Genomic DNA, 72089 nt, shown 5'->3' with positions numbered 1-72089 from the left:
ACCTGTGTTTTTGTTTATAGGTTCTAATGCGTGCAAGAGACTGACACAGCAGATAATTAAAACTTGGGATCATTGTCCTCATTGTTACTAGGGTAATTCCCTGGCTCCACCAGAAGAATAGCTTCAGGGAGAAGTCACAGTTCCCAGGAGCCACCAAATACTTGCAAAGGCTGGAGTTTTACTTCCTTATCAAGAATGAGCCTCTCCAAAGAAACACGGGAAACTAAGTATGCAAATTCTTGAAAGTATACATTTGCCTAGTGTGAATCACTACTTGCTTAATTAGGTGCTTAGTTAAGAAAACAGCTTTGTATAAGGATGGGGGAGAAATAGGGACAGGAGGTGGTGGTGGTGATGGTGCTGGAAAGGAATGGGCAGGATGAATAACTGTTAGGGCAAATGTATTGATTCTATCTGCAGAGTTTTTGGTTTTTAATTTTTATTGGTTTGGGAGTTTTGGAGGGTTTTTCAGGTTTTGGTGTCATTTTGGTTTGTTTTTTGGCAGATCTTTCTCTTTAATTCGACAAGGTGAGAATGACCAAGCAGAAGACAGACCCTCTGATCTTAGTGATAGTTTCCAAAGGTATTTGTTACTCACCTGGGGGTTGTTGAACTCTGAAATCTCCTCTTCTGCTTTCTGAGAAAGGTGAGAATTCCATTTTTAAAAGTTTGCACACAGAAAACATCAGGATTCTGTAAACTTCATAAGAAGCTGGGTTTTGGCTTTGTGTCTGGGAGAGAGTTCCTTTATCCAGGAGAGTTGGTTTTGATCCTTCTAGGCAACAAGGCTTACCTTGGATGCTCCTCTGTCTTCAGCGGCCGCAGGTCTGCTTATGGCCTAGAGTGTGCACCCTCCCCTCATTTTAGCCAGCCTGTGTGGACACGGGAGATTAATTAAACCCTGTGCAGCTCCTTTTCTTTCAAATTCTGCTTGAGAGAACGTTCTGATTTTCAAGCGAGAAAATTTGTTTAAGTTCTAGTCATTCTGGAGCAGCACCCTGAGGTGTCTTGCCACAAGTTAGAATCCTTGAATTATGGCCTGGGAGGTGACAGCTTATATTAGAATCTTTTTCTTGCATGTGTGATCTCTCAAGGAAAATGTTCCAAGTCCATGACTTAAAGGTAAAACTGAGCATGTCATTAAATGATGAGGCTTAATAAAAAATGGAGGCTTCTCTTTGGGCTCAGTGGTAAAGAATTAGAGTCAGTTGGACTTCAAGGAGATCCAACCAGTCCATCCTAAAGGAGATCAGTCCTGGGTGTTCATTGGAAGGACTGATGCTGAAGCTGAAACCCCAATACTTTGGCCACCTCATGCGAAGAGTTGACTCATTGGAAAAGCCTGATGTTGGGAGGGATTGGGGACAGGAGGAGAAGGGGACGACAGAGGATGAGATGGCTGGATGGCATCACCGACTCGATGGACATGAGTTTGAGTAAACTCCGGGAGTTGGTGATGGACAGGGAGGCCTGGCATGCTGCGATCCATGGGGTCGCAAAGAGTCAGACACGACTGAGCGACTGAACTGAACTGAACTGAAAGAATTAGCCTGCCAATGCAGGAGATACAGGTTCGATCCCTGGGTCAGGAAGATTGCCTGGAGTAGGAATGGCAGCCCACTCCAGTGTTCTTGGGTGGGAAATGCCACAGAAAGAGGAGCCTGGTGGGCTGTAGTTCATGGGGTCATGAAAGAGTCAGGCATGACTTAGTGACTGTAACAACAGCAACAATGAAAGATGCTTGTCTGAGAATTTACATGGCAGCCTTAGAAATCCAGGAACTTGACTGTCATCCTTCAGAAAAGCCCAAGCCTCATTGCCTTTGTTCCAGATAAATTTCCTGCAGGCGTTTGTGTGTCTGGGAAGGGTACGTGCTTCAAGGAAGACAAGGTGCTAATGTGCGGGGTGTGGGTGAGGCCGGAATGGTGTTCCTGTCCCCTGTGTCATGCCTGTCTCGCCCTCATGCCATCATCCACCTCCAGCTTGCTTTTAAAATTTTTGTTCTTTTTCAAGCAAGGCGAGCCACGCAGAGGCACTGTAGTTCTTGGGGGATAAGTTGCCACAAAGCTCACAGTTGGGAAAGGGTGGTATTTAAGATCTGTTAGATCATATTTCAAGACAAAAGAGAGGTAATTACTCTATTTCTTTACGGACCTCCTGCAGAACTACTGGAGGCACTGACTTTTAAAAAGATTTTTCTTTACAATATTGTAGTGGGTTTTGTCCAACTAATAAAAATAAATGAAAAAAAAACAATAAAAAAAAAAGATTTTTCGATACTCCCCAAAGTTGATATTAAGCCCTGAGAATCTGCTACTTTAACAGGCACCCCATATTTTCTCAAATATTAACTGTAAATCTTAGAGCTCTGCAGAGTATTTCATAGACTGAAGGGATATATCCATGTGCACAGTCCTCTAATCTTTAAAAAAAATTACTTCCATATTGAGAGGAATGGCCAGCCTGCAAAGAGACTCCCTATCCTGCCTCACTTAGCCCTGGAAAGGATTCAGTTCAGTTCAGTTGCTCAGTCATGTCCGACTCTTTGCAAACCCATGGACTGCAGCACGCCAGGCCTCCCTGTCCAATACCAATTCCCGGAGTCTACTCAAACTCATGTCCATCGAGTCAGTGATGCATTCAACCATCTCATCCTCTTTCCTCCCCTTCTCCTCCTGTCTTCAATCTTTACCAACATCAGGGTATTTTCAAATAAATCTGTTCTTCCAATCAGGTGGCCAAAGTATTGGAGCTTCATCTTCAACATCAGTCCTTCCAGTGAACACCCAGGACCGATCTCCTTTAGAATGGATTGATTTGATCTCCTTGCAGTCCAAGGGACTCTCAAGAATCTTCTCCAATGCCACAGATCAAAAGCATCAATTCTTCAGCGCTCAGCTTTCTTTATAGACTAACTCTCACATCCATACATGATCACTGAAAAAACCAAAGCTTTAACTAGACAGATCTTTATTGGCAAAGTACTGTCTCTGCTTTTTAATATGCTGTCTAGGTTAGTCATAGCTTTTCTTCCAAGCAGTAAGCATTTTTTAATTTCATGGCTGCAATCACTATCTGCAGTGATTTTGGAGCCCCAAAAAATAAAGTCTGACACTGTTTCCACTGTTTCCCCATCTATTTCCCATGAAGTGATGGGACCAGATGCCATGATCTTAGTTTTCTGAATGTTGAGCTTTAAGGCAACTTTTTCACTCTCCTCTTTCACCTTCATCAAGAGGCTCTTTAGTTCTTCTTTACTTTCTGCCATAAGGGTGGTGTCATCTGCATATCTGAGGTTATTGACATTTCTCCTGGCAATCTTGATTCCAGCTTGTGCTTCCTCCAGCCCAGCATTTCTCATGATGTACTCTGCATATAAGTTAAATAAGCAGGGTGACAATATACAGCCTTGACGTACTCCTTTTCCTATTTGGAATCAATCTGTTGTTCCATGTCCAGTTCTAACTGTTGCTTCCTGACCTGGTAAGCAAGAATGTGAAGTCACTCAGTCATGTCCGACTCTTTTGCGACCCTGTGGACTGTAGCCCACCAGGCTCCTCTGTCCATGGGATTCCCCAGGCAAGAATACTGGAGTGGGTTGCCATTTCCTTCGCCAGGGGATCTTCCCAACCCAGGGATCGTACCCCAGTCTCCCTCATTGCAGGCAGACGCTTTAACCTCTGAGCCACCAGGGAAGCAAGAATAGTTGGATATAAATGGTGTTTCTGGCAGATGGAACAAGTTAAGTTTTCCCACTCAGATGGCTGAAGCCTTTTACCAATATTCGTGGGAAGACACTTTAAGGTTTTTACGTCCCTGTTTTTAACTCTTAACTCTTATTTTTAAATGGGGGAAAATTCCTTTACAATATTTTGTTGGTTTCTGATGTACAACAGCAGAGATCAGCCATAATTATACACATATCATCTCCCTCTTGAACTCAGAATTATTCTTCTCCACAGAAATTTTTAGTAAAAAGTGAAAGATTTATATTGTAGGAAGAGAAGCAGAATATTACTTGCCTTTAATAGATAACCTTATGGGGGCTGTGGATAAAATTTGTGGCAGTTACGGAAGTTATGGAAATATCAAGTAGCAGTTTGCTTTTTAAAATCTCTCTCTCTCTTTTTGTTTGTTTTTTGCCCCAGTCCCAAGGGTGCTTTAGCCAACCATGTGGATGCTCTAGTTCAAAGATATGATAAGATCAATATTTCCAAGGGACTAAGAATCTTAAGTTTTATCTAAGAAGGAAGTCAGGAACATATTTGCCTGTTATCAGAAATCTAGGATAAGTACTATCATCTTTTTTATTTTCTTTAATAGCCTGTAGATTAGTTCAATATTTCTTGTGTGTGAAGTGCCGTCCCCAAATACACAAAGGTCTGGACCTGGTGGGGTCTGCTTACAGAGTGAGGGACAGTAAATCAAGCCTTTCTGTACATTTCCTGGACTTCTGTCAAAGCAGTTTCCAGGCTATCAATATTTACATAAGTTTTATACTTTCTGTGCACCATCTGCAGTTATTGACATTTGTTCCCTGATCTTCCCCCTCTTAATCTTGTAGAAGCAATATAGGCCCCTTATAATGTCTTTATAAAGACAAACTTCCCTGAGACCCAGAGTAGTTAGTTAGACAAAGAAAATATTGCCTGTTACTTCATGTCTTAGGGTCCTAACTAGTTACTGAGGCAAGCCTGACAGATAACCTGCATCCCTCAAGTGGCAAAAATGAGAAGGAATGTTCTCATTGGTTACAAAAGTTCTCAGTACATGAAACAAGACAAATAGAGATTCTTGTTTGAACGTTTTTCATTCTTATGACAAATGAGAGAGACAAGGGAAAGCATGACTTTCTGGGAGGCTAAAAATCAATAACAGTAGGTGTTGATGACCAAAAACAAATGCGCAAGAGGCATGATTCAAGATCTGTTTTCACAAATGTTTTTCTCCTGCCAGCGTGAATTTGGAAAGGAACAGAGAAGGAGAAATTTTTATCCTCCTCTCTTGAGTGCACTACAGAGAGCTGGGAGACGGACATGGTAACAATCCTTACCTTCTACTGGTCTGTTGTTGATTATCCCATATCTCAACTGCAGTTTGAGGAGAGAGGAGTGTTCTAGCCTTTCCCTGTCCATCCTCATCACTAGAAACTGTACAGGAAGAAATGTGTTTCCTTTTGCCATTTTAGAGTTTTTGTTTGGGTCTCTGTAACAAAAGATTAGCAAGAGAAAAGTAAACAAGTTCATTAACATGTACATCTCATATATACTTATGAGAAATGCTAGTAGGCATAACTCAAAAACATGGCTAGAACTTAGACTTACAGATTATCTTAACCAAAGAACAACATACTTTTAGAGTAGCAACAAGACGGGAAAAGAATGCTAGGTTTCAAGGCTGGCAGATTGTAGGATGATAATAAATACATTTAAAACTAACGGAAGATGCTAGCTACTCAGTAAAGGTTGTTTTGTTGGGTCCTCTGGTGCTGTCTTGGGGCTGATAAGAGTCAAGGGTTGTTGGTGATTAATATCTGCACAAATTTATGTTCTGCTTTCAGGAAATTAGGAGAAGGGTGGAGAATTTTTCTTGGATTTGCTTCTTTTCAATTGCCTCAGTTCAAAATAATCCTTGTGCCAAAGGGGAAGATTTTTGAGTGACATATATGGTTATCCTTCTGTAAGTTTTACTGTTAAGTTCTTTTGCTTTGCAATGACCCTTTAAGTTCTAAAATGGAAATGTGAAGTAAGGTATTGTCAGAAAGGAGTTAGGAATGTTGTTCTCATGAGCTTACTTATCATAGTAAAACACTGATTTATAAGTTAAGGTTTTACAATAGACACCAAAAAAGTTAGTAGAGGAATCTGGTTGAACAACATGATGTGGTGCTACATGCCTATCAGAACACCGGGCAGGATGTCATGTTGTTCTGTGGAAAATATATATAAAATAATTTTACGTGAAAAAGAAGACAACAGAGTAAAAGCACATAAAGAAATTTAATGAAAAAAATTAATAAAATATTAGAGTTCATTTTCAGTTGGATAAAATATTCATTCAATAATCTTTTTCCTTATAGTTACTCAAATTTGTAATAAAATAGGAGGAAGTTCTTCTTTGGGCTATAGTGCTAGACCCAGTTCTTCCTGCAAGGTCATTAAGCAATCTCATTTTATTATTTTCATGCTGGTTAATAATTAGGATATCAGCATATTCCTTTAAACAGAAGGAAGAAAACTTTGGTCAGTAGACCAAAACACAGGCTCTGCTTTCCACATGTCACGAGTGTGGAGCCCCCAAACTTGTCAGAGAAGAGGGAAGTGAAATGATGTTAAATACCAAGTGCAGCCTGGATATCTGGCTTGTCAGTCAACATGAAGGCTCTCCTTTTTCTGGGCCTTCTCCCCTTTCTGTCACTGTTCAGGGCAAGAAATTTCAGAAGTGTGAGGTTGCCAGAACTCTGAAAAGACTTGGATTAGATGGCTATAAGGGCGTCAGCCTGGCAAACTGTAAGTAAACTCTTCTTCCTCCTTCCAAATAGCCAGGTGTGGAACAGATACTAATAGAGGATGAATAATAAGAAAGGGATGTTGTGTAATAGACTTCCCTTATTTCTTTGAGGTTTTGTACATTCACAGTGGTTAAAACATCAATGGTTCCTTTAGAATCGGATATACCAGGTGAAGGAATGAGGCCTGGGAGGGTCAAATTCTGTACCATTCCAAGCATGCCAGGTACCGCTATACTCCTCTAGAGCCACTGAATTTGCCAGCTGGCATATGGGGCTGACTATAAGATATATTTCAGCACCTGAGATATGTCTGTCAAGCCCTTGGTGTTTGACTCTAGCCATTTCCAGTTTGGAGCTTGAGTTCTACAAGCCTGAGTGAGGCAGTATTTTTCTCATTTTTAATCCCCCTACCATGATGTTGGGCAAAGTTTTTTAAAAATTTCATTGAACTCTTAAAACAGGGACAAAAGGAACCTATTTCCCCTCAATCAATATCTATATAAGGATCCCTGAAATGCAGCCTGAAAGACATTTTATTATCCTGACTCTAGTTGATGAATTACTTTTCATTTTCTTCCACAAAATTCAAGATGTGTCCAAAGGAAAAATGACTACGTATTTTAGTCCATATTTGTCAGTCATCACTGTATTTTTCAGATTGAATTCAGACATTTCTCCTCCATAACTATTTTTAAATGAATGAGTAACTGGCTAGAAAGATAGATGGATAACATAGTCTTTCCTATTCTATGACGCTTTTCAGGATTCTAATTTGATATCCAAATTCAACTTTAGGTATCATAAGAAATTTTTTTCTTCTCCTAGAAAAAATACTTAAAAATATTTTTCCCTAATAAAAGTATTTTTCCATTAGCATATGTATATGCCACTAGTTGGGATTTCCAGATGGCTCAGTAAAAAGAAACCATCTGCTGATGCAGGAGACTCAAGAGACGTGGGTTCAAGACCTAGGTTGAGAGGAGGACATGGCTACCCACTCCAGTATTCTTGTGTGGGAAAATCCCATGGACCGAAGAGCCTGGCGGGCTACAGTCCATGGCGTTGCATAGAGTCAGACATGACTGAAGCGACTTACCTCACACATATGCCGCTAATGACTGAATCCACTCAACTCTGTCGATTTTTCTATTCTAGGCTGAATCTTACGTGAGGGATGGGAGCAGGGGAAGGGTAATAGCAACGGAGGAAACAACTATTTTAATATTTTTAAAAATATGTCACTTGTTTCATTAGTATTAACAAATGTTTTGCTAACAAAAGCATTCTTTTAAGGGCCCTTTAACACGAAAGTGTTAAAATATTTTACAAGTAAAATACATCTTTATACTTATAAAACAAGTTGTTAGTAAAGTAGAATTAAATAGAACTAATTATGCTGTGATGTATAAGTTATGTCGTGTTGCTGTTTATTACTATTTTTTTTCAGGGATGTGTTTGGCCAGATGGGAAAACAATTACAACACACGCGCTACAAACTGTAGTCGTGGAAACAAAAGCACTGATTATGGGATATTTCAAATCAATAGCCACTGATGGTGTAATGATGGCAAAACCCCAGGAGCAGTTAACGCCTGTCGTTTTCCCTGCAGCAGTAAGACAAGATAATGTGGCGTGATGGCACAGGACTCAGCTGGTTATACCTGTTGGGTTATCCAAAAAGTTCATTCAGGTTTGTCCATAAATATCTTATGGGAAAATTGGAATGATCCTTTAGGTCAAGAGTCAATAGAAATAAAAAGGTCTTGAAGGGCTCATCAGGGACCTAAAACAACTCCATCTTAACTTCTAGAAGCTCTTTACTTTGCTCCTCATAATTCCTCAAGTAAGAAATTAAAGAGCTGGTATCATAAAAGTTTGCTGTTTGCTAACATACAAGAGTTTCTGGAGTGACCTATCACTTCATCATAACTGGACATGTTGGTGTTTTGTAAAGAAAAATCCCATTCCTCCTACTTTCCTTGTTTGTGGAGGTTTAGGGTAATTTGGTTGTGTGGGAGTTTGTTTTTTTTCCAATGTACCCTCCTTTATTGAAAAACAAAAGTACTAGTGGTTAACCAAAAAAGAGGAATATGTGTGGTCTTTTTAAAATATAACTTTTACTTTATATTGTGAAATGTTTTAAATATTTGGAAAATTAGAAATATTAGCATATAAACATCACTATGCTTATCGTATAGTTTTACAGTTATTCACATTTTGTCATATTTGCTTCTCTTATGTATATCATATATATGGGATTGTTTGCTGAGTGGTTTTAAACTGATTTAGAAACATTATGACATTTTATTTCTAAATATTTTGGTTTGCATCTTCAAAAAATTCAGTGCCTGTATAAGCATAATCATTCTAACAAGCTAATTTACAGATTTGTGTACTTGGGGTGAAAAAAATATTCTATTGAGTTCCTTTTAAAGTAAAGATAACATATGAATCTTCAGTGCATAAAATATTGAAGAAATAGTGCAAAACTGATAGTTATATTTTTAAATATTCAAAATCCAAATAAGAAGATCAGCCTTTAGAATATGATTTTGTATCCAGTTAATTTATTTTATACAAATATTTTACATTATAGAATAACCTGTGATCATTGAATAGAAATTCTTATTACCAAGAGATGCATGAACACTGGTAACTTTTGGTATCCGTGTCTTCTTTCAGACTCTACGTCACTCATGTAAATGAATTAAAGCTATATTATGCACATTTGTACCCACATATGAACAAGTAAGCAATGAGTTTCAACATAAAAGAAATTGTTACTAAATTTACAGCTTTACAATTTGCTCTTTATTACCCAATGTTATTTTTGTTAACAAATACCCATCTTTATTATTTTTTAAGATGAATAGACTTGTACTATGTAGATATTCTATAATTTATCAATCCACTTCTTCTTTAACATTTCTTTGCTTATTTTTGGCCATGTGAAGTCTTAGTTGCCACAGGCAGGATCTTCATTGTGCCACGCAGGCTTCTCTCTAGTTGGGATGTGCAGGCGTAGTTGCCCTGCAGCATTTGACATCTTCCTTCCCCCACCAGCGATTGAACCAGCATCCCCTGCTCTGGAAAGTGCACTCTTAACCACTGGGCCTCCAGGGAGTCCCTCAGTCTATCTCTTACTGTTAAGCACTTAGGATGTTTCCATTTCCTCCTTTTATATTAACTGCTATGAAACATCTTATACACACATCTTTGGGTATATACCATGATCTTTTTAGGGTAAATTTCCATTAGGAGAATTGATGAATAAAAAACTCTAGACCTGTTTCTGCTTGTTTTGTTTTTACACTGCCTAGTAAAAAGAGTCCCTTGTATCACATTAGTTAATAGTTCCTGAACATCCACTGACTTTGGTAAATGAGAAACAGAATGCTTTATTTCATACCAAATGGGATGGAAAGAAGAAAGAGTTTTCCTCCAACATTAGCACAGACACATGAACTCTTAAAAAATAATATTAGTTGTTTTTTCCTCGGCCTAAGAGAAAGTTGACTGAACCTAGACTTAAACTGAAATTTCCTTGAAGATTGTTTTCACTTCTCACCACTTCTTTTTCAGCTTTGCTGAAAGATGACCTCACTCAAGCTGTAGCAAGTGCAAAGAGGGATGTCAGTGATCCACAAGGTGTTAGACATTGTCAAATGTATCTCTAGTACATTCAGTTCTTAATCAAAGAAATAACCCAGACTTAATCTTGAATGATACAAGTACACTCCAGTATTCAACAAAAATATAACAGAAGAATATCTTTAAACAAATTGATCTTAGGCAAAGTCCCACCTGTGTAGGCATGTGAACCTTCATCTGTTCGGTCAAAAGGAACAGAATGTCAAATGGCTAAAAATGAAAACCGCTCAAATTAAGAATTTTGTCTTCAACAGTGTGGCCTTTGGTTTAAATGTTTTAGTAGAAATGCTGCATTTACACAGCTTTTTAAAAATAAACTCACAATGTATACATCAACCTATTTTAGCCTTTGTGAAGAACTTCCTTATGCATCTTGCTGATCCTGAAGGAATATAAAGAAGGATTAGATGAGCCGTTGATTTTCCTTAGTCTTATTAGCTTAAATCATGCATTATGACTAAATTCAGAGGCAGATGAGTTTGCAAGCATTGAATAAATTGCTATTAAACAGATGTGACTTTATGTATGCTTTAAAATAACTTTTTTTTCATTAAAAGCTTTGCAACTCATACCTTGTCTTTTCTTTGTTTAGAGCCATTTAATGTTTCTGAAGAAACATATATGCATATATTTGGGAAATAATGATCTGACACTTATTATTTCCTACATCCTTACCTGTATTGGAATGGCTGGATATTGCTAGAGAAATCCATAAGCGTGCTGACATATCTCACTTAATTAAAAAAAAATTTTTTTTGGCCACACTGTACAGCCTCTGGGATCTTAGTTCCTCAACCAGGGCTTGAAATTACCCCCTGAACAGTGAAAGCATGGAGTCCTAACCATGGGTATTTGTATTAGTCACTCAGTCATGTCCACTCTTTGCAACCCCGTGGACTATAGCCCGCCAAACTCCTACGTCCATGGAATTCTCCAGGCAAGAATACTGGAGTGGGTTGCCATTTCCCTCTCTAGGGCCTAACCATGGAACCACCAAGGCATACCCCTCACCTTAGATTCATGAACATAGATTTAAATGGGCCCTCAAGTCTGCCTAATCATCTTAGTCACTTCTCTGCAATCCTTCCGTGTTGGTGTCCCCACTCTCCAAAGTGACGGTCACTGTTTTCTTTTTCTTTTCTTTTTCTGACTGTCACTATTTACTTCTCTCTTTTCAAAGTCCCAGCACACACCACTGGCCTTCTACACCTGCACTCACTAGATGATCTAACCTCATTTTACACCGAAAGAACAGAAGCAACTCATACACATTTTTGCCCTCCTGGCCACCATAATAGAGTTCACATCTTCCCCTGGGCTCACCTTCCCTTCCTTCCCCTTTATTACTAGGATGAAGGGCCTCTGCCCCTGCCAGTGGCAGACTCCACATGCAGTCCATCACTGTACTGCCCCGGTAACCTAGCTTGTTACACAGAACTCTCCGTGGGCGCTACATAACCCTCCAACCACAGCATCATTCTCTGCTCCCTTTTCCAGTAACACTTCTGGGATGAGATATCTGTATTCACCCACTCCACGTCCTCACCTCCCTTTGTGTTTTCACCTCTTCTTTTTTTAAATTTTTTTAATTTTTATTATTTTTTTTCATTTATTTTTATTAGTTGGAGGCTAGTTACTTTACAATATTGTAGTGGTTTTTGTCATACATTGACATGAATTAGCCATGGATTTACAAGTATTCCCCACCCCGATCCCCCCTCCCACCTCCCTCTCTACCCGATCCCTCTGGGTCTTCCCAGTGCACCAGCCCCGAGCACTTGTCTCATGCATCCAACCTGGGCTGGTGATCTGTTTCACCCTTGATAATATACATGTTTCGATGCTGTTCTCTCGAAACATCCCACCCTCACCTTCTCCCAGAGTCCAAAAGTCTGTTCTGTACATCTGTGTCTCTTCTTCTGTTTTGCATATAGGGTTATCATTACCATCTTTCTAAATTCCATATTTATGTGTTAGTATGCTGTAATGCCTCTTACTCTGTTGGTGGGAATGCAAACTAGTACAACTACTATGGAGAACAGTGTGGAGATGTCTTAAAAAACTGGAAATAGAACTGCCATATGACCCAGCAATCCCACTCCGGGGCATACACACTGAGGAAACCAGATCTGAAAGAGACACGTGCACCCCAATGTTCATTGCAGCATTGTTTATAATAGCCAGGACATGGAAGCAACCTGGATGCCCATCAGCAGATGAATGGATAAGGAAGCTGTGGTACATATACACCATGGAATATTACTCAGCCGTTAAAAAGAATTCATTTGAATCAGTTCTAATGAGATGGTTGAAACTGGAGCCCATTATACAGAGTGAAGTAAGCCAGAAAGATAAAGACCAATACAGTATACTAACACATATATATCACCTCTTCTTAATCTGACTGCTGTCCTCACTCAGCTGAAAACGGCTCCAACATGACTCCTCCCAGGATACCCTGGGGCCAGTTCTAGTGATCAATTGTTTTCTGTTCATCCTACTTGATCTCTCAGTAGCATTTCACAGAGCGAACCACTTCCCATTTCTGAAAACTTTTTCTTCCTCACCTCTCCTCCTTTATATTCTGTCTCATTGATGGTTCCTACTCAGCCTTTCTTGGCTGGCTGTTTCTCTGCTGACTGATATTTAAGTGCTGGAGTGTCCCAGGGCTCAAACCTGCAACCATTTGATACACATTTTACTTATTCTTTTATTTATTCTTTTTGATGAAGTATAACTTTCAAAAGAATAGAGTTTTTCCCACTTTTTAAAGAGACTGAAATAATCTCAATCTTTCCCCAAATTTGCAAATACAATACAACCTTTTATGTTTTCTGAACAGTTTGAGAATATACTGCCCACATGGTGCCCGTGACTCCGAATCCTTCAGCGTTTAACTCCTAGAGAACCTCAAAACATCATCCAAATCATGAGGGGAACACTGGCAAAATTAAGACCACCTAGTCATCTGATCTATGCAATTTCATCCATTGTTCCATAAACCCTTAATTAAAAGGCCTAATGCAGAATCACATGTCATATGTGGTTGTTATGTTTTCTGTCGGGGTCCAGCCTCGGCAGGATCCAGGGGGTACCCTCGGGATGAACGGCTTCGGCAAGAGAGAGAGACGTGAGACCAGCCCTGATGGGGCCAAATCTCAGGATGAACGGCGAGAGAGAGAGACAGAGACAGAGAGAGACAGAGAGAGAGAGACAGAGAGAGAGAGAGAGAGAGAGAGAGAGAGAGAGAGAGAGAGAGAGAGAATGACCAGATGGGGGTGTTTGCAGGGTCTGGCAATGCTTTATTTTTTACCGTAGCTTTTATACCCTAAGTTAGTACATTTCTAAGGGGAAGATAGTTTAACATTACATCAGCTTGTCCTTCACGAAACCAGGGTGTTTTCTGCATACTTCTTTGTTTATGAGGGTCTTGTACATTATCTTCTGATCTTGGGGCCTATTAACATTTTATGGAGGTCAGGTGAATGTAAACCTATTTTCTGTTTCTATGATGACCTTAACTGAAAGGTAGCAGTCTCATAGGGCAACAGTATAGAGTAGAAGTATGACCTTGTTAACATAAAAATTAATCCTTCTGCAGAAGTTGTCAGTTGAGTTTATCTAAGAAGTTTACCCCACACTGACTCTGCGACTTTGGTGAGGCAGCTTCTGCCTAGCACTCCTGGCTGACAATTGACAACCATCTCATTGTTACCACACTAGGGCTAAGCTCTTATTTCTCTAGATCTTTAACTATATTAACAATGGTTTCTATAACACAACCTTAGCACATTAAAAGCAAAAACACAGCAAGCAAAACACAGCAAGTAAACATCAACCCAATAACCACCTTTAGAATAATTTTTCATATGTTTTCTAATAAGACTTCCTCACTCCCAGAAGGGCTCTGTGTCTACTAGGGCCTTTATATGATCAGGTTCTTTATGCTGTTTTATGATTAGGGTATTATAAGCAATCATGCATATTAGTGCTGAGGGCATAAATGCATTTGCTAAACAAACTAAAATACCAGCAAAGGAGTTTAAATTAAAACACTCCTTTCATCCTGGATAATCTCATAAGATACCACCACCTGAAAAACTTATTGATTAAAGTTCTAAATTGATTCTTATTTGGAAAGAGATCAGGGAAGGCCTTCTGCCTGTGTCACAGAAATTAGGGAGTAGTCTATTGAAGCAAGCATCAGAAAGACAGATATCATCTTTAAGGTGAGAGCCAGGGACAGCTTTTCGGAATCCCTGGAAACCTGATCCACCTTGCCTGTCAGGTTTTCTCCCTCATGACCTTGTCATGGGTGGGATCTCATGTGTTGGCTCCCGGCAATTTTCCAGTTTCCTTCAGCCTAGATCACTTCTTCATGCTTCCCATGACTTTTGTGACTTTACCCCTTTTGACGACCTCAAACACCGATGGTGTCAAATGGCCTACGGTTTTTCTGACATTCTCTGGAGTAGATTAGGTTATGCATCTTTGGCAGGGATGCCACAGATGTGATATTGTGCACTTCTCATTGTGTCCTTTCAGGTGACATGCAGTTTTGAATGTTCTGTTAAGGATGATGTTCACATGATCATTTGATTGAAGTGATGTCTGCAAATCACCTCCACTGTGAGGTACTCGGGAGAGGATGAGGTATTTTGACCTCTGAGAAATTTGAGAAATTTTCTTCCTCATCAAAATGTCAGTTTTTGCATGTACTTATTATATCAGTATGGACCCCTGGCTTCCTAATTTATTCCAATTATAATGAGTCAAATCCATTGGTATCATTTATTTTGATGTTCATATTGCTCCTTATATTTCTCCTTTCAGAGAGCCTCTGCAAGCTAGCTTCTGTGTCATCTTGACATGACCTCATCATTCTCTGGGCACTTTTTTGTTTTCTGGCACAAGTTGTTCTAATGCTCACCTTGTTCTCTTCCTGCTTCAGCCTAAAAACAATTATTTCTAAAAAAAAAACTCTTAGCCCTCACAGTGGATAACAGTATTTAAAAAACCACTTCTGGGCACTAGAGTGGCACTGTTCCCATACCCCAGCAAAGGAAAGAGCTAGAGGATGTATGGATTTGCCTAATTTTATCTACTCAAATTGAGTTCATAGAATACCTCCAATTCCAATGCCACACCACAAGGTTAATTGTAGATTTTCTTTTCTTTTCTTTTATGTTGATAACTGCCTTGTAATACTGTCAGAAAGCAGGTATCCATTTTTCTTAAAATTCTTAAAGCCTATCCTGATCAGTTTGCCTGTATGTAACCAATCTCCCAACAGTGCCACACAATGGAATAGATGGCCTCCATTCAGGCTTTGACACCCCTCAGGCGGTCACCCCTTCTTCCACATCAGGACATCTTTACTGCATTTCATCTCTGACATACCATACTGGGACACTGTTTTTACAGCAAGGAGGGCAGAAAGTTTTTCCTCTTGTTTGTGCCCATATTCCCAATACCTACAACAGTGCCTGTAACATGATATATGCTCAATAAAAACCAGCTGCTTGAATGAATCTCCCTGAGGATTTAGTATACTCCCCCACGCTGGGCATTCTGAGAGTTTTCTTACTCTCCAATCTCACTTCTAGTATGGCAGCTTCTGTGGCTCCAAAGGTCAGGTCTCAAATCTATGTGACCAGATCCCTGGAGGACAGCAGAGGGGTCCAACTCAGGTGCATCCTCAGATTTCAGGATTCTGGGGCCATTTTGATATGAATCAACAGGAAAGAATGTGGGTTTATTCATATCAGGATATCCAGAGGTGCACAAAAAATGAGTCAAGGTAGGGGAGAGAGGCTTGAAGAATAAGAGCTCAGCTATATCTGAGAAGCACCAGGACTGACCCATAACAATGACTGACTGAAGAAACAACCAGAGATTAGCAAAAGTTGGCTTAAGAGAGAAAGCAATTCTTGTTGGAGATTTTGCTTAGTGTTTTTGATAAATGTCGTGTCTTAACTTATACCTGTTATTTTAATACAATCAAGTTCCCAAACCAAATTTTCACCGTTATTTAGAGAACAAAGTAAAAACCAATATGAAAGTTTCATCATTTTTAAAAGAAACTCAATTCCGATGTTGCTTAGTTTCACATCAGGATATTACTTGAAATGCAGAGTGATATTCCAGATTAAAACTGGGCTTTCATGTGGCACTAATTATGGTTGAGCTCTGAGCACATTTCTACCACTTGTATTTCAGTTCAGTTCAGTCGCTCAGTCATGTCTGACTCTTTGCAACCCCATGGACTGCAGCACGCCAGGCTTTCCTGTCCATCACCAACCCCTGGAGCCTACTCAAACTCATGTTCATCGTGTCAGTGATGCCATCCAACCATCTCATCCTCTGTCATCCCCTTTTCCCGCCTTCAATCTTTCCCAGCATTAGAGTCTTTTCCAGTTACTTGTATTTAGGAGACTTTAAAAATATTTTTTTAGAAGTTGCTAAGGAGCTTCCCAGGTGAATCTGTCTCCCAGTACAGGAGGTGTAAGAGATGCAGGTTCAATCACTGGATTGGGAAGATCCCCTGGAGGAGAGCGTGGCAACCTACTCCAGTATCCTACCCAGAGAGTCTCATGGATAGAGGAGCCTGGTGGGCTAGAGTCCATAGCAACACAGAGTCAGATATGACTGAAGCGACTTAGCAGGCACAAAGGGAATTACTAAAAGTTATAATCATGAGTGACTAATATCATACATAGATACAGTGTTTTCAATTAAATATATGTATATTAAACAAATTATATTTTAAATCATTTAAAATTTTTATGAGATTATAAGTTAATGCTTACAGTCAGATACTTCTATAAGATTTTTATGTAACTCCCCATTTTTCCCTCTTCACATGCAACAGTGTTCTACTTTTTTAGCTAGTGTTAGGAATCCTAGGCAGCAGGCACCACAACTACAGAGCCCCTGGGCTGCAACCACTGAAGCCCACGTGCCCTAGAGCCCACGCTTTCCAACAAGAGAAGCCACTGAAATGAGAAGCCTGAGCTCAATTAGACTGTAGCCCCCGCTTGCTGCAACCAGAGAGAGCCCCTGCGCAGCACAAAGACCCAGCGCAGCCAATAAATAATTTGATTAATGTAAAACAGAATCCTAGGAAGTTCCCTGGTGGCCTACCTGTTAGGTCGGTACCTTCAGTGCCATTGCCTGGATTCAATCCCTGGTCTGGGAACTGAGATCTCAGAAGCTGTGAGACATGACCCCCAAAAACAAAAAAAAGAACTTGACATTTTCTCCCTTGGTTTTATGTCTCAGGCTTGTATTGTTCCTGATGTTGGTTCCTACAGCGGAAGTTCTATTTCCTCCTCATATATGTCATCACACATGGCACCTTTCCGTAAAACCCATCCTTCCAATGTAATTATGTATCTTTTTAAGATCAATACTCAGTATTTGCATAGCCATAAATACAATTCCTTTCTTCTCTTATGCAAGATTTTATTTTCCCTAGAGCCAATACCTGCATAATTGTTATATTGGTTTACCTTTATTTGTATCTATCATTAGTTCAACTCCCAAATTCTAGGTCTCTTTTTTCTTTATTGAGATATGATTCATGTACAATATTACTAAGTTTGAGGTGTGCGACATAGTGATTCACATTTCCATAGGTTATATTTTATTTAGTTATTATAAAATATTGGGTATATTCCCTGTATGGTACAATATATCCTTGTAACTTATTTGTTTTGGACTGTGCTGCATGGCTTGTAAGATTTTAGTTCCCTAAGCAGGGATCAAACACCTGCACCCTGCAGCAGAAGTGATGAGTCCTAACCACTGGCCAGGGAAGTCTCAGTTTATTTTATACATGCTAGTTTGTACCTCACAATCCCTACTGCTATCTATGTCTTCCATTTAAATCTCCTCTCAGGTCTTCAGAGGCAGCTAGAATGTCATTAGTCTAACCTTGCTCTGAGTTTTTTTTTCATTTCTGTTATCATAGCTTTAATTTTCAACAACTCCTTTTCATTTTTGAATATTCTTTTCTCCTTGCGTCATGTTTGCTATTTCTTATTTTGTATACAGTATTAATAAGGGCTATATTTACTATATTTTGGATATAGTATAATGAGGCCTTCCCTGGGAGCTCAGCTGGTAAAGAATCCACCTGCAATGCAGGAGTCCCTGGTTCAAGTCCTGAGTCAGGACGATCCCCTGGAGAAGGGATAGGCTACCCACTCCAGTATTTTTGGGCTTCCCTGGTGGCCTGGATGGTAAAGAGTCTGCCTGCAATGTGGAAGACCTGGGTTCGATCCCTGGGTTGGGAAGATCCCCTGGAGGAGGCATGGCAACCACTCCAGTATTCTTGCCTGGAGAATCCCATGGACAGGGGAGCCTGGTGGGCCACAGTCCATGGGGTCACAGAGTCGGACACAACTGAGCAACCAAGCACAGCACAGCATCGAGATAAATAATAACGCTTTGGTTGTTTTTGGTTTCAGTTGACTTCTTTATGTTTCCTTGTTTGTTTACTTTGGATTATATCTTTCATACCAAAGGTATTTCTGTTATTTGACAATCCTTGGTTAGCTACTTAAATTTAAGACTGGGAAACACTACTGTTCATAAGGAACAAAAAAGTAATTCTGTAAATGCTATTGGCAAAACTGATAACTTTTGGGAGGAAGACTTCATTTAGACTGTGTTTCATAGCACTTACCAAAACAAATTCCAGTTTTATTAATGATAGTTAATTGTTCTGGGTTTTCTTGGTTTTTCTGCCACACCACATGGCATACAGGATCTTATTCCCCAACCAGGGATCAAACTCATGCCCTGTGCATTGGGAATGCAGTTTTAACCAATGAACTGCTAGGGGAGTCCCTAAATGTTTCCTTAAAATCTATTAACCTGTTAAAAAAGTTAGAGAAATGATCGTCTGTCGTGACTGGGGCAGACTTTCTAAATTTGAGGTGTTAGAAGAAATTATATTGAAAGAAAGACCAGAAAAATTTTTGCAAGATGTGTATAACTTACACATTTCAAAGGGACAAAAAAAAAAAAAAGAAATTTGGAGAAAATATGAGAAAGGATTAATATCTTTAAAACAAACAGACAAAAAAATAGAATCAAGTTTTAACCTGCAGTTGATAAATAGACAAAAGACATGGACAGACAGATGAAAGAAGAGATGGCTAGTAAATAGAAAGGGATAGTATTTGACCTTGCTAGTAATTCTTAAAATGCAAAATGGATAATAATGGGTGGTTATATTTGTATCAGGTAAGCAAAGAAATGTTTCATAGTTGTGCCTGCTAAAGATGTGGTGAAATCTGTGTTCTCATGAATTGTTTGTGAGTAGACTTTTTTGGAAAGCAATTTGGGAATGTTAATTGACGGTCTAAAAAAGATAGGCGCACTTTTGCCTGTATGAGAGCATTATACTCAATATTTGATAATAGTATCAGATTTACTGAGTGCTTACTATTTGACATCATCTAACTCTGTGCATGTATAAACTCATTACATCTATAATAATTTTATTAGGTTATCCATTTAGCAAAGGAAACTGAGGCATAGGTTGATAAGAAGCCTGTAGAAGTTAACATGAGTTAGTGATAGAGCCAGGACTCCTGGGCAGTCCTCAGAACTTAGGTTCTCAAAACATTGTAATATTTTTAGATAGAGTAATAGTCAGGATGCAGATTGCTCATTATAAAGCAACTTCAAAAGTTTGTAAAGGTATTTTTATTGGTAAACCTGTGGAAATCTACTTAAGCACCAATTATCTAGGTTTTAACTGAAATTGCTTCACAAAGAATAACTAGAGTGACAGGGAAAGCTTAATGAGAGCTTACCTGTACTAAATAAGTGCTTTTACACTTCTTAACTTATTGAATACCCTTAACAACACTGGAGGAAGGTACTGTCAGCCCCATTTTGCATAGAGAGATTTGGTATCTTGCCTCAAGTTACTCAGCAGAGCCAGGATTTAAACCCATACAGAGTCGAGACTCTTAACCAACATACAGAGTTGTATCTCTTTTTAAAAAGCCTTACAGTCCAGTTACATTGTAAGTTACACTGACTTTGCAAAAATAACAATTCTTCTTTGATTTACTGTAGATTGAGGCTTCATTTGGAAATTTGAAACATATTATATATATTTATAAACATGCACACATATATACATACATATATTTGTATATAAGCATTTAATCTACAGAAGCAGAAAACTAAAATAGGCTAAAAGAAGTTTTTAAATGCTTTTCCCTAGGATCTCATTGCTATTTAACCCAGTTCTTCCAATATATGGTACCCTTTAGAATCTTCTGATTTGTTGAAAATAAAGTGTAGTGACTAAATCAAACAACAAAAATCCATATATGTAGTGAATGCAATCCTCTGACAAACGAGTTAAAATCAGGTCTTCCTGACTAGATTTAAAACTACCTGTTACACTCAGGCAGTCCTTGTTGTTTCCCAAATCTTTCTGTACTATTTCCAAGGCCTGCTATGTCCACTTCGTCCAATTTCTTTCTTATTCTTTAAAACTCAGTTCAGATTTTACTACTGCCAAGAAGCCTTCCTTAATGGACACACACACCATTTGCACTTTGGTATGAATCCTATCTGCTCTCTTAGCTCCCTGATTACCTCATGACACTATAATGCATTTTTCCTTCTTATCTGTCTGCTATCTCTGCTGTACCTGCTATATCCCACCCAGCATCTAACAATGTGTCTTTACTCTACATATGCTTTTAATTGATATGGGGGGGTTGAGGGGAAACAGGAAGATAAAAATTTGCACATACTAAAAAAGCATTGTCAGCAAAGTCTATAGACAGATATACCATGAAGAAATAGTGTATTCATATCCCACATGACTTTTTTCTTTGACACATAAACAGCTCCTGCATATTAGTAAAAAAAAAAAAGTCCACTAACCAATAACTAAAAAGCCTCTGCAGATCAAAGGAAACCATCAACAAAATGGAAAGGCAGCTTACTGAATGGGATAAAATATTTGCAAACTATGTATCTGATAAGTCCAAAATATATTTTTGTTTTTATCAAAAGTACATAAACGCATGCAACTCAGTGACCAAAAAGAAAAAAAAAAAAAAAAGCATTAAATTCAATTAAAACTGAGCAGAAGAGTTAAATAGATATTTTTCTAAAGAAGGCATGCAGATAGACAACAGATACACAAACATGCTCAATATCACTAATCATCAAGGAAATGTGAATCAAAAACACAATGCAATATCACTTCATAATGGTTAGAAAGTCTATTATCAAAAACACAAGAAATAACAAGGTTGGCAAGGATGCGGACAAAAGGAAACCTTTGTGCAGTGTTGACTGGTACAGCCACATCTAGACTGTATATTGTCAGCCTGCTTATTACCTTCTGTGCAGAGTACATCATGCAAAATGCCAGGCTGGATGAGTCACAAGCTAGAAGCAAGATTGTTGGGAGAGATATCAACAGCCTCAGATATGCAGATGATACCACTCACATGGCAGGAAGTGAAGAGTAACTAGAGCTCTTGATGAGGGTGAAAGAGGAGGGTGAAAAAGCTAGCTTAAAACTCAGCATTCAAAAAACAATTTCATGGCATCTGATCTCATCACTTCATGGTAAATAGAAGGAGAAAAAGTGGAAGCAGTGACAGATTTTATTTTCTTGGGCTCCAGAATCATAGTGGACAATGACTGTAGCCATGAAATTAAAAGACAATTGTTCCTTGGAAGAAAAACTATAACAAACCTAGACAGTGTATTAAAAAGCAGAGACATTACTTTGCAGGCAAAGGTGCATATAGACAGTGCTATGATTTTTCTAGTAGTCATGTACAGATGTGAGAGTTGGACCATAAAGGCTGAGCACCAAAGAATTGATGCTTTCAAATTGTGGTGTTCGAGAGGACTCTTGAGAGCCCCTTGGACAGCAAGGAGATCAAACCAGTCAATCCTAAAGGAAATCAACCCTGAATATTCATTGGAAGGACTGATGCTGAAGCTCCAATACTTTGGCCACCTGATGGGAAGAGTTGACTCATTGGAAAAGACCCTGATGCTGGCAAAGATTGAGGGCAGTAGGAGAAGGGGGCGGCAGACGATGACATGGTTGGATAGCATCACTGACTCAACGGACATGAGTTTGAGTGGGCTCTGGGAGATAGCGAAGGACAGGGAAGACTGGCGCCCTGCAGTCCATGGGGTTGCAAAGAGTCAGACGTTCCCTCCATTCTTTCTAATCTACCCCAGGCCGATCCTTACACCATGGGCCCTGGGGTAAGGGGTAGGGGAAAGTCGAATGATGCCTGGCACAACTAGAAATGCCATCTCGAACCCCACAGAGGTCCTCTGGCAGCAGTTTCAGACCACAGAGAAAGCTTTGTACACCCTCCATAATGCTTATAAAGATTGCAACACAAAACATAAAATGACAAAGCAAAAATTAACAGTCCATCAGGGAAAAAAATTAACAATCCATCAGGGCAGATAGATAAAAAGTAAGTAGAGTGGCTAGTTATCATTCTACAGTAGGTACAAGCATGTACCTGCATTAGGCACAAGCATGGTTTCCATTTTTATGAGCTTTCTAACATATTAATATTACATGATTTCCAAATTAGTTTCCTACTTACCGTTGTTCCTAGGTCACCAAGATGGGACAGCCAATGTGGCCTTAAAAATTAATCACTGGGAAGGGGATTCAGGATGCGGAACACATGTAAATCCATGGCTGATTCATGTCAAGGTGTGGCAAAAACCACTACAATATTGTAAAGTAATTAGCCTCCAACTAATAAAAATAAATGAAAAATAAAATTTAAAAAAAATTAATCACCATTGCTATTCAAATTAGATGACTCAAAAGTAGAGGGCTCACCATGTGGATTTGAGCAGGACAGGGGATAGATCAGAAAAAGAATGAGGGGAAAGTCCCATTCTACTTGAACCCTGACATGGGAGAGCATCCCTCCATGAGCCTAGTTGGATTACCCCCAGGAATGTGTTCACAAAATTAAAGTTCATGGAGGTAGTTTTGACTTTATGCATGGTGAAATACGAGTACAAAATACATTGTCATGAGTTAGTCTTGCTATTTGTCAACTCTTACTTCTGTGTTGGTTTTAATCCAAGTAGAGGATTAAAGTATGTATGCAGAGCACTCTTATAACTCAGAATAACAACAACAACCCAAGTTTTGAATAGGCAAAGGATTGAATAGACATTTATACAAAGAAATGCAAATGGCCAAGAAGTGCATGAAGGGATGATCAGCTTCATTGATCATTAGGTGAATTGCAAATCAGAACGACAAGGAGAGACCATTTTACACCCACCATGATGCTTGTGATTATTTACTTATTTATTTTTAATTTTGCCTGCAGTGTGTCTTCACTGCTGTGCAAGGACTTTAGTTGTGGTGAGTGGAGGCTACTCTGTGCTCAGGTACATTGGCTTCTCACTGTGGTGGCTTTTCTTATTGCAGAGCATAGGTTCTAGGCACATGGGCTTCGGTAGTTGTGGCTCATGGGCTCTAGAATGCTGGCTCAGGGGATGTGGCGCATGGACCTTGTTGCTCTGCAGCATGTGGGATCCTCCCAGACCAGAAATGGAACCCATGTTCCCTGCACTGGCAGGCCGACTCTTAATCTCAAGACCACCAGGTCAGTCCTAGATGCCTAAAATTTTGAATTAAGCAAAACTAAGTTGGTGAGGATGTGGGGAAATTGGAACCTTCATACACTGCTGATAGGATGTAAAATGGTGTGGCCACTGGTTTGGCAATTCCTCAAGGGGTTGGTTGCTCTAATGGCCCAGCAAGTACACTCCTAGATGTGTACCCAAGAGAAATGAAAATAATCACATAAAACTTGAATGTACCTGTATGTTTGAGGCAGAATTATGCGTGATAGTCTCTGGAAGGAAATGGCAGACCACTCCCGTATTCTTGCCTGGAGAATTCCATCGACAGAGAAGCCTAGCAAGCTACAGTCCACGGGGTCACAAAGATTTAGACATAACTGAGTGACTCTCACTCACTCACTCACTCACTCATGCATTTGAGTGAAAAAAGAAACCCCAAATAGTCATCAACTGGTGAACAAATGAATAAAAATAATATATCTAAATAGTAAAATAGTATATAGCCAGAAAAAAGTAAGTAAGTATTAATTGTGCTACACAATGAGGAATCTTGAAAATATAGGCAAGTCAGACACAAAAGCCACAAGCTGTATGTACACATGATAAGTTGCTTCAGTCACATCCGACTCTGTGTGACCCTATGGACTATAGCTTGCCAGGCTCCTCCTCCCTCTAGACAGGATGATTCTCCAGGCAAGAACACTGGAGTGGGTTGCCAGGCCCTGCTCCAGGGGATCTTTCCAACCCAGGGATCAAACGAACCCAAATCTCTTACATCTCCTGCATTGGCACGCAGGTTCTTTAACACTAGCATCACCTGGGAAACACACTATATTTCCATTCATATGAAATATCCAGAATAGGGAAATCTGTTAAAAACAACAACAAAAAATAATTGTTTAGGATGGGGACGGGGATTACCATTTGGGGTGATAAAGTGTTCTGGAATTAGTGGTGATGATTCAATCATCTTGTACATATATTAAAAACTCTCACTTGTTATTTTTTATTAGTTGTACATTTTGAAAATGTTCCAATGAACACTGTGTGAATTTTAACTCAAGAAAAAATTTTTTAAACAGTCACTGTCAAATTTTGTTTAAAATTACAAAAATTAAAAAATATTCTACAAGGTCTTGATTTCTATTTCCCCATTCTTCTACAAATAGAAGAAAATATTTTCCAAAGATTAATTACTTCATTAAGATAAAGACAAAGAATAATAAAAGGAAACTTGTCCAGCTAGGCAGCTCTGTTCTTTTTTTAAAAAACACTATAACAGACTTTAGTTCAGTTCAGTTCAGTCGCTCAGTAGTGTCTGACTCTTCGAGATCCCGTGAACCGCAGTATGCCAGGACTTCCTGTCCGTCACCAACTCCTGGAGTTTACTCAAACCCGTGATCATCGAGTCAGTGATGCCATCCAACCATCTCATCCTCTGTCCTCCCCCTCTCCTCCTGCCCTCAATCTTAATCTTTACCAGCATCAGGGTCTTTTCAAATGAGTCCGCTCTTCACATGAGGTAACCATAGTACTGGAGTTTCAGCTTCAGCATCAGTCCTTCCAATGAACAGCCAGGACTGATATCCTTTTGGATGGACTGGTTGGATCTCCTTGCAGTCCAAGGGGCTCTCAAGAGTCTTCTCCAACACCACAGTTCAAAAGCATCAATTTTTGCCATTCAACTTTCTTTATAGTCCAACTCTCACATCCATACATGACTACTGGAAAAACCATAGCCTTGACTAGACGAAACTTTGTTGACAAAGTAATATCTCTGCTTTTTAATATGCTGTCTAGTTTAGTCATAACTTTCCTTCTAAGGAGTAAGTGTCTTTTAATTTCATGGCTGCAATCACAGACCTTAGTTATGGACATGCAAAGATCATTGAACACCCAACAAATCCAGAAAATGCTTTTTGTGTAGTATACACAGAACATAAACAAAACTTGACCAGATCAAAAGTCAAGTCTCAAAATATGTGAAAGGATTAACATCTTTAAAAAGATTAAAATTTGATCACTATTCACGTAAGCTACATCACTGACAATAATCTTGAAAGCAACACTAAATTCTTGTGTTTTCATATTTAAAAATTAAGAATTATTCTTGTACATAAATAATGAAATGGGTCAAAGAAGAAATAACGATGGTAATTTGTTTTGTACTTTAGTTTTGTACTTTAATGATAATGAGATTTTGACATTTCAGAATTTCATGTATAAAATGAAACTAAAACTCTCTTTGAGGAAAATTTATAGCCTTAAAAATGTGTGTTTTAGAATGAAGACTGAAAGTTAACTAAATGTCCATCTCAAAAAGAAAGTAAACAGAAAGAAAGTAGTAGCAAGGAAGAAAATAAAGAGAAGAGCAGAAAATAATGACTATGTTCAAACAAATATATAGCAGAGACCATCATCAAAGCCAGTTTGTTCTTTGAAAAATCTGTTAAAAATGACAAGGTCAAACAAGGAAAAGAGAATAAAATAGGAATGAGATAAGAGGATATCATTATAATTCCTTGCAGATACTGAAAAATATTGTCAGCAACTTGAATAGGTATAAAGTTTCTGAAGAAAATATTAGCAAGTTAACTCAATATATGGTGGTGTTAGAGAAGACTCTTGAAAGTCGCTTGGTCTGCAAGGGGATCCAACCAGTCCATCCTAAAGGAGATCAGTCCTGGGTATTCATCGGAAGGACTGATGTTGACGCTGAAGCTCCAATACTTTGGCCACCTGATGTGAAGAGCTGACTCATTTGAGAAGACCCTGATGCTGGGAAAGATTGAAGGGCAGGAGGAGAAGAGGACGACAGAGGATGAGATGGTTGGATGGCATCACCGACTCAATGGACATGGGTTTGGGTGGACTCCGGGAGTTGGTGATGGACAGGAAGGCCTGCGTGCTGTGGTTCATGGGGTCGCAAAGAGTCAGACATGACTGAGTGAATGAACTGAACTGAGCTAACTCAATATATAAAAAAGTTACCACGTGAACAAATAGAGTTTCACATATAGCACAATATTGGTTTAATATAACTTTCCACACTAATTTTATAAAGGAGAAAAATTGTGTGATTATTTTGTTGTACAAGAAAGTATTGATTGGGATTAGCATTGGTCATGATAGTAACTCTTAGTATACTAGGAAGAAAAGAAAAGAAAGTTTTCTTAATCTGAAAAAGATATCCACCCAAAAGTCTACAGTACAGCTTACATATGTGGCCTTCAGTTCTGTATTTAAAGCCTGTGTCTGTCCTGGCAGAGGTCATCCTGACCTCATTCAGACCTGTGCTGTGCCATTTGGCACTTAGTTGCTCATCTTCTCTATGATTTCATCAAAATTGATGGAGTAAAAGAAAACTGAAGGGAATACTTTTTATCTTTAATACCATATAGTTTGTCTATAAAGACATTATGAGCAGGTTAAATATCATTATGATTTTAGGTTAGAATTGCCTGAGATCATACCTATATTGAGAGAAATGCAGAATTGGAAAGCAGGGTCAGTTCCAGAAGACAGGTCAAGGGCAAGATCTAGGACAAGCTGAGAGGATGGGTAGCTGTCATAGATCCAAGGATGCTATGTCCAGAGCCCAGGAAATGCAAGCCCACTGTGAGGCAGGGCTGTTGCCTCCTTGAGGACAGAGGCTAACTAAGGTACTACTCTAGGCAGCTCTCTAAAGAAGATCACAGTGTAAGTCTCATTTTTCTAAGCAGTGTGGTAGGTGTTGTTACCTTTATTTTACAGATAGGAGATTAAGGGATTATAGCTAGATGCTGAGTCAACGAGCAATGTGACTCAGACCATCTTTCTGCCTCAGTAATACTTCTCATACTTAAAGCCTCACCATTTTTAATTGTCTGATGCTCATGCCTAAATATTCCTCAAATCTCCTTTAACGAATTGGGGAAATTTAAAGAGTACTTATGAACATCAAGTGGCATGAATGTGAAACAATGAGGTAAGAATCTTGCCAACCATTAGTAACATGGAAAGAAGATTCTGGTGTTAAGTCCTGTTGGATGGAATATTAAAGAACAGATATTTGAAATTTCTTGCAGAAGTCATTTCAGGTACCTGTTCCTTGGCATTACTCTACATGTCTCCAATTTGATTTTTTATCTTTGCTCTTTAATATATATATCTTAAATTTTTATTTATTTATTTTGGGCTGTGCTGGGTCTTTGTTGCTGTTAGGGCTTGTCTCTAATTGTGGGAAGCAGAGGCTACTCTCCAGTTATTGTGCTCAGGCTCCTCACTGCGGCAGCTTCTCTTGTGGAGCCCTGGCTCTGGGGTGTATGGGCTTCAGTAGTTTCGGCTTCTGGGCTCTAGAGCACAGGCTCAATAGTTGCGGTATGTGGGCTTAGTTGCGGCAAATGGAATCTTTCCAGATCAGGGATCACACCCGATGTCTCCTCCCGCGTTGGCAGGTGGATTCTTGACCACTGAGCCGCCAGGGAAGCCTTGTCTTTGCTTTTTAAGAAAATAGTTAGAGCTCCTATTCTTAATATTGAAACCAAAGAAAATGAGATCAGACAGGTACTAGCTAGAAAACAATGAGTAAATGTTTTTTCTGGAGTTGGAAAGTTCTTTTATAGCAGGATGGGAAACTCAGAAATCATAAAGTTTTGGATCTCAAATGAGTTTAGGAATCTCCTGGGATTTGCTTTAAAATGATCTGGGGAATGGGAGATGACAGAGGGAATAGGGCTCATAGATAAAGCAAGATAGACCATATGTTCAATTTTTGAAGCTAGGCAATGGGACATAGGAATTATTTTGTCTACTTTTGTATATGCTACAGATTTTCCATAATATAAGGGGCTTTTTAAAATTTAAATCTGTTTTTTTTTAATTAAATTTTTTTTCTTGGAATGTAGTTGCTTTCCAATGTTGTGTTAGTTTCTGTCGTACTTTAAAGTGAACTAGCTATATGTATGCATATATCCCCTCATGGCCCTTCCTCACACCCCATCCCATCCATCTAGGCCACCACAGAGGACCGAGCTGAGTTCCCTGCATTGTACAATAGAACCCCACTAGGTATCTGCTTCCCATATGGCAGTGCACATACACCAGTTCATCTGGGAGTATGTGCAGACGATCTCCCAGTTCATCTCACTGCCATCCCACCATGTCCATGGGTCCTTTCCCTATATCTATGTCTCTATTCCTGTCCTGCAAGCAGATTTATCTGCCATTTTCCTAGATTCCACATCCATGTATATTTGTTTTTCTCTTTCTGAATTCACTCTGTATGTCACACTCTGGGCCCATCCACTTATTTACAAATGACTTATTTTGCTCCTTTTTATGGCTGAGTAACATTTCATTGTAGATACGTACCACATCTTCTTTATCCACTCATCAGTCAGTGGACATTTAGGTAGCTTCCGTGTCCTGGCTGTTGTACATAGTGCTGCAGTGAACAGTGGGGTGCACGTGTCTTTTAGAATTACAATTTTCTCAACACATGTGCCCAGTAATAGGATTGCTGGATCATATGGATGTTCTATTTTTAGTTTTTAAAGGAACTTCCATACTGTTCTCCATAGTGGCTGTATCAGTCTACAGTCTCACCAACAGTTCAAAAGGGTTCCCTTTTCTCCACACTCTCTCCAGCACTGATTGTTTGTAGATTTTCTTTTTTTGGTGTGGGCCATTCTGACCATGTGAGGTGACACCTTATTGTAGTTTTGATCTGCATTTTTCTAATAATTAGTGATGTTGAGCATCTTTTTATGTGTGTTTTTGTTGCAATGGTAAATGGCCTTGTTTCCTTAACTTCATTTTCTGATTTTTCATTGTTAGTGTACAGGAATGCAAGAAATTTCTGTGCATTCACTTTTATCCTACAGCTTTACCAAATTCAGTGATTAGCTATGGTAGTTTTCTGGTGACAGCTTGAGAATTTTCTTCATGTAATATCATGTCATCTGCAAACAGTGACCATTGTACTACCTCTTTTCCAATTTGAATTCCTTCTATTTCTTTTTCTTCTCTGATTGCTGTGGCTAGGACTACCAAAACTATGTTGAATAATGGCGAGAGTAGACATCCTTGTCTTGTTCCTTATCTTAGAGGATATGCTTTCAGTTTTTCACCATTGAGAATGATGCTTGCTGTGGGCTTGTTGTTTATGTCCTTTGTTATGTTAAGGTAGGGTCCTTCTGGGGCTTCCCTGGTGGCTCAGAGGTTAAAGCGTCTGCCTGGAATGCAGGAGACCCAGGTTCGATCCCTGAGTTTGGAAGATCCCCTGGAGAAGGAAATAGCAACCCACTCCAGTACTCTTGCCTGGAGAATCCTATGGAGGGAGGAGCCTGGTAGGCTATAGTCCATGGGGTTGCAAAAAGTCAGACACGACTGAGCGACTTCACTTTCACTTTTTCTTTTCAGGTTCCCTCTCTGCCTACTTTCTAGAGAGTTTTTATCACAAAGTTGTGTTGAATTTTGTCAACTGCTTTTCCTGTACCTATTGAGAAGATCTTATGGTTTTTATCCTCTAATTTGTTAGTATGGTATATCACATTGATTGATTTGTGTACATTGAAGAGTCCTTGTATCCCTGGGATCCCACAATCTTGGTATGATTCTTTTAATGTGTTGTTGGATTCTGTTTGCTAGTTATTTTGTTGAAGATTTTTGTGTCCATATTCCTCAGTGATATTGGTCTTTTAATTTCGATTTAATTTAAAATTTATTGGTCTTTCATTTTTTGGTGGTATCTTTGACTGGTTTTGGTATCAGAGTAATGGTGGCCTCATAGAGTGAGCTTGGAAGTGTTCCTTCCTCTGCAATTTTTTGCAAAAGTTTGAGAAGGATGAGTGCTAGCTCTTCTCTGAATGCTTGTTAGAACTTGCCCATGAAGCCATCTGGTCCTGGACTTTTGTTACACAGCAAAAACACAGCATTGTAAAGGAATTAAAAGTCAATTAAAAAAAAAAAACGCTAAGCAAAATCTTTAACAGACATTGCTTTCCCTCGTGGGCCAGCTTTTACTGATCTGTCCTCCCCTGGCTGGTCACATAGACTTGAGACCTAACCCCTGGAGCCTCAGAAGCTACTGTACTGGAATCACGTGGGATGAGAAAGTAAGAAAGCTCTCAAACTGCCCAGCTTGGGGGAATATGCTAAATAATTGGAGAGATTGATTCAATCAACTATTTATTGGTCATGTATCACATTATAGGCAGTTACAGGTCTTTGGAATATGGATGTAAACAGGAGTGAAAAATGTCTGCCCACCTTCCTGTAAGGATAGTGGCCAAACATGGTGTGTTAGAGATGTGACACAGTAGAGAAGTGTCCAGATACGGAAGAAGAGGTGACCCAGTGAGGGGTGTCAGTGACTGAGTGGAAAGCATCTACTCTATAGTATGGCAGTGTTGAAAGATTGATTACATATAGGCAAATTGGTCAAATATTTGCATATGCTCAGATATGTTTAAAGGTATTAAAGACAGTGGGAGTTCAGTTTCTCACTGTCATACTATGGAGTTACCAATATAGAAAAGAAAAATAACTAAAATTAACCTTGTGGTGTGAGATTGGAATAGGAGGTATTATATGAATTCAGTTTAAATAGATAAAATTATGTAAATACATACATTCTCCAGCTCTATCCATAGATGGAACCTGGGAACAGTGATGACTCCAGTGCCCAGTGCTTTGTTTTTTAAATACCATTGTCCTCTGTGAGGAATAAGGGTTTTTTGGTGAAATACCTGATTCCAAGCTGAAGGAAGAAAAGAACAAGGTGACTCTTAGAACATCCTGTGACAGAAAACCAACAGGTGCCCAAAGAATGATGGGGGCAAGTCAAAATGACAAAGTTAGCTGGCAGAGACTCTCATGGCCAAATCAGGGACAATAGGAACATCAAAATAAATGATAGCAATGAATTGTGATTCATTGTACTTGGAGTGAAGTAGGAAACCAGGGGTCCATGCTGATATGATGTGTGCATGCCTGCATGTCCACTATCATGTCCGACTCTTTGCAACCCCACGGACTGTAGCCCACCAGGCTCCTCTGTCCTTGGAATTATCCAGGCAAGAATACTGGAGCGTATAGCCAGTCCCTTCTCCGGGGGATCTTCCTGATCCAGGGATCAAACCCATGTCTCTTGCATCTCCTACACTGGCAGGCAAATTCTTTATCACTGAGTCACTGGGGAAGTCCCTGCTGATATCATATAATAAGTAAATATAAAAATTGAAATCTTGTTGTGGAACAAAATTTCTCAAAGTACCTCCCCCTCTCCCAAATACTTCACAGTGGAGGTGATTTGCAGACATCACCTTAATCAAATGATCAATGTGAATGTCATCAGTAGTAGAACATTTCAGAACTGCACGTCACTTGAAAGGATGCACCAGGAAGAACACAGTATCAATCTGTGGTATCCCTGCCCAAGGTGCATAACCTAATCTACTCCAGAGAATATCAGAAAAACCTTAGGCCATTTTCCACAATGACAGGTTGAGGTCTTCAAAAGGGTTAAAGTCATAAAGTCAAGGAAGAGGTGAAGTGAACTAGATTGAAGGAAACTGAAAAACATGACGGCCAAATTATAACACTTGATTCTGAATTAGACCTTTTCATTAAGAAGGTTTATGGGACACTTGATGAAATTGCACAGGATCAGATGATTAGGTGGTCCTAATTTGCCAATGTTCACCTCCGGGTTTGGATGATGTTCTGAGGAGTTATACACGGAAGAATTCAGAGCCATGGCAATGTTGGCAATGTATTCTCAAACTGTTCTGAAAACATAAAAGGCTGTACTATACTTACAAATTTGATGGGAAACTGAGATTATTTAAGTCTTCAAAAAGGAAAGTGAAAGTTGCTCAGTCATTTCTAACTCTTTGTGACCCCATGGACTATACAGTTCATGGAATTCTCCAGGCCAGAATACTGGTGTGGGTAGCCTTTCCCTTCTCCAGGGGACCTTCCCAACCCAGGAATCCAACTGGGGTCTCCTGCCTTGCAGGCAGATTCTTTACCAACTGAGCTATCAGGGAAGCACTTCAAAAAGTAGGAAACACTCTATTTTGAAAGAGACAAATATATGAATAGATAAAACATGTCTATCAAATGGTTATAGGCTTCAGCCCTGGGACGCTCCAACATTTAAAAATCGATCAGCAGAGAAACAGCCAGCCAAGAAGGGCTGAGAAGAAACTATTAATGAGGCAGAATATAAAGCAGGAGAAGCTGAGGAAGAAAAGGTTTTCAGAAGTAGCAAGTGATTCACTCTGTCAAATGCTGCTGAGAGATCAAGTAGGATGAACAGAAATCAGGTGATCACTAGAACTGACCCCAAGGCATCCTGGGAAGAGTCATGTTGGAGCTGTTTTCAGCTGAGTAAGGACAGAAGTCAAATTAAGAAGAGATGACAAGAGAAGGGGAGGTGAAGACATGGAGTGGGTGAATATAGATATCTCATCCCAGAAGTGTTGTTATAAGGGAGTCGAAAATGTTGTAGTTGGTTGTAGGGGTTAATTGTCAGCCACCTGTTGCTCTGACTAATCCATGAGAAAATCATCATGGGAAAAGAATAAAAGCAAAATATGGAAATACAGCATAACCCAAACAAAAGTACATCAGGTTGTTTAGTTGGGGTCATCATGCCCTGGTAAGCCAAGGAAAAACATAGTGTGGACTTGGGAACACCAGGTCAGCGCAAGTTCAGATCATTGCTTGTGTACATACCAAGATGTTTTCCCAAGGCATTTGTGGGTCTATGACCTCCAGCTAGATGATACCCCTTGTACAAGAAAATAACAAAGATAGTTTAAAGTAATCGATAAAATGGGAGACACGACCAGAGACACAGGAGGCTGACCTCATCGTCACACAACAGATACTTTCTGCTTGCCAAGACACTAAATAAAAGTGATGTGGCTCCGAAGAACAGGGCTCTTAATCTAAGAGGTCTTGAGTCCCCCGATTCCATCTTTAAGACTTTAACTCTGACTCTAGTCTTTTTCCCAAACTGTGCGTTGACCACTTTCGATCCCTACCTGCTGCACTGGCCGCAGCAGTTAGAGGGCTGCGTGGAGCCTACGGAGAGTCTTTGTAAGATGAAACGTTCCCAAGGCAGCTCATGCAGTGATGGGGATGATCCAGCAAAGAGGGAGAAACTCGGGATGCAGGAAACCCTGAGCCTAAACTGGAGTAGAGAGAGGGCTGTGATGAAGACTGCATTTGGAGACACGGCCAGTTGAGGAGCAGAGGCCCTTCATCCCAGTGATAAAGAGGAGAGAAGGGGGGTGGGCCCAGGGAAAGATGTTAGCGCTGTTATGCAGGCCAGAAGGGAAGGATTTTGTATGAGGTTCCCTCTGTTCTGTCAGTGTAACACCGTCTGACAGATGACTTAAGACGGTAAGACAGACTGTGAGGTCATCTGCTGAGAGCACTGTATGGAAGGCCAGTGGTTTGGTGTGTGTGCTGGGACTTTGAAAAGAGAGAAGTCAATAGTGACAGTCATTTTGGAGAGTGAGGACACCAACACAGAAGGATTTCAGAGAAGTGACTATGATGACCAGGTAGACTCGAGGGCCCATCTGAGATCTGTGTTTATGAATTTTAAGTGAGGGGAAGTCCTTGGGGGTCCCATGGTTAGGACTCCGTGCTTTCACTGTTTAGAGTAAGAGTTCAAGCCCTCTTGGGGAACTAAGGTCCCAGAAGCGGTGTGGTACAGCCAAAAAACAATAAAAACTTAAAACCTTAAGTGAGATATCAGCATGCTTATGGATTTCTCTAGCAGTATCCACCTGTTTCAGTACAGGTGAGGATGTAGGAAATACTAAGTGTCAGATCATTATTTCCCAAATATATGCATATGTATTTCTTCAGAGACATTAAATGGCTCTAAACAAAGGAAGACAAGGTATGAATTGCAAAGCTTTTAATGAAAATGTTTTTCTTTTACAGCATGCACAATTTCACATCTGTTTAATAGCAATTAATTCAATGCTTGCAAACTCATCTGCCTCTGAATTTAGTCATAATGCATGAATTTAAGCTAATAAAACTAAGGAAAATCAACAGCTCATCTAATCCTTCTTTATATTCCTTCAGGATCAGCAGGATGCATAAATGAGTTCTTTACAAAGGCTAAAATAGGCTGATGTATAAATCGTGAGTTTATTTTTAGAAAGCTGTGTAAATGCAGCATTTCTACTAAAACATTTAAACCAAAGGTCACACTTATGAAAACAAAATTCTTGACTGGGCTGTTTTCATTTTTAGCCATTTGACGTTTTGCTGTTTTTGACTGAACAGATGAGAGTTCACATGCCTACACAGGTGGGACTTTGCCTAAGATCAATTTGCTTAAAGATATCCTTTTGTTATATTTTGTTGAATATTGGGGAGTACTTATATCATTCAAGATTAAGTCTGGGTTATTCCTTTGATTAAGAACTAAATTTACTAGAGATACATTTGACAATGAAGATTTTAGACAAATATTCACCAGCATTAGTTCTGTTAGCAAGCTGAAAAATGTTGTAGGCCTAATATCAAACAATAAACATGTGAGGTAAACATCAAGCCTCTTAGAAGAAAGACCACATGCTCCTGCTTCTGTAAAAACATTATTTGTTTGAAAGAATGAAAGCATAACCTTTTACTCAACGATTACTTCCTTAATATGAAAAAGAGACAAAATGAGCTGACGACGAAAACTCCATTCCACAGTTACACTCCGCAACCCTTAACATAATTCGTGAGATCTCGGTTTCTACAGTTCTTTTTCCATGCCACCCTATGGAGAAAAATGAAACCAATGATAAGAAGTTTGAAACATATCTTCATTGTATTATACATACTTCAAATCCTTTGTGAGAACAAAATAGTTAATCAGTGCATGAAATACAAGATACAGACAGATCCAAGTATTGCTTATTTATTAACTGGAGATATGTATACCAAGGACTTCACATCTCCCCAAGGCTTCACTAGAGCGCAGAATGCTGAACAGAAATGTTGAGTCTTGTGTAGTCCACAACTTAACTGCAAAGCGTATTCCATATTTACTTACTTTCAAAAATTAAGTTCAAGATATGACAAGGAATTGGTAGAGTGTGGAAAAACTTAAAAACTCTAGAAGTCCTTAAAATAAATTGAGGTTAAAGTAGATTGTTTCTATGTAATACACTGTTTAGCATAAATCTTAATTTTTTAGATTTTCAATTCCCTTGGTCTTAGAGAATATTCCCACACTTTTCTCATAACAGGAGGATAAAACCGCTCCCTACCCTTCCACACACACCTTTTTTTGGCCACACCACATGGCCTGTGGAATCTTAGTTCCCCAACCAGGAACCAGACCCCCTCCTCCTGCATTGAAAGCATAGAATCTTAACCACTAGGGAAGACCTCAGATCTCTCCTTTAATGCTTAACCCATACCTTGCTCTGTGAAGGGAACTTACATAGTGTTGAAGGTCCATTATACTTGAAACACAAACAAACTCAGAAATTGTGGTTACCAATTGTGGGTATTGTGGGTGGGGTGAGGGGTGGGGAATTGCAGTGGAAAGTACTACAAACTTCAAATTATAAGATAAGTAAACACTGGAGATGTGATGTACAACATGATGAATATAATTAACACTGCTGTGTCTTACATATGAAAATAGAGAGTAAATCACAAGATTTTTCATCACGAGATTTTTTTCTTCTGTTTCTTTAACTTTTTTATTTTTATTTTTAAATGAAGGATAATTGCTTAACAGTATCGCATTGTTTCTTTAATTTTGTGTCCATTGAGATCATGGATGTTCACTAAACTTACTGTGATAATCATTTCATGATGTATGTAAGCCATTATGCTGTACACCTTAAATTTATGAAGCACTGTGTGTCAATTACATCTTAACAGCACCGTATGGAAAACAAAAACAAAAAACTAACATACCATGCTGTAATGCCTTGCTCACTGACAATCTTCTTTGCACATGCTACAGCTTGAGTGATGTCATCTTTCAGCAAAGCTGAAAAAGAGGTGGTGAGAAATGAGGACAATGTTCACAGAAATTTCACGTAAATTTTAGGTTCAGCCAGCTTTATTCTCTTAGGCTGAGGAAAGAACAACTAAAATTATTTTTTTAAGAGTCGCTGTATCTGTGAATATTGGGAGAAAACTCTCTCTCTCCATTCTATCCCATTTGGCATGAAATAAAGCATTCCGTTTCTCATTTGCCCAAGCCACTGGAAGCTCTGAAACTATTAACTAATATGATAGAAGGTTCTCTTTTCACTGGACACTTTGAAAACAAAGCAAAAACAAACAAGCGGAAACCAGTCTAGCAGTTTTTTGCTCAGCAGTTCTACTAGTGAAAATTTATTCCAAAAAAAGAAAAGTAATAAGCAATGTACCCAAGACATATGCATTAATACAAGAGCTGGATTAATAAATTTTAGAATATTTAGTGAAATCCTATTCATCCAGAAAAATTAATAAGATTGATATTTGTTGAGAAAAATGATATTGTGCAATGATGAGCAAATTGTAAAGTAGTAAATATAGTACAATTTCATTTTTGTTGAAGCATATTGCTTACATGTTTCTATGTGGGTACAAATGTGAATTATATAGCTTTACATTCATGTACGTGAGTGATGTGTATTCTGAAAGAAGATGTGGATACCACAAGTTACCGTGGTCATAAGTCTCTGGGTAGTAGAACTTTTATTCAATGACCACAGATTATTGTATAATACAAAATAATTTTTAAACTAAACTAACTGTATATAAAAGATATGTCCAGAAGCTAATCTTCTTTATTAGGAATTTTAATATTAAAAATTAAACAGTATCAAATTAGCAATATTTCTCCGATATTTTATGCAATAAATATTGCATGTGCACATGTGCATGTGTGACTCTTTGTGACCCCATGAATTGTAGCCCTCCAGACTCCTCTGTTTATGTTGATTCTCTAATCAAGAATACTGGAGTGGGTTGCCATATCCTCCTTTGGAGGATCTTCCCAACCTGGAGATCGAACCTGTATCTCATGTCTCCTGTACTGTCAGGAGGGTCCTTTACTGCTAACCCCACCTGGGGAGCCCTAAATATTGCATATGTTATCTCAGTTTTAAAAGGAACTCAATAGAATATTTGTTTCACCCCAATTAAAAACAAATCCATATATTAACATTTTAGAATGACAGTGATTAAATAGGAAGTGTATTTTTTAGATATGCAAACTAAAGAATTTAGGAATGAAATGTGATAATGTCTCTAATTCACTTTAAAATCACTCAGCAAAAAAACCCCTACTGTATAATATATACGTAAAAGAAGTAAATATGACAAAATTTTAAAAAAGACCACACAACCAAACTATCCCTAAACCTCTCCCAAACCAGGTAAATTAGTAGGAATGGCATTGTTCTTTACAAAGCATCAACATGTCCAGTTATAATACAGTGATAGATCATTCCAACTCTTGTATGTTAGCAAACAGCAACCTTATATGATACCAGCTGTTTAATTTCTTACTTAAGGACTTATGAGGTAGAAAATAAAGCATTTTTAGAAGTTAAGATGGAGTTTTTCTGGGTCCCTCATGAACTCTAAAGACCTTTTCATTTGCATTAAATCTCTCTTCTTATAGGTACCGCCAAATGGGGCCTGTGCATCACTCAACATTATCTCGTCTTACCACTGCAGGATACACCACAGCCGTTAGTTGCTCTTGGGGTTTTGCCATCATTACACCACCACTTGCTGTTGATCTGAAATAACCCATAGTCAGTGCTTTTGCTTCCAGGATTGTAGTTGGTAACGTGTGTGTTATAACGGCTTTCTCCATAGGTCAAACACATCCCTGAAAAAAAAAATGTATTTTTAGTAATAAACAGCAACATTATATGACTTCTATTTCATAGCACAATTCTATTTTACTAATGACTTATTTTAGAAGCATAAAGACATATTTTACTTGTAAATATTTTAACATTTGGTGTTAGGGGCCCTTAGGAGAATTCTTTTGTTAGCAAATCGTTTGCTAATACTAATGAAACAAGATAGCACATTGTAAAAAATATTAAAATAGCTGTGTCTTCCATTGCTCCCATCCCCCAGGTAAGACCTAGCCTAGAATGGAAAAATCAACAGAGTGGTTAACTGGGTTTGGTCACTAGCAGCAGATGCATATGCTAATGTAAAAATACTTGTACTAGGAAAAATAAGGATTTACTAAGAGAATCTTATGATACCTAAAGGTGAATTTGGATATCAAATTAGAATCCAGACAATAAGAATCATAGGATAGGAAAGACTATGTCATCCATCCATCCATCTAGCCATTTGCTCATTTATTAAAAAATAGTTATGGAGGGGAAATGTCTGAATTCACTCTGAAAAATACAATGTTGACATTGACAGGTATGGACTGAAATACAAGATGTTCCTTAGGGCACATCTTGAATTCTGTGGAAGAAAATGAAAAATAATTAATGAACTAGAGTCAGAATAATAGAATGCTATTTCATGCTACATTTCGGGAATCCTTTTGTAGATATTGATTGAGGAGAAATAGGTTCCTACAGTCCCTGTTTTAAGAGTTCAATGTAATTTTTTAAAAAACTTGGCTATTAAAAACCCAGCATCTTTGTAGGGGGATTAAAAATGACAAAAATACTGCCTTACTCAGGCTTGCAGAACCCAAATTCCAAGCTGGAAATGGCTGAGGGCTGAAATATATCTTGTAGTCACCCTACAAGTGCCAGCTGGCAAATTTAGTGGCACCAGAGGAGTACAGCAAGATCTGGCATGCTTAGGATGGTATAGAATTTGACCCTCCCATGCCTCAATCCTTCCCTTGGTACATCTGATTCTGAGCTGATGGTTTTGAACCATTGTAAATGTACAAACCCTTCAAGGAAAAAAAAAAGCCATTCACTCAAAGTCCCTTTCTTATTCTTCTTCCTCTATTAGTATCTGTTCCAAAGCTGGTAACTATTTGGAAGGATGAAGAATAGTTAACTTACAGTTTGCCAGGCTGATTCCCTTGTAGCCAGCCAATCCAAATTTCTTCAGAGTTCTGGCAAGCTCACATCTCTCAAATTGCTTGCCTTGGACAGCAACGGAAAGGAGGAGAAGCCCCAGAATAAGGAGAGCCTTCATGTTGACAGAAGCCAAATGTCCAAGCTGACCAGGCTGAGCTGGGCTCGGTATTTAACTTCTTTTCACTTCCCCCTTCTCTGATCAGTTTGGGAGCTCCACCCTTGGAGACACGGGGAAAGAAGGGAATTTTTATTGCTTCACTTACACTAAAAGGTTTGTTCTGTATGTTTTCAGAAGGGTATTTTGATGTCCTAAGAGTTAATTGCAAGAAAATAATGAAATGATATTGCTTGAAGACATTGCTCAGAAAGAACTGGGATTAGCCCTATTGCCCAAAGAGGAACTTCCTCCTGTTTTATTATGAATTTGAGCCACTATAAAGAAGAAAAACCTGAATGAACATATTACACAATTGAAAATGTGCTCCCATCTTTGATTAACATTCATTTGCATTAAGTTTTTTATGTGCTTTCATTATGTTGTCTTCATCTTTTTCACTTAAAATTATTTTATGTACATTTTCCACAAAGAATGTGACACACGGCCTGTTGTTCTGATAGGTATATAGCAAAGCACCACATTGATCACAGATTCCTATGCTGACTCTTTTGGTTGTTTCTCAGTTCTTAATTTGTAAATCAATATTTTACTATTATAAGTAAAAGCCTCATGTGAACATTCCTAAGTCCTTTCTGACAATGTCTTACTTCACATTTTCATGTTAGAACATAAAGAGTCATTGTAAAGTGAGAAAACAGTATAGTAAAACCTACAAAAGAATAACAGAATTATGCCACCCCAAAATCTTCACCTTTGGCACAAGGATTATTTTGAGCTGAAGGCAGTTGAGAAGAAGCGGATTCAAGAAAATTCCTCTTCCTCCCTCTATTTTCCTGAAAGTAAAACATAAATTTGTGCAGAAATTAATCACTTAAAACTCTAGACACCTATCAGCCCCAAGACAGCACCTGAGGAGTCTGCAAAACAGCCTTTACTGACTAGCTATTATCTTCCATTATTTTCTAATGTATTTATTGTCCCACAATTTGCCACTCTTGGAAGCCTAGTACTCTGTTCCTCTGTCTTGTTGCTCACTGAAAAATATATTGTTCTTTGGTTAAGATGATCTGTAAGTCCAAATTCTAGCTTTCTCCTCGAGTTAGTCATCCCTGCATTTCTTACAAGTATACATGAGATGTATATCTTAATATACTTGTTTGCTTTTCTCTTGTTAATCTGTCTTTGGTTACAGAGCACCAGCGAAAAACTGAAAAGGGTAAAAGGAAATAACTGTTTCCTCCTGTACAGGTTCTAGTGATGAGGATGGGACTGAAAGGCTGGAACACTCCACTGTCCCTGGAGACTGCAGTTGAGATATAGGATAACTGACAACAGACCAGCAGAAGGAAAGAAATCTTACCATGTCAGTCTCCCAACTCTCTGTCTGTAGTGCATAGTCAAGAGAGAAGGATAAAGATTTGTCTTTGTCCCTTTCCAAATTCACAGCGGCAGGAGAAAAACATTGGTGAAAATAGATCTTGAATCATGACTCTTGTGAATTTGATTTTGGTAATCAACATCTATGGTTACTGATTCTTGGCCTCCCAGATACAGTCATGTTTTCCTTCGTCATAAAGATGAAAAACTATAAAAGGACACTCTCCACTTGCTTTGCTTTATGTATTGAGAACTTGGCTTTGTAACCAGTGAGAATGTGTCCTCTGGTTTCTGCCCCTTGGGGGGTACAGGTTGTCTGTCACACTTGCATCAGCGGCTAGCCAGCTAGGAGCCTAAGAAATGAAGAGACAGACAGCATTCTCTGTCCAACCATGCTGGCTCTCAGGGACGTTTGTCTTAATCAAGTGTCCAGATTCATTCGGGGCCTTTTGGTCTCTACCTTCGTTGCCTGGTCTTGAGGGGAAAATTCTCATAGCATTATCACTTTTCTGATAACACGGGTTAGGAGGTCAGTGATTTAAGATGTCTCACTTTGTGGGAGATAGAGGTTTATTTGTCACCTGAGACAAGGAAGGTCTTTGCTTTCTTAGACTTTCTCTCTAGAGGCTCTGCATCTTGAGAAGGCTACATTTCTTAGAGAACACCACTTGTGTCCATGGGTAAACCCTAATATTGGTTTTAAGCCATAAAAATACACACTGGTTGGAGTCAGAACTGAAACAGATATGTTGAAGATTTGGACTTTTACACCTAAAAGATTTTTTACATTTTATTTGTTTATTCACTTATTTATTTATGGCTGCTCTAAGTCTTCATTGCTGTATGCAGGCTTTCTCTAGTTGCTGCTAGCAGGGGCTACGCTCTAGTTGCAGTGGGTGAACTCATTGTGGTGGTTTCTCTTGTTGCTGAGCATGGGCTCCATCCAGGCTCCCAGGTTCCATAGTTGGGGAGCATGGTCTCAGTAGTTGGGGCGCATGGGCTTAGTTGCCCCACGGCATGGGGAATCTTCCCAGATCAGAGATCAAACCCATGTCCCCTGCATTGGTGGGGCTCTTAACTCCTTTACCACCAGGGGGTCTCTAAAAGGATTTTTTTTTTAATTAATTTATTTTATTTCTGGCTGTCCTGGGTCTTCATGGCTGCGCAAACTTTTCTCTAGTTGTGCAGAGAAAGTGCTACTCTCAAGTGTGTGGGCTTCTCATTCTTGTTGTGGTAGCTCCTCTTGTTTTGGACCACAGGCCCTAGGGCACACAGGCGACAGTAGTTGGGATGCATGGGCTCAGTATTGCAGGTCCTAGGCTCAAGAACATAGGCTTAGTCATTGTGGTCCACAGGCTTAGTTGCTCTGGAGCATATGGGATCTTCCTGGATCAGGGATCAAACCCATGTCTCCTGCATTGGAAGGCGGATTCTTTACCACTGAATCACTAGGGAAGCCTGCTAAAAGGATTTTTAAGAGAGCTCTAATCTTAAACAAATGTCTTCTTGGTACCTAAAGGAAGATCAGGTTAAAGAAAGAAAGAGAAAGGAAGAAGAAAAGAAAGAAGAGAGAAGTATATACAGAACACCTTGGCTGTATTATATACAAAACACTTCCTTAACATGTTTAGGAGGGGAAAATCAGAGAACCAAATGTCAAGAACTGCAGGTGGCACTCAAGTTGGTGTGAAACATATGGAAATATTGATAGTGAGGAAATAGTTTTGAAGGTCAAGAAAATGCATAGAAAGACTTGATAGACTGTCCCCTCCTCTGTAAGCTGATCCCACCAGGTCCAGACCTTCCCGTATTTGGGGCAGGCACTATAAGAAAAAAAAAAATTTATTGAACTATCTTATCCAACCATTAAAGAAAAGAAAAACATTGTGGTAATAATCCTAGGTTTCCGTTAATAGGCAAATATGCCTCTGAGTTCCTTTTTCGAAATTCTTTCTTAGTCCCTTGGAAATACTGACCTTACCATGTCTTTGAAATGTAAGCATCCAAAAAGATAAATGTTGGCTAAAGCAAACGTGAAACTGGGAAAAAACAAAAAAAATGAGAATTTTTTTAAAAAACAAATTGCTATTTGATATTTCTGTAAGCTCTGTTTCTTCAGATTTTGTCCACAGCCTCCATAAGATTATCTATTAAAGACAAGTAAAAATTTTTTCCACAAATATTGGTAAAATGCGTCAGCCATCTGAATGGGTAAACGTAACTAGTTCCATCTTGCAAGAAACACCGTTTAGATCCAGCTATTCTTTCATAATAGTTATAAGAAATAACTATTCTCCTTTTATTTTAAACTTATAAACCAAGGAAGTTTATATTTCTCACAGCTCTCGGGGCTGGGAAGTCCAAGATCAAGGCACCAGCACATTGGATTCTTCTGCAAGTCCTCTTGCTGGTTCATCACCAGCGCTTTCTTGCTGTTCTTCACAAGGTGGAAGGGTCTCTGTGGGGTCTGTTTTATGAGAACACTAATCCCATTCATGAAGGCTGCACCCTCATGACCTGAGAACCGCTCAAAGGCCGCACCTCCTAATACATCAGTTTTGGGGCTTTAGGATGTCAACATCTGAATTCCGGGAGAATACAAACAGAATATAACTACTGTTTTATAAAACTATTCTTTTGTAAGTTCATCTCAAGGTGTAGTGGGAATGTTTGGAATTTTAAATCCCTTAAAAGGTGTTAGCTTCCTGCCTTAGCAATTTGCTACCAGTTGATAATTGTTTAAATGAATATTGTTATGATGCAAAATTAGTTCTCAAGAATTTTCAGTGTTCTGGCAGTCAAGTGATCTTAATTAGGAGTTCTGGGTTATTGAAAAAAGGAGGAATCTATTTACAGGTCTTCCTTGATTTACGGTGAGGTTACATTCTGATAATCCTATTGTAAGTTAGTCATATAGTAAGTCAAAAAATGTATACTATACACCTAACCTACCAAACATCATAGTTCTGCCCAGCATACCTTAAACTTTTCCGGGACAGATATATTAGCCTACAGTTGGGCAAAATCATCTGACACAAAGCCTATTTTAAAATAAAGTGTTGAATATCTCATGTAATATATTGAATACACTTCTGAAAGTGGAAGACAGAATGGTTGTCTGGGTACAGAATCACTGTAAGTATATTGGTCGTTTACTCTTATAAACAAAAAATATCACTAGCCTGGGAAAAGATCACATTTTATATTTTTTACTGAACGCATACCACTTTCACACCATTATAAAGTTGAAAAGCCGTCAGCCATCATGAAGTTGGGGACCTTTTGTACTGTAATAGCAAATTCAGATAGTGCTTGCCATGTTCCAGGCATTATTCTGAAAAGTTTAATATGTATTAACTCACTTAACCCCCCTTGAAAAAGGTATTGTCAACACTCCATTTTACAGATAAGGAAACAGAAACCCACTGAAGTCCAGCAACTTGCCCACGGTCCCTCTGGGGGTGAGTACAAGGCTACCCTGCATGCCCACTGGCTGTTCCCATAAGCTCTACCCAATTTGTAAGCTCTACCCAATTTTTCAGTAAAACTGTCTAATATAAGGTCTGATCAGAATGCTTCTAACAGGCAATTCATCTGAAAGCAAGCCTGTTAGTAGAGTTGGGATCTGTGGCAAATGGAAGGACAGGCTTGATGTCAGATTGCTGTATCACCCTTTTGTTGTTGCTATTCACTTAGCATTCCATTTAAGTGATTGTTCTAAGTTACGGAGAAGGAGACGCCTACCTGTGTTTTCTTTTTTTTTTTTTTTTTTTTTTTTTTTTTTAATATTATTTTATTAGTTGGAGGCCAATCACTTTACAACATTTCAGTGGGTTTTGTCATACATTGACATGAATCAGCCATATAGTTACATATATAGGTTCTGTTTCCTGCAAGAAAATGACGGGGCTGATAATCAAACGCTGTGTTCATTGTGCTCATTGTTAGCAGGGGAATTCCCTGGATCCAGGCGAGGAATAGCTTCAGGGAGAAGTCAGTTCCCAGGAGTTCCAGTTCCCAGGAGTTCCCAAATATTTTTGCAAAGTCTGGAGTTTTACTTCCTCATCAAGAATGAGCCTCTCCAAAAAAACACAGGAAACTGAGTATGCAAACTCTTGAAAGTATACACTTGTCTGGAGTGAATCACTACTTGCTTAATTAAGTGCTGAATTAAGAAAACAGCTTTTATAAGGATTAGGGGAGATACGGGGCTAGGCGTTGATGGTGGAGATGGTACTGGAAAGAAAAGGGCAGGATAAATAACTGTCAAGTGAACTGTATTAATTCCATCTGCAGGGTTTTTAGCTTTTAATTTTTGTTGGATTTGAGGAAGTTTTGGGGTTTTGGTTTCATTTTGGTTTGATTTTCGGCGGATCTTTCTCTTTAATTCTACAAGATTAGAATGACCAGGTAGAGGACAGACCTTCTGATACCAGTTACAGTTTCTGATCTTAGTTATGGTTTCCAAAGTTATTTGTTACTCACTTGGTGGGGAACTTAGAAAGCTCCTCTTCTACTTTCTGAGAAAGGTGAGAATTCCATTTTTAAAAGTTTGCACACAGAAAACATCAGGATTCTGTAAACTTCATAAGAAGCTGGGTTTTGGCTTTGTGTCTGGGAGAGAGTTCCTTTATCCAGGAGAGTTGGTTTTGATCCTTCTAGGCAACAAGGCTTACCTTGGACGCCCCTCTGTCTTCAGCGGCCACAGGTCTGCTTGTGACCTAGAGTGTGCACCCTCCCCTCGTTTTAGCCAGCCTGTGTGGAGACGGGAGATTAATTAAACCCTGTGCAGCTCCTTTTCTCTGAAGTGGAGTTCTAGGACACTCTGCTCAAGAGGACGTTCTGATTTTCAAGTGAGAGAAAATTTGCTAAACTTCTAGTCATTCTGGAGTAGCACCCTGAGGTGTCTTGCCACAAGTCAGAATCTTTGAATTCTGAGGCAACAGCTTAAATTCAAATCTTTTTCTTCCATGTGTGATCTCTGAAGGAAAATGTTCCAAGTCCATGACTTATAGGTAAAACCGAGCATGTCATTGAATGCCTGATTAATAAAAGATGGAGGCTTCCCTGTTGGCTCAGTGGTAAAGAATTAGCCTGCCAATGGTGGAGACGCAGGTTTAATTCCTGGGTTGGGAAGATCCCTTGGAGAAGGAAATGGCAGCCCACTCCAGTGTTCTTGTGTGGGAAATGCCACAGAAAGAGGAGCCTGGTGGGCTGTAGTTCATGGGGTCATGAAAGAGTCAGACATGACCTAGTGACTGTAACAACAGCAACAATGAAAGATGCTTGTCTGAGAATTTACATGGCAGCCTTAGAAATCCAGGAACTTGACTGTCACCCTTCAGAAAAGTCCAAGCCTCATTGCCTATGTTCCAGATAAATTTCCTGCGGGCGTTTGTGTGTTTGGGAAGGGTACGTGCTTCAAGGAAGACCAGGCGCTAGTGCGCGGGGTGTGGTTGAGGCCGGAGTGGTGTTCCTGTCCCCTGTGTCATGTCTGTGTCACCTTCGGGCCACCCTCCACCCATGGCTTGCTTTTAAAATTTCTATTGTTTTGCAAGCAAGGTGAGCCAAGCAGACGCTAGTTCCTGGGGGAAAGTTGTTATGTAGCTTATAGTTGGGAAAAGGTGGTGTTTAAGAACCTTTGCATCATACTTCAAGACAAAAGTGAGGCGATTACTCAGTTTCTTCATGGACCACCCGCAGAACTATTGGAAGTGCTGACTTTTAAAAGGAAGATTTTTCTGTACCCCACCCCAAAGCTGCTACTAAGCCCTGAGAATCTGCTACTTTAACAAGCACTCCATGTTTTTTAAAATACTAATAACTGTAAATCTTAGAGCTCTGCAGAGTATTTCATAGACTGAAGGGATATATCCAGGTACAGTTATCTCTTGTTACACAAATTACTTCCACAGTTTGAGAGCAATGGCCAGCCTTCAAAGAGACTCCCTGTCCTGCCTCTCTCAGCCCTGGAAAGGATAGTTCTATGTATATGTTACCCTGTGCCTGACCATGGCTAATTGGATTTTAGTTAGACCTTGTTGCAAGGCTGTTGATCAATTAAACTTTCTTAAAATTTCAGGTTAAGAAACAAAGCAATTGTAGTTAGTGCATGATGGGTACTCATAAACCAGTGGGCCTTGTATCAGGGGCAGAGAGAGGCTGCGGACAAATTTAGCCTCTATCACTGGAGAGCTTTCCTCTGTTCAGGTACCTACAATCAGATAGGTTTTGGCAAAAGGCTTGTCCCAGTTTCTCTTGGTAAACCAGGTTTGGTCACTATATTAGTCATACATTGCCAAAGCTAGTTACAAAAACTTTTTTTTTCTTGGGATGAGGATGTTAAACATGTACTCTCAGCAGATTTTAAACATGCAACAGAGTATTGTTAACTGTAGTTACTGTGCTATATATTACATCCCTGTGACTTGTATTATAACTGGAAGTTGGTACATTTGGACCTCCTTCACCTATTTCTCCCACTCCCCACCCACTTATCCCACTTCTGGCAACCATCCATCTGTTCTCCTCATATGAGCTTGGTTTTCTTCCCTGTTACTGCTATTGCTTCTTTTAAATTCTGCATATAAGTGAAATCAGCCTTTCTCTGACTTATTTCACTTAACATAATGTCCTCAAGGGCTATCCATATTGTCACAAGTGGCAAGATTTCATTCTTTTTTTTAACGGCAGAAAAGTATTCTAATGTATGTATGTATTCTATTGTATTTGTACGTATTCTTTATCTGTGCATCCATCGATGGGTACATAGATATTTTTCTATACCTTGGCTATTATAAATAATGTTGCAGTGAAAGTGGAATTTCAAATTGGTGTTTTATTGTTTTCAGATAAATACCAAGTAGTGGGAATGCCAGATCATATGGTAGCTGTATTTTTCATTTTTTGAGAAACCTCTATACTGCTTTCTATAGCGACTATATCCATTCATATTCTCACCAAGAGTGCACAAGCATCCCCTTTTCTTCACATCCTTGTTTTTTGTTTGTCTGTGTTTGTTTTTTGTTTTGGCCATACCACATTGCACAGCTTGCAGGATCTTAGTTCTCAGACCAAGGACTGAACCCAGACCACTGGAGTGCAAGCTCCAAGCCCTAACCAATGGACTGCTGCGGTAGCCATTTTAGCAGGTATGAGGTGATACTCCAGTGTGGTTTTGATTTGCATTTCCCTCAGGAGTAGTTGGGTTGAAAAGGCACTTGTACCTTTGCATGTACCTGTTGTCCATCTGCGTGTCTTCTTTGAAAAAAATATTCACATCTTCTGCCTATTTTTTAATCCTTTGGTTTTTGTCATTAAGTTATATATATTCTTTACATATTTGGGATACTAACCCCTTCTCATATATGATTTCTAAATATTTTCACTCATTCAGTAGCTTGCCTTTCTATTTTGTCAGTGATTTCCTTTTGCTGTGCAGAAATTTTTAGTTTGATGTAGTTCCACTTGTTTTTGTTGCTTTTGCTTATGAAGTCCGATCCAAAAAACCATCATCAAGACTGATGTCTAGCAACATACAGCCTATATTTTCTTCTAGGACTTTTATGGTTTCCAGTTTTGCATTCTTTAATCCATCTGAGTTAATTTTTCTGTACAGTGTAAGATAATAGTCTAGTTTCACTCTTTTGCATGTGGTTGCCAGTTTCCCCAGAGCAGTTTATTGAAGATACTCTCCTTTCCCCACTGTATATTCTTGGCTCCTTTGTCTTAAATTACTTAACCATATATGCATGAGGCTCTCTGTTATGTTCCATTGTGCCATATGTCTGTTTTTATGTCTATAGGAAACTATGACAAACCTAGACAGTGTATTAAAAAGCAGAGACATAATTTTGCTGACAAAAGTCCATATAGTCAAAGCTATGGTTTTTCCGGTAGTCATGTTCGGATATGAGAGCTGGACAATAAAAAAGGTTGAGTGCCAAAGAATTGATGCCTTCAAACTATGGTGCTGATGGAGAAGACTCTTGAGAGTCCCTTTGACAGCATGGCGAACAAATCAGTCAATCCTGAGATATCTACGCTGAATATTCACTGGAAGAATTGGTGCTGAAACTGAAGCTCCAGTACTTTGGCCACCTGATGCAAAGAGCTGACTCACTGGAAAAGACCCTCATGCTGGGAAAGATTGAGGGCAGGAGGAGAAGGGGGTGACAGAGGATGAGATGGTTGGATGGCATCACCGACTCAATGGATGTGAGTTTGAGCAAACTCCAGGAAATAGTGAAGGACAGGGAAGCCCGGCATGCTGCAGTCCATGGGGTCGCAAAGAGTCGGACACGACTGAGCGACTGAACAGTCATGACTGAACTACATAAACAGCAACCATAAAATTTTGATTAATGTATCTTTGGTAGCTTGAAATCATGAAGCAGGATGCCTCCAGATTTATTCTTCTTTCTCAAGATTGATTTGGCTGTTGTTTTGGAGTCTTTCATGGTTTCATCCAAATTTTGGATTGTTTGTTCTATTTCTTTGAAAGATGCTTTTGGAATTTTGAGAGGGATTGCATTGAACCTGTATATTAGTTTGGGTAGTGTGAACATTTTAACAATATTAATGTTCCAGTCCATGAGCACAGAATGTCTTTCCATTTATTTGTGTTGTGTATTCTTCCATTCCTTTCAAGAGTGTCTTTTAATTTTCAGTGTGCATGTCTTTCACCTTCTGGGTTAAACTCATTTCTAAGTATTTTATTCTTTTGGGAAGGCAGCTATGCTCACCTTTGTTGGCTTGCCAAGGCTGCACTGTTTTATTCTTTTTGATGCAATTATAAATATGAATATTAAATTTTATTTATTAAATTCCTTAATTTTTCTGATAGTTTATAACTATATAGAAACAAAAAAAATTTGTATATTAATATTTGTATCTTGCAACTATACTGAATTCATTTATTAGCTCTAGCAGTTTCCTTGTTTGGAGTCTCTGGGATGTCATCTGCAAATAATCACAGTTTTGATTCTTCATTTCAAATTTGGATTCCTCTTATTTTTTTCTTGCCTCATTGCTCTGGCTAGGACTTCCAATAGTATTTGAATAAAACTGATGAGAATGGACATCCTTGTCTTCTTCCTGATCTTAGAGGAAATACTTTAGCTTTTTGACTCTGAGTATGATGTCAGCTGTAGGTTTGTCATGTGTGACCTTTATTGTGTTGAGATATGTTCTCTCTTCTGGAGAGTTTTTGTCATAAATGGGTGCTGAATTTTGTCAAAAGCTTTTTCTGCATATGGTTTTTATTCTTCAATTTACTGATGTGGTATATCACACTGATTGATTTATGAATACTGGAAAATCCTTGCATCCTTGGAATAAATCCCATTTCATCACTTGTGTATGATCCTTTTAACATATTGTTGGATTCAGTTTGCAAGTCTTTTTTTTCTTTTTTTCCATTTATTTTTATTAGCTGGAGGCTAATTACTTTACAATATTGTAGTGGTTTTTGTCATACATTGACATGAATCAGCCATGGATTTACATGTATTCCCCATCCCGATCCCCCCTCCCACCTCCCTCCCCATCCCATCCCTCTGAGTCTTCCCAGTGCACCAGCCCCAAGCACTTGTCTCATGCATCCAACCTGGGCTGGTGATCTGTTTCACCCTTGATAATATACATGTTTTGATGCTGTTCTCTCAAAACATCCCACCCTCGCCTTCTCCCACAGAGTCCAAAAGTCTGTTCTGTATGTACATCTGTGTTTCTTTTTCTGTTTTGCATATAGGATTATCGTTACCATCTTTCTAAATTCCATATATATTCAGTTTGCAAGTATTTTGATGAGGATTTTTGCATTCAGGTTCATCAGTGATATTGGCCTGTAATTTTCTTTATATTTTGTGGTATATTTCTCTAATTTTGGTCTCAGGATGGTGGTGGCCTCATAGAATGAGTTCCTTCTCCTGCAATTTTTTAAAATAGTTTTAAATAAATAGGAATTAGCTCTTCTCTAAATGTTTGTTAGAATTTGCCTGTGAAGCTATATGATCTTGGACTTTTGTTCACTGTGAGTTTTTTAAACACAGTTTCAATTTCAGTGCTTGTGATTGTTCATATTTTCTATTTCTTTCTGGTTCAGTTTTCCAAGATTGTACCTTTCTGAGAATTTGTCTGGTTCTTCCAGGTTGTCCATTTTATTGGCAAATAGTTACTTACAGTAGTCTCTTATGATCCTTTACATTTCTGTGGTGTAAGCTGTAACTTCTTTTTCATTTCTAACTTTATTGATTTGAGCACTCTGTTTTTTCTTGATGAGTCTGGCTAAATGTATATCCATTTTGTTTATCTTCTCAAAGAACCAGCCTTTTTGGATTCATTGATGTTTTCTATTTTTTTCTTCATCTCTATTTCATTTACTTCTGCTCTCATCTTTATGATTTCTTTCCTTTTTCCAACTTTAGGTTTTATTTGTTCTTCTTTCTGTAGTTGCTTTCAGTGTAAGGCTAGGTTATTTGAGATTTTTCTTATTTCTTGAGGTAAGATTGTATGGCTGTGATCTCTTTTAGAACTGCTTTTGCTGTATCCCATAGGTTTTGTATTGATGTGCTTTAATTTTCATTTGTCTCTAGATATTTATTTCCTCTTTTATTTCATCAGTGATCTGTTGGTTGTTTTGTAGCATAATGTTTAACCTCCACGTGTTTGTGATTTTTAGTTTTTTCTCTTGTAGTTAATTTCTAATCTCATTGTGAAATAAAGAGAATCATGAGTTGTGAATATAAAAGATGCTGATTTCTATTTCCTTAAATTTACTGAGGCTCTCTTTAATTTATTGATCCATGTGACCAATCATGGAAGATATTCCACATGTACTTGAAAAGAATGTGTCTTCTGCTGCTTTTGGATGGAATGCTTTATAAATATCAATTGAGTGCATCTGATCTAAAGTGCCACTTAAAGTCTGTATTTTGTTATTGATTTTCCACCTGAATGACCCATTGATGAAAGTGGAATGTTGAAGTCCCCTACTATTATTGTGTTAACAGTGCATTTCTCCTTTTATGGCTGTTAGCATTTGTCTTATATATTTAGATTCTCCTATGTTGGGTACATATATATGTTTACAATTGTTATATCTTCTTTTTGGGTTAATCCCTTGATTATTATGTAGTGTCCTTCTTTGTATTTTGTAACATCTTTATTTTAAAGTCTGTCTTGTCTGATATGTCACAATTTTCATGGAATACCTTTTTGTCATCCCCTCACTTTCAGTTCTGTGTCCCTATATTTGAAATGGGTCTCTTATAGACAGCATATATATGGGTCTTGTTTTTTTTTTAATTTTTTTTATTAGTTGGAGGCTAATTACTTCACAATATTTCAGTGGGTTTTGTCATACATTGACATGAATCAGAGTTACACGTATTCCCCATCCCGATCCCCCCTCCCCCCTCCCTCTCTACTCGACTCCTCTGGGTCTTCCCAGTGCACCAGGCCCGAGCACTTGTCTCACGCATCCCACCTGGGCTGGTGATCTGTTTCATCATAGATAACATACATGCTGTTCTTTCGAAACATCCCACCCTCACCTTCTCCCACAGAGTCCAAAAGTCTGTTCTGTACTTCTGTGTCTCTTTTTCTGTTTTGCATATAGGGTTATCGTAACCATCTTTCTAAATTCCATATATATGTGTTAGTATGCTGTAATGTTCTTTATCTTTCGGGCTTACTTCACTCTGTATAATGGGCTCCAGTTTCATTCATCTCATTAGAACTGATTCAAATGAATTCTTTTTAACGGCTGAGTAATATTCCATGGTGTATATGTACCACAGCTTCCTTATCCATTCATCTGCTGATGGGCATCTAGGTTGCTTCCATGTCCTGGTTATTATAAACAGTGCTGCGATGAACATTGGGGTGCACGTGTCTCTTTCAGATCTGGTTTCCTCAGTGTGTATGCCTAGAAGTGGTATTACTGGGTCATATGGCAGTTCTATTTCCATTTTTTTAAGAATTCTCCACACTGTTTTCCATAGTGGCTTTACTAGTTTGCATTCCCACCAACAGTGTAAGAGGGTTCCCTTTTCTCCACACCCTCTCCAGCATTTATTGCTTGTAGACTTTTGGATAGCAGCCATCCTGACTGGCATGTAATGGTACCTCATTGTGGTTTTGATTTGCATTTCTCTGATAATGAGTGATGTTGAGCATCTTTTCATGTGTTTGTTAGCCATCTGTATGTCTTCTTTGGAGAAATGTCTGTTTAGATCTTTGGCCCATTTTTTGATTGTGTCATTTATTTTTCTGGAATTGAGCTGTAGGAGTTGCTTGTATATTTTTGAGATTAATCCTTTGTCTGTTTCTTCATTTGCTATTATTTTCTCCCAATCTGAGGGCTGTCTTTTCACCTTACTTATAGTTTCCTTTGTAGTGCAGAAGCTTATAAGTTTCATTAGGTCCCATTTGTTTAGTTTTGCTTTTATTTCCAATATTCTGGGAGGTGGGTCATAGAGGATCTTGCTGAGATTTATGTCGGAGAGTGTTTTGCCTATGTTCTCCTCTAGGAGTTTTATAGTTTCTGGTCTTACATTTAGATCTTTAATCCATTTTGAGTTTATTTTTGTGTATGGTGTTAGAAAGTGTTCTAGTTTCATTCTTTTACAAGTGGTTGACCAGTTTTCCCAGCACCACTTGTTAAAGAGGTTGTCTTTTTTCCATTGTATATCCTTGCCTCCTTTGTCAAAGATAAGGTGTCCATAGGTTCGTGGATTTATCTCTGGGCTTTCTATTCTGTTCCATTGACCTATATTTCTGTCTTTGTGCCAGTACCATACTGTCTTGATGACTGTGGCTTTGTAGTAGAGTCTGAAGCCAGGCAGGTTGATTCCTCCAGTTCCATTCTTCTTTCTCAAGATTACTTTGGCTATTTGAGGTTTTTTGTATTTCCATACAAATTGTGAAATTATTTGTTCTAGTTCTGTGAAAAATACCATTGGTAGCTTGATAGGGTACCAATTTGGGTAGAATCTATAGATTGCTTTGGGTAGAATAGCCATTTTGACAATATTGATTCTTCCAACCCATGAACACGGTATGTTTCTCCATCTGTTTGTGTCCTTTTTGATTTCTTTCATCAGTGTTTTATAGTTTTCTATGTATAGGTCTTTTGTTTCTTTAGGTAGATATACTCCTAAGTATTTTATTCTTTTTGTTGCAATGGTGAATGGTGTTGTTTCCTTAACTTCTCTTTCTGTTTTTCATTGTTAGTATATAGGAATGCAAGGATTTCTGTGTGTTAATTTTATATCCTGCAACTTTACTATATTCATTGATTAGCTCTAGTAATTTTCCGGAAGAGTCTTTAGAGTTTTCTATGTAGAGGATCATGTCATCTGCGGGTCTTGTTTTTGGATCTATTCAGGCAGTCTATGTCTTTGGTTGGAGCATTTAATCCAGTTACATTTAAGGTACTTATTAATATGTATATGCTTACTGTCATTTTGTTAACTGTTTTGGACTTATTTTTGTAGGTCTTTTTTTCTCCCCTTCCTCTTTTTTTCTCTCCTCTCGCAATTTGATGACTAACTTTTTAGTGTTTTGTTTGGATTCCTTTGTGTGTGTGTTGCAGATTTTTGGTTTGCATTTACCATGAGGTTTGATACAGTAGTCTGTATATAAACAAGATGGTTTTAAGTTGCTAGTCTTTTAATTTCTAATGTTTTTCCAATTTCTGCTTATAGTCTTCTCACTGCTTCTGGTTTTGATATTATATTTGTATATGGATGATTTCCTACCTTTACTCTATGTTTGCTATGATCAGTGAGCTGTCTCATTTGTAATTTTCTTGTTTCTAGTTGGGGCTTTTTTTCCCACCTAGAGAAATTCCTATAGCATTTATCACAAGATAGCCTGGTGGTACTAAATTCTCTTAGCTTTTGCTTGTCTGTAAAGCTTTTGATTTCTCTGTCAAATCTGAATAAGATCTTTGCTGGGTAGAGTATTCTTGATTATAGGTTCTTCCTTTCCATCACTTTAATATATTGTGCCACTTCCTTCTGGTCTGAAGAGTTTCTGCTGAAAAATCAGCTGATAACCTTATGGGAATTCCACTGTATGTTATTTGTTGCTTTTCCTTTGCTGCTCTTAGTATTGTCTCTTTGTCTTTAACTTTTATCAGTTTGATTAATATGTGTCTCAGTGTATTCCTCTCTGGGTTTGTCCTGTGTGGGACTCTGTATACTTCCCGGATATGGGTGACTTTTCTTTCCTATGTTAGGGAAATTTTCGGCTATCTCATCAAATATTTTCTCAGCCTCTTTCTCTCTCACTTCTGTTCCACAGGCTTCAGGGTTGCAGCTTTTCTTGCTTCTGCTGTCTGCCCTCTGGTGGATGAGGTCTAAGAGGCTTGTGCAAGCTTCCTGGTCAGGGAGGCTGGTGCCTGCCCACTGGTGGGTGGAGCTGGGTCTTGTCCCTCTGGTGGGGGTGCTGTGTGCTTAGCGGGCAGCTATAGGCTCAGGAAGACTTGAGGCAGTCTATATACTGATGGGAGGGGCTGTGTTCCTGCCACGTTGGTGGTCTGGTCTGAAGTGTCCCAGCACTGGAGCCTATAGGATGTTGAGTGGGGCCAGGCCTTGGTGAAAAAATGGCGGCCTCTGAGAGGGCTCATGCCAATGAGTACTCCCCAGAACTATTGTCACCAGTGTCTTCATGCCTGCAGTGAGCCAAAGCTGCCCCCGCCTCTGCCAGTACCAGCAGGAGACCCTCCAATACCACCCGGTAGGTCTTGCCCAGACTCCTGTGAGGTCACTGCTTTTTCCCCTGGGTCCTGAGATTGACCTTCAGCCAGTCTGTGTTCCTTATGTCTGCCATGTCTCAATTCAAGTTACGTGAGACCTTGTGTGCACCCTCCAAAAATGAGTTTCTGTTTCCCCAGTGCTTCAGAATTCCTGTGATCAAAACCTGGCCTTGAAAGACAAACGCTCTGATGGCCCCTCCTCTTGATGCCAGAACCCCAGGCTGGAGAGTCTGACACAAAGCTCAGAATTTTCACTTCTGTGGGAGAACCCCTGTGATACAATTCTCTTCCAGTTTGTAGATCACCCACATGGTAAGTGTGCAATTTAGTTTTATCACAGTTGCACCCCTCCTACTGTCTTGCTATGGTTTCTTCATTGTCTTTGGGTATATAGGATATCTTTTTAGTAGGTTCCAGTATTTTCTGGTTGTTTAGCAGTTAGTTGTGATTTGGGTATTTTCATGAGAAAGGATGAGCTCACATCCTTCTATTCTGCCATCTTGTCTCCATTCTCAAAACAACTATTGATCTTCAGCACATTATCTTACCTCAACAAGCCTCAGCTTCCTTCTTTGAGAGGCTTGTCTTAGGCAGCTCCAAGATCAGTAGATCTCTGCACCCACTCAATAGGATCCTAAGGCCTATATAGAGGCTTTAATGGAGCTCCATCCCATAGATAGTCCAGATGGTCTCAACAACACCTTATCTCTCAAGCCCTTTTCCATGAATCTTGTTTGTTTGATTTTTGTTTGTTTGTTTGTTTGATTTTTAGTGTCTATTTATTTATTTGGCTGCATCAGATCTTTGTTGTCGCCTGGGTGCTCAGTAGAAGGGACATGCTGGCTTAGTTTCCTTGTGGTTGATGCCCCAACCAGGCATCAAACCTGCTACCCCTGAATTTAAGACTGATTCTTTAACTACAACCACCGGACCACCAGATAAATCACTGTTTTTTTAAATCATAACTAACTGTCTTGCTCACATTCTGGCAGCTTACAGCTAAGATTCTAGATTCTGGCCTTGCTGATGTTAGCCTGAGTTATTTAAACTCCACTTGGTTTTCTTTTAAATTCCTTAACTCTAGCTTATTCTTACCTACCAAGCATTTAGGCTTATAGAAAGTTCTAGAGTTGGAATCGGCAGACTAGATATCACAGGCCCGCTGCAGCCACTACCTGTTGGAACACAACACACACATTCATTTATGTATTGCCTGAAACTGCTTTCACACTTCAGCAACAAAGTTGATTAGTTGGAACGGAGTCTGTGTGACCCACAAACCCTAAAATACTTATTATCTGGTCCTTTTCGAACAAAGTTGGCCAACCACTGCCCTAAAATAATGCTAAGAGAGTTAGTTTGTCCCACAGTGTAGCAGATAAAACTAAAATACAATGTTATTTCCAGACCACACAACCTCCAGTCAGCCTGTGTTCATTATGTCTGCCAGGTCTCTACCCAGGTTACCATCAGCATTGATTCTGATATCCCCTCAGGTGAGAAATAAGTGCTTTTATGTGCCAGACATTTTACATGAATTGCCTTCCTGCTTTATCAATGGCCGGGAGAGGTCAATGACTTACCTAAGTTCATAATGAGCCAGACTCAAGCTCCTGTCCGAGGTTCACGCCTGTACTCGTACCTACCAGAGTCTGTGTGTCTAAACTGTAAAAGGTGAAAGGGCTTTGAAAGTACCAGAAGGACTTTAAGCAAGGACTAGACTGTTCCACCAGGCTGTTTAATACTTTAAGGATTGCCTTCCCCCCACACACATACACACACAAAAGCTCAAACCTTTCCTCCTAATAACGTTTCAAGATTAGCTTTCTACTTTTCCACTCCTCTTCACTTTCATTATATTTGCTGACTTATGATGGAATTGCTCTTAATTACTAACTCCTGCTTTGTACTAGACTTTCCCACTAGATCCTCTTCTGGGGATTTAGTTGCTCCTTTTGTATCCCTTCATGCCAGTCTCTCCAGTTAATATTCTGAATGAAGTACTCAGTGGCTCATGACAAATAATGTCACATTGTTTTTTTCTGTCCCCAGGTATAGGTTTGACCCTTGTTTCATGTTCAGCAATCACGGCAGCGTCAGGACTCGAAGGTTTTTAAAACACCTTCTGCAGTTGGATCCCTGCTCACCTCTTTCTGATGAAGTGATTGGAGTAGCTGTCTGTAGCTAGTCTTCAAGACCACGACTGGAAGGGGTTTCTTAACTGGCTTTAAGTCCTGTTTGAAAAAGCAACCCAATCAGCTGACTTTCTTGTGCAATGTGTTAAACCATGAACTTTGCTTGAGTGTCAGGAGCGGCTGTCCCTGGTCCCTTTATTCAGCTGAAGGCAATACTCCTGAGTATTGTCATACTCCTGAGGTCTTTGATCTCACCAAACCCTTTTTGTCCTGGGGCCAGTTTTTGGTTATTCCCCATGTGGTCAAAGTCTGGACTTGTAAATCCATTCAGATAAATGACAGTGCTTTTAGGGGAGCGGGGGATGTTTTTGGTCTCCAGCTTGACCTAAAATCAAGAGGACCTGCATAGCATTCCAGATTGAGCACTTCACTATCAAAAATACTAATATCACATGGCTTGAAGAACCATCAGAGCTGAACGATTTGATTAAGAACAAAGACCATTGTTTTTTAGATTAATAGAAATACACTATTTATAATATCCATAAAATGTGGTAAGGTCACAAATTCAAAATTTGTTCGTTTGGGGGGAGTTCTGTACTGGTGCTCTGTTAAAATAGAACAGTATCAATCTCTTGGTACAGACTAATTCTAGGTAGTTACTGAAGTTAATGGACATCTACTTGCCAGTGACTGCTAACCACATGGAGTGCCAGTTAACACCAGGGGTATCAAAGGAATGCTGTCTTCTGAGATCTGAAAAATAAAGTGGGTTAAATATTTCAGCAGCGAAGAACTTCCAAAGGTTGGTGAAAGCTGTGTTTTAGGGCTTTTAACAGGCTGATGAAGGGCTGTAAATTAGGTGTAGTAAGTGCCTGCCCAGCAGAGAGCCATGTGTGAAGTTGTGACACTCCCTCTGCATTTTGCTGACATTCAGTTCATTTGTTAAAAGATATAAGAATTTCTTAGAGTTGATGTAAAGTACCAACTGGTCTTCCCTGGTGGCTCAGTGGTAAAGAATCCACTTGCCAATGCAGGAGACCCAGGTTCGATCCCTAGGTTGGGAAGATCCCTTGGAAAAGGAAATGGCAACCCACTCCAGTATTGGTGCCTGGGAAATCCCATAGATGGAGGAACCTGGTGGGCTCTAGTCTGTGGGTCACAAAGAGTTGGACACAACTTAGCGACTAAACAACAATACAATACCAGCTATGTAGCTTCTTCCCCTTCAGATAACTTCTTCCTGAGTTTTTGGAATCTTGTGTAATTTGGGCCTCGTTCACTATTCCTCTGTCAAAACTAGATCTTGACGTTTCCTCACTGTTTAGAACGCCTACATTTCTGTCTCTTAGCTTGAAGTCCATTTCTTATATTGTCTTCACAAGAAGGCTAATTGGTGGTGGGGCAGCAGGGGAGAGGAGGAACTGTGGTTTATAACCTGACCAACACAGGCAGTCATTGATTTTAGCTTTATGTAAGGTCCTAGGCTGAGCATTTAGCACTTTGTAAGACATGGCCATGAGTAACTTTCTATCACAATTTCAGATCGCCAGGTTGGGTTAATACCCGTTGGGTTAATACCCATTAGGTTTATTCCTTTGCCTCACACAATCCCAGTAACCCTGGTAGTATTTAGAAGTGAAATGAATACCTCTGCCACGAACATTTTAGGAAGAGAAATTCTAACAGTTTTGTAACTAAAAGCATACTACAGTGTTGAATATGGGTATTGGCTTTATTCTATCCTTTGACTCTTACCATTAATCAGGCAGCTTCCACATTAATGAAAGTTGGTCTAGTTATTCCAGAATAAAAAGAAACCAGCTCTTACCAGGTCTTGTACTGTGATATCATATTATTCAATTTTATGATGCTGGTTCCTGAAAGCAGATGAAGTCATAAGAGTGACACAGATCGGCTGCTCTTACATTCAGCAGACTTCTGTTTTTGTTGAGGGGGTGGGGGGAAGCACTGAAGCCATTTTTTTGTATCTCTAATTTTAAAAAAGTATGGAATATTTCACTAATTTGTGTGTCATCCTTGTGCGGGGGCCATGCTAATGTCTGTATCATTCCAATTTTAGTATATGTGCTACCAAAGTAAGCACTGCACCTCTCATTTTTGAATGGCCTCTAATGTGACTTTCTTTTGAACTGGTTTCATTCTGGATCTATGCTAAAATCATCTTTCATAACAAGGCCTCAGTTTATAGTTAAAAAAATTTATTTAAGTGTCTAGCAGACCACACAATGTACCGAAATTTTTCAAAATGGTATGTTCAGGGGCCCCACTGCAAGAGGCTTGCTTTATTTCTCTCTTAATTGTACTGATTTGAATTTTGGTTATTTTCCCTTTTAGGAAGACCAGGTCCATATGTATTGGTGATAGGAAACTGTGACCATTAGGAATAAACACAGGTCCTGGGAATGAATAGAGATTTTGTCTTATAAGATTTCCTACTACAAAGCTCTTCCTCCCTCAGATACAATAACATTCCCTACAACTGAAAAGTAGAAAATGCCTTCTGAGCCTCTTTGAATTTGACCAACAAATATATATTGCAAAATATATTTTAATTGACAGCATTCGGGATTTTGTACAAAGCAGTAATGGTATTCATGGAAAGTTACTCCTTAATCTGTGAGAAATGTTCTTAAATTCGTTTTTAAGTGTCTAAGGACTAGTGTTGTTAACATAAGAAGATATATTGTCCAGGATCCTTATTAAGAGAAAGCAAAGAGTATTTAAACTGATCCACCAGTGGAACTTGGTGGGAACATTTGGCTCTTTCGTTTTACCCCCAGTTAAGTCCCACTGACTTTGCGGAATTCCTGTGTTTGCATCATCTGTTCCTGGAAGTTCTTCTGCCCTGTCTCTGTGTCATCTCAGTCATTTGACTTAGAAAGTGCTTTTCATAGGACCCTGTTCACTGCTGCACTTTTCAATGAATTAAAGTTTATTTCTGACTCCTTTCCCGGCCGTGAGCCCTCGGAGGAGGCCTTTCGGCCGCAGCCATGGCGCCCAGCTGGAATGGCATGATCCTGAAGCCCCACTTCCACAAGGACTGGCAGCGGCGCGTGGCCACGTGGTTCAACCAGCCGGCTCGCAAGATCCGTAGAGGCAAGGCCAAGGCGCAGGCCAAGGCGTGCCGCATCGCCCCGCGCCCCGCGTCCGGTCCTCTCCGGCCGGTGGTGAGACGCCCGACGGTCAGGTACACGAAGGTTCGCGCCGGCAGGGGCTTCAGCCTGGAGGAGCTTAGGGTGGCCGGCATCCACAAGAAGGTGGCCCGGACCATTGGGATCTCGGTGGACCCGAGGCGGCGGAACAAGTGCACGGAGTCCCTGCAGGCCAACGTGCGGCGGCTCGAGGAGCACCGCTCCAAGCTTATCCTGTTCCCCAGGAAGCCCTCGGCCCCCGAGAAGGGAGACAGCTCTGCTGGAGAGCTCACACTGGCCACTCAGCTGGCTGGACCTGTTATGCCCATATGGAACATCTATAAGAAGGAGAAAGCCAGAGTCATCACAGAGGAGGAGAAGAACTTTAAGGCATTTGCTAGTCTCCGCATGGCCCGCGCCAACGCCCGACTCTTTGGCATCCAGGCAAAAAGGGCCGAGGAAGCCGCAGAACAGGATGTTGCAAAGAAAAAATAAAGTGCTGTTGGCAACATATGATAAACCCGCAGTGTCCATGTCATCTTCCTTGTGTAAGGAGCCAGGGCCTGGGGGACCTCCTCGAGGGGGACCTGAGGTGTGTCTGACCTTTGTCACAGCAGAGTTGTGAGGGAAGTGTTTGGTACCTGGGAAGCTTGTTCTTGTCTGGACCCTCCAGCACAGGAGGTGCTGTGTATTCCCATTACTATTAAAATACTATTTTCACATCTAAAAAAAAAAAAAGTTTATTTCTGTTCTAGTGGGAATGTGTCCTTTGTTTGAGTCCACAAGTAGTAACTTTGACAAGATGTGGGGTTTTTTTCTGCTGTAAACTGTTTAATGCTTAAATCACTCACCTAGTACTGGAGACAGGCTGTTTCCATGGGGTACTATAGTCCCTACCTGGAAAGTGCACGTATGTGTCCCTGCTGACGAGTTTCCTTGATGAGCATCATGCAGAAAATCCTTCCTGATAAATCTTATTCATTTACAGTTTGGAGAAAAAAAAAAGAAAAACCTTACCTTCAGTTCAGTTCAGTCGCTCAGTTGTGTCTGACTCTTTGCGACCCCATGAACCGCAGCACACCAGGCCTCCCTGTCCATCACTAACTCCCGGAGTCCCCCCAAACCCATGTCCATTGAGTCAGTGATGCCATCCAACCATCTCATCCTCTGTCATCCCCTTCTCCTCCTGCCCTCAATCCTTCCCAGCATCAGGGTCTTTTCAAATGAGTCAGCTCTTCACATCAGGTGGCCAAAGTATTAGAGTTTCAGGTTCAACATCAGTCCTTACCTTGACCAGCTTTAATTAGATAAACTAAGCTCACCTTCATATAATATCAAAGATGGTGGAGTAGAAGGAGTTGCACTCATCTCCTGTGAGAACTCCAGAATTACAATATGCTGCTTAACAACTGTCAACAGGAAAACGTTGGATCCCACCAGAAAAAAGATACCCCACATGCAAGGGCAGAGGAGAAGCTCTAATAAGACGGCAGAAGGGGCGAAATCGTGTTTAGAATCAAACCCCATACTGCCAGAGATGCTCGGAGGGCTCAAACAGAACCTTGTGCACACCAGGGGAACCCACAGAGACTGAGCCAGACCTGCCTTTGAGTGACTGAGTGTCTCCTGTGGGGGTATGGGTCAACAGTGGCCTCACATGGGCAGGGACTCTGGGTGCAGCAGACCTGGGTATGGCCCAAGCGCTCTTGGAGGAGGTCACCATTAACCCCACCATAGAGCTGGCAGAACTTACACAGGACTGGGGGAACAGACTCTTGGGCACAAACGAAACCTTGTGTGCACCAGGACCCAGGAGAAAAGCACAGTGACCCTGCAAGAGACTGACCCGGACTTGCCCATGAGTGTCCAGGAGTCTCTGGCAGAGGCATGGGTCAGAGGTGGCCTGCTGCAGGGTTGGGGGCACCGAGTGTAGCAGTGTGTGCATGGACCCTCTTGAAGGGGGTTGTCATGATCTTCATTACCTCCACCATAGTTTAACCTCAAGTCAAACAACAGGGAGGGAACACAGTGTCCCACCTCCATCAACAGAAAATTGGATTAAAGATTTACTGAGCAAGGTCCTGCCCATGAGAAAAAGACCCAGTTTCCCCCTCCATGAGTCTCTCCCATCAGGAAGCTTCCATAAATCTCTTATCCATCAGAGGGCAGACACAATGAAAACCACAATCACAGAAAACTAATCAAACTGATCACATGGACCACAGCCTTGTTTAGATTAGATCTGATAGAGTGCCTGAAGAACTACTGGCAGAGGTTTGTGACATTGTACAGGAGGCAATGACCATCCCAAAGAAAAAGAAATGCAAAAAGGCAAAATGGTTGTCTGAGGAGGCCTTACAAATAGCTGAATAAAGAAGAGAAGCGAAAGGCAAAGGAGAAAAGGAAAGATCTACCCATTTGAATGCAGAATTCCAAAGAACAGCAAGGAGAGATAAGAAAGCCTTCCTCAGGGATCAATGCAAAGAAATAGAGGAAAACAAGAGAATGGAGAAGACTAGAGATCTTTTCAAGAAAATTAAAGATACCAAGGGAATATTTCATGCAAAGATGGGCACAATAAAGGACATAAATGGTATGAACCTAACAGAAACAGAAGATATTAAGAAGAGGTGGTAACAATACACAGAAGAACTATACAAAAAAGATCTTCATGACCCAGATAAGCACAATGGTGTGATCACCCACCTAGAGCCAGACATCCTGGAATGTGAAGTCAAGAAGGCCTTAGGAAGCATCACTACGAGCAAAGAAAGCTAGTGGAGGCGATGGATTCCAGTTGAACTATTTCAAATCCTGAAAGATGATGTTATGAAAGTGCTTCACTCAATATGCCAGCCAATTTGGAAAACTCAGCAGTGGCCACAGGACTAGAAATGGTCAGTTTTCATTCCAATCCCAAAGAAAGGCAATGCCAAAGAATGCTCAAGCTACTGCACAATTGCACTCATCTCACATGCTAGCAAAGTAATGCTCAAAATTCTCCAAGCCCCAGGCTTCAGCAGTATGTGAACCGTGAATTTCTAGATGTTCAAGCTGGTTTTAATAAAGGCAGAGGAACCAGAGATCAAATTGACAACATCTGTTGGATCATGGAGACTTCCAGAAAAATATCTACTTTTGCTTTATTGACTACGCCAAAGCATTTGTGTGGATCACAACAAACTATGGAAAATTCTTAAAAAGACAGGAATACCAGACAACCTGACGTGCCTCCTGAGAAATCTGTATGCATGTCAAGAAGCAACAGTTAGAACTGGACATGGAACAACAGACTGCTACCAAATCTGGAAAGGAGTATGCCAAAGCTGTATATTGTCACCCTGCTTCTTTAACTTATATGCAGAGTACATCATGAGAAACGATGGGCTGGAAGAAGTACAAGCTGGAATCAAGATTGCCGGAAGAAATATCAATAACCTCACACATGCAGATGACACCACTCTTATGGCAGAAAATGAAGAAGAACTAAAGAGTCTCTTGATGAAAGTGAAAGTGAAAAAGTTGGCGTAAAACTCAGCATTCAGAAAACTAAGATCATGGCATCCAATCCCATCACTTCATGGATGTGAGTGTTGGACATATGTATATATATATATAAAGAAAGCTGTGTGCTGAAGAATTGATGCTTTTGAACTGTGGTGCTGGAGAAGACTCTTGAGAGTCCCTTGGACTGCAAGGGGATCCAACCTGTCAATCCTAAAGGAAATGAGTCCTGAATATTCATTGGAAGAATGATGCTGAAGTTGAAGCTCCAATATTTTGGCCATCTGATGTGAAGAACTGACTCCTTGGAAAAGACCCTGATGCTGAGAAAGATTGAAGGTGGGAGGAGAAGGGGACAACAGAGGATGAGATGGTTGGATGGCATCCCCGACTCAATGGACATGAGTTTGAGTAAGCTCTGGGAGTTGTTGATGGACAGGGAGCCTGGCGTATTGCAGTCCATGGGATCGCAAAGAGTCAGACACGACTGAGCAACTGAACTGAACTGAAGCTCACCTTCAGAGGTGCCTTGCCTTGATGTCCAGTCACATAATCCATTGCCCTACATGAGAAGTGAAGTCCTACTGGGGTTGACACACTTTTTCTTAAAAGAACAATTAGTATTTTTGGTTTGCAGGCCATGTCTCTATCGCAGATACTTAATTTGGCTCTTTCAGTACATAAGTAGCCACAGACAACACACAAATGAATATGCACGACTATGGGCCAATAAAACTTTACCAAAAAAAAAAGAAAAAAGCCATCACTTGCCAACCCCAGACCTAGTAGGTTGCCTCTTAGAAGTTCTGAACATCAAAAAGAAAAACAGGAGGTAAAAAGACACCCATTAAATTTCCAGACTACCATCAGAAAAACAAGTATTTGGGTTCATCGCAATATCAAGTCACCAAGGGAGAGGAGAATGTTTATTTGCATAGACTCAAAGTGAGGGTAAGTGGAGACTACTCCATCCATTTTTTTCTAACTTGCACCCTCTCTGTTCCCACTGAGATTGTACCCTGCCCTGTGGAACCAAACACCATACAGATTTAGTATTTGTTTCATCTTTCTCTACCCACCATGGATTTAATGGGATAGTCATATGTATACCTTGAAGTCTGTTGTGGCAAGAGCAGCCTAAGGCCCCAAGCTGAAAGCTTGATGCAGAGATGTTTACTGATGGCCTAGGGATTCCTACATAATACAAGGTTTACATCTGGGACACGGGAGCTGGCTTCAGGAGGACCACAGAACAGATGACAGTTCTAAATCTCAGTCTTTGAGAGAAGGCTTTCATGACACCTTCAGCTGGTGAGACCTGAGATCTAGATCTTCGTAACATGCTGACAGGTCTTCAAAGGGCAGTGAAATACAAAGAATGGTTGTGATTAGCATTTATTGTAATAAAAAGGGCCCTGTAGCCTAGGTTTTTTTCCTCAGCTTCCTTTATTCAAGCTCACAAAGCTAATTAGTCAAAAAGTCAAGATTTCAAAGTTCTGGTTTTGAAGGCATCTTTCTACTAAACTGCTGTCTTTGTGATCTAAGGACTTTACCCTCCCTCATATATCTGAGTGCCTACTCTGCCTGGAAGTGAGCTGGATTATGAAGGAATTATTTTCTTTCTGAGCTCCAGGACATTATCATGTAGAATGAAAAGAAAACTTGTCCCTGATATCTGTATTTACAGGGAAAACACAGTTTCAGACTAAGAAGGGGAATTGACACTACCATTCAAATGATTTCTTGTCCTGCTCCACAGCCTGACTTTTGAAAACAAAGTGAAAAAGATCTCTGACAAATCTTTAACTAGACTCACCAAGAATAAAAGGGGCTCAAATAAAATCAGAGATGAATGGGGTGACATTACAACTAATACCACAGATATGCAATGGATCATAAGAGAGTACCACAAAACATTAGACATCAACAAGTTGGATAACTCAGAAAAAAATGGATAAATTCTTAGAAATATACAACTTCCCAGGAGTGAATGATGAACAAATAGAAAATATGAACAGTCTGATCACTAATAAGGAGATTGCATGCGTGCTAAGTTGCTTCAGTTGTGCCCGATTCTTTGTGACCCTATGAACCATAGCCTGCCAGGCCCCTCTGTCCATGGATTCACCAGACAAGAATACAGGAGTGGGTTGCCACGTCCTCCTCCAGGGGATCTTTCTGACCCAGGGATTGAACCTACATCTCTTAAGTCTCCTACATCGGCAGGCGGGTTCTTAACCATTAGCGGTACCTGGGAAGTAAGGAGATTGAAATCAAAAAGCTTCCCAATGAACAAAAGCCTAGGACCAGGAAGCCTCACTGGTGAATTCTACCAAGCATTCGAAGTGGAACTAATACCAGTCTTTCTCAAACTCTTCCAAATGTAGAAGAGGAAGAAACACTTCCAAGCTCATTTTATGAGGCCAGCATTATCCTCATACCAAAACCAAACAAGTATACCACAAGAAAAGGAAATTACAGGCCAAAATCCCTGATAAATATAGAGCAAAAATCCTCAACAAAATATTAGCAAACTGAATTCAGCAACACATTAAAAGGTACATAATCCATGATTCTTAGTATAAGGATGTAAGAATGGTTCAATATACACAAATCAATTGTGATATACCACATTAACAAAATGAAGGGTAAAAACATGATCATTTCAATTGATGCATAAAAAGAATTTGGTAAAATTAAACATCCTTTATGATAAAAATTCTCATTGTGGGTATAGAGGAAACAGTGTACCTCAACATAAAAAGTCATAGATGACAGGTCCAAAGCCACCATCCTCTTAAATGATGAAACACTGAAAGCTTTCCCCACTAAGATGAGGAACAAGACAAAGATGACAACTCTTGCTGGTTAAGACTCAGTGCATTTACAGTCATGGCCCAGATTCAATTCAAAGTTGGGGAACTAAGATCCTGCCAGATGTACATTGCGGCAGGAAAAAAAAGAGAGAGAGAGAGAGAGAGACCAGAATATGAAGAAAAGGAAACACTTGTGCACTATTGGTGGGAATGTAAATTGGTATAGTCATTATGGAAAACAGTATGGAGTTCCTCAAAAAATTAAAAATACAACTACCATATGATTCAGCAATCCTACTGCTGGATATTTATCTGAAAAAAAATGCTTATTTGACATCCCATTTTCATTGCAACGTTATTTATAATAGCCAAGGTGTGGAAACAATCTATGTATCCATCAATGGATGAATGGATAGAGAAGATGTAGTATATATGTATATATATACACAATGGAATACTATTCTGCCATTTAAAAAAAAGAAATCTCACACTTGTGACAATATGGATAGACCTTAAGGGCATGTATGGATGTGAGAGTTGGACTATAAAGAAAGCTGCGAACAAAGAATTGATGCTTTTGAACTGTGGGGTTGGAGAAGACTCTTGAGAGTCCCTTGAACTGCAAGGAGATTCAACCAGTCCATCCTAAAGGAGATCAGTCCTGGGTGTTCATTGGAAGGACTGATGTTGAAGCTGAAACTCCAATACCTTGGCCACCTCATGCGAAGACCTGACTCATTTGAAAAGACCCTGATCCTGGAAAAGATTGAGGGCAGGAGGAGAAGGGGACGACAGAGGATGAGGTGGTTGGATGGCATCACCAACTCAATGGACATGAGTTTGGGTAAACTCTGGGAGGAGGTGATGGACAGGGAGGCCTGGCATGCTGCGGTTCATGGGGTCACAAAGAGTCAGACACGACTGAGCAACTGAACTGAACTGAACTGAGGGCATTATGTTAAGTGAAACTAGTCAGAGAAAGACAAATACTTTATGAACCAACAGGGACTTCCCTGGTGGTCAAGTGGTTAAGAGTTCATGATCCCACTGCAAGGGTCCAGGTTCGATCCTTAGTCCGGAAATTAGATCCCACGTGATGCAATTAAAAAAAAAAAAAAAATCCCAAATGTTGCAACTAAAGATCCCATATGCCCCAGTGAAGATCAAAGATCCCAAGGGCCACAACAAAGATCCACATGGCCTAATAAACAAACAACAACAACAGGAAAGAAAACCAAGCTTATAGGTTTGGAGAACAGATGGATGGTTGCCAGAAGCGGGGGAAGGAGATGGGGAGTGGGAGAAACAGGTGAAGGGGGTCACTTCCAGTTACAAAACAAGTCACGGGGATGTGACATACAGCACAGTGACTTTAGTTAACAATACTCTATCGCATGTTCAAATTTGCTAAGAGTACATGTTTAATGTCCTAAACACAAGAAAAAAAATTTTGTAACTAGGTATGGCAATGTATGACTAATATAACGACCAAACCTGGTTTACCAAGAGAAACTGGGACAAACCTTTTGCCAAAACCTATCCAATTGTATGTACCTGGATAGGGCAAGGCTGTCCAGTGGTAGAGGCTCAACTTGTCTTTGCAGTCTCTCTCTCTCTGCCCCTGATACAAGGCCCACTGGTGTATTCAGTCCCCTGGTATATGAGTACCCATCATGGACTAACTGCAATTGCTTTGCTTCTTAACTTGAAATTTTAAGAAAGTCGATCATATAAATTGATCAACAGCCTTGTATCCAAGTCTAACTAAAATCCAATTAGCCATGGTCAAGGCACAGGGTCCTTTCCAGGGATAAATGAAACAGGCAGGGAGTCTCTCTGCAGCCTGGCCATTACTCTCAATGTGGAAGTAATTTGTTTAAAGAGAGAGAACTGTCCACATGGATATATCCTTTTAATCTATCAAATACTCTGCAGAGCTCTAAGATTTACAGTTAATGTATGAAAAATCATGGGGTGCTTGTTAAGGCAGCAGATTCTCAGGGCTTAGTAGTAGCTTTGGAGTGGAGTATAGAAAAATCTTCCTTTTAAAAACCACCTCTGGTAATTCTGCAGGTGGTCCATAAAGAAACAGAGTAATAGCTTCATTTCAGTCTTGAAATATCATCCAACAAATCTTAGACACTGCCATTTTCCAACGACTAGCTTCATAGCAACTCTTCTCCCGAGACCTACTATTCCTCTGCTTGGATCACCTTACTTGCAAAAGAACAAAAATTTTAAAAGCAAGATGCGGGTGGAGGGTGACACAGACATGACACAGGGCCTCATCATTCGCGGCCTTATCCACACCCTGCACGCTAACTCTTTGTCTTCCTTGAAGCACATATGCTTCCCCAGCACACAAAATCCCACAGAAAGTTTATCTGGAACAAAGGCAATGAGGTTTGGGTTTTCCTGAAAGCTGACAGACAAGTTCTCAGTTTCTAAGTATCTCAGAAGTATTTTCTTGTGTATTCTCAGATAAGCATCTTTTATCAATCACACAGGTAATAACATGTGCAGTTTTACCTAAAAGTGGTGGACTAGGAACATTTTCCTTGAGAGATCACTTATGCAAGAAAAAGATTTGAATTTAAGTTGTTGCCTCCCATAATTCAAGGATTCTACCTTGTGGCAAGATGCCTCAGGGTGGTGCTCCAGAATGACTAGAACTTTAGCAAATTTCTCACTTGAAAATCAGAACATCCTCTTAATTAGAGTCTCTTAGAGCTTCACTTCAGAGAAAAGGAACTGCACAGGGTTTAATTAATCTCCCGTGTCCACACAGGGTGGCTAAAGCAAGAGGAGGAGGCACACACTAGGCAACAAGCAGACCTGTGGCTGCTGAAAACAGGGGAGCATCCAAGGTAAGCCTCCTAGCTTAGAAAGATTAAAACCAACTCTCCTGGTTAAAGGAACTCTCTCGCAGACACAAAGCCAAAACTCAGCTGCTTCTGAAATTTACAGAATCCTGATGTTTTCTGTTTGTGTGCAAACTTCTAAAAATGCCAAATACTCACCTTTCTCAGAAAGAGGAAGAGGAGCTTTCTGAGTTCAACAGCCACCAAGTGAGTAACAGATAACTTTGGAAACTTTAACTAAGATCAGAAGGTCTGTCGTCTACCTGGTCATTCTCACCCTGTAGAATTAAAGAGAAAGACCTGCCAAAAAACAAACCAAAATGAAACCAAAACCCCCAAGCTCCCCCAAATCCAACACCAGCAAAAATTAAAAAAACACAAAAAACTTATAGATGGAATTAATACAGTTCACTTGACAGTTATTTATCCTGCCCACTTCTTTCCAGCACCATTTCCATCACCACCACCCCAGCCCCCTTTTTTCCTCCAATCCTTACCTTATACAGCTGTTTTCTTAATTAAGCCCTGAATTAAGCAAGTAGTGATTCACTCCAGACAAGGGTATACTTTCAAGAATTTGCATACTCAGTTTCCTGTGTTTCTTTGGAGAGGCTCATTCTTGATAAGGAAGAAAGTATTTGGTGGATCCTGGGAACTGTGACTTCCCCCTGGAGCCATTCTTCTCCTGGATCCAAGTAATTCCCCTACTAACAATGAGCACAATGAACACAGCGTATGATTATCTGCCCTGTCAGCTTCTTGCACGCAACAGAACCTATAAACAAAAATACAGGTAGGCGTCTCCTTCTATGGAAGTTAGCATAACCGCTTAAATGGAATGCTAAATGTTCAGCAACAATAAAAGGAAGGATGATAAAGCACTCTGACATCAAGCCTGTATATCCACTTCCCAGAGATCCCAACTGCTTCAGATGAACTGCCCATTAGAGGTATTCAGATGGGCACTTATTAGGCAGTTTTACTGAAAAATTGGGTAGAGCTTAGAGAAATAGCGGTGCACCAGCAGGGTGGCCTTTTACTCACTCCCAGAGGGGCCATGGGCAAATTGCTGAATTTCAGTGGGTTTCTGTTTCCTCATCTGTAAAATGGGGATGTTGGCAATACCTTTTTCAAGGGGAGAAAGTGAGTTAAATACATATTAAGCTTTTCAGCATAATGCCTGGAACATGGCACACCCTGTGTCTGAATTTGATATTACAATACAGAAAGTCCCCAACTTCTCGATGGCTTAAGGTTTTTCAACTTTACAATGGTGTGGAAGTGGTATGCATTCAGTACAGAATATACTTGGAGTTTGAAATATGATCTTGTCCCAGACTAGTGACATTTTTTATGAGGGTAAACAACCAATATACTTAAAACCATTTTGTACCCAGACTGCCTTTCTGTTTTCCATTTTTGGGAGCATATTCAATATATTACATGAGATATTCAACACTTTATCATAAAATAGGTTTTGTGTCAGATGATTTTGCCTGACTGTAGGCTAATGCATGTGTCC

General features: G+C 39.7%; 1 protein-coding gene, 2 non-coding genes and 1 pseudogene across 3 annotated transcripts; 2 read left to right on the top strand and 2 right to left on the bottom strand.

Moving 5' to 3' along the window:
* Nucleotides 1-29984: 29984 nt before the first annotated feature.
* Nucleotides 29985-30057, top strand: TRNAS-GGA (transfer RNA serine (anticodon GGA)). The gene has a single exon. It is a non-coding gene; the product is annotated as a tRNA-Ser (tRNA).
* Nucleotides 30058-34718: 4661 nt separating this feature from the next.
* On the bottom strand, nucleotides 34719-39970 carry LOC136166147 (lysozyme C, tracheal isozyme). Its single transcript, XM_065932183.1, has 4 exons — nucleotides 39820-39970; nucleotides 38490-38654; nucleotides 36737-36812; nucleotides 34719-35582 (listed from the first exon to the last, which is right to left on the bottom strand). Exons 1-4 carry the CDS (start codon nucleotides 39953-39955, stop codon nucleotides 35516-35518), a joined length of 444 nt encoding a protein of 147 aa, XP_065788255.1. The 5' UTR covers nucleotides 39956-39970; the 3' UTR covers nucleotides 34719-35515.
* Nucleotides 39971-60234: 20264 nt separating this feature from the next.
* Nucleotides 60235-60338, bottom strand: LOC136168026 (U6 spliceosomal RNA). The gene has a single exon (XR_010663192.1). It is a non-coding gene; the product is annotated as a U6 spliceosomal RNA (small nuclear RNA).
* An 865-nt stretch (nucleotides 60339-61203) lies between these two features.
* On the top strand, nucleotides 61204-61906 carry LOC136166146 (large ribosomal subunit protein eL13 pseudogene; annotated as a pseudogene).
* The last annotated feature ends 10183 nt before the right edge of the window (nucleotides 61907-72089 follow it).

The sequence above is a fragment of the Muntiacus reevesi genome, chromosome 4, assembly GCF_963930625.1.
Source record: "Muntiacus reevesi chromosome 4, mMunRee1.1, whole genome shotgun sequence".
Taxonomy (NCBI): Eukaryota; Metazoa; Chordata; class Mammalia; order Artiodactyla; family Cervidae; genus Muntiacus; species Muntiacus reevesi.
The sequence above is the reverse complement of the archived record's forward strand: the minus strand, read 5'-3'. Positions and strand labels throughout refer to the sequence as shown.

Excerpts from the sequence above, each read along its gene's own strand:
- LOC136166147 (XM_065932183.1), bottom strand. The coding sequence starts at position 39,955 with ATGAAGGCTCTCCTTATTCTGGGGCTTCTCCTCCTTTCCGTTGCTGTC. Across the intron at positions 38,655-39,819 it reads GGGAATCAGCCTGGCAAACT|GGATGTGTTTGACCTATGGA; the intron begins GTAAGTTAACTA and ends TTTTTTTTTCAG. Across the intron at positions 35,583-36,736 it reads GAGCAAGGCATTACAGCATG|GGTGGCATGGAAAAAGAACT; the intron begins GTATGTTAGTTT and ends TTTTCTCCATAG.